The sequence below is a fragment of the Cupressus sempervirens genome, chromosome 7 (assembly GCF_028749045.1).
Source record: "Cupressus sempervirens isolate cs-2001-9-10 chromosome 7, ASM2874904v1, whole genome shotgun sequence".
NCBI classification, from domain to species: Eukaryota; Viridiplantae; Streptophyta; class Pinopsida; order Cupressales; family Cupressaceae; genus Cupressus; species Cupressus sempervirens.
Window position 1 is genome coordinate 745,080,888 of NC_143124.1, and position 62,816 is coordinate 745,143,703.

The 62,816-nt window shown below is 34.3% G+C and overlaps 1 protein-coding gene across 1 annotated transcript; it reads right to left on the reverse strand.

Annotated features, from left to right (window-relative positions):
* Positions 1 to 41,040: 41,040 nt before the first annotated feature.
* LOC149549416 (GDSL esterase/lipase At2g42990-like) lies at positions 41,041 to 44,070 on the reverse strand. The gene is made up of 5 exons (XM_089794914.1): positions 43,751 to 44,070; positions 43,529 to 43,659; positions 42,211 to 42,444; positions 41,828 to 42,086; positions 41,041 to 41,556 (listed from the first exon to the last, which is right to left on the reverse strand). Exons 1-5 carry the CDS (start codon positions 44,010 to 44,012, stop codon positions 41,363 to 41,365), a joined length of 1,080 nt encoding a protein of 359 aa, XP_089651040.1. The 5' UTR covers positions 44,013 to 44,070; the 3' UTR covers positions 41,041 to 41,362.
* Positions 44,071 to 62,816: the final 18,746 nt, after the last annotated feature.

Here is a 62,816-nt window from a genome sequence, read left to right on the forward strand (position 1 = left end):
CCCATCCCCTACTCTCTCTCTCTCTCTTTTCCACCCCCTACTCTCTCTCTCTCTCTCTCACTTCCTCTCTCCCCCATCCCCTAATCTCTCTCTCTTGCTCTCTCTCCCCTCTCCCATCCCCTACTTTCTCTATCTCTTTCACACACACTCCCATCCCCCCTCCTCTCTCTTGCTCTCACTCTCACTCTCACTCTCCCACTCCCTCTCCCACCACCTACTCTCTCTCTCTCACTCTCTCCCTCTCTCATTCTCTCACCTCCTACTCTCTCTCCCATCCCCTACTCTCTCTCTCTCCCACCCCCTACTCTCTCTCTCCCACTACTTACACTCTCTCTCCCATCCCCTACTTTCTCTCTCTCACTCTCTCTCTCCCATCCCCTACTCTCACTCTATCTCTCTCTCTCCCATCCCCTCTCTCTATCTATCTCGGTCTTCCTCTCCTACTACCTAATCTCTCTCAATCTCTCTCTCTCACATCCCCTACTCTCTCTCCCACCCCCTACTCTCTCCCCCTCTCTACTCTCTCTCCCATCCCCCACTCTCTCTCCCTGTCACCCCCTACTCTCTATCTCTCACACACTCTCTCCCATCCCCTACTCTCTCTCTACCACCCCCTACTCTCTCTCACTCTCTCTCTCCCATCCCCTAATCCTCTCTCTCTCTCCCATCCCCTATTCTCTCTCTCTTTCTCTCCCATCCCCTACTCTCTCTTTCTCTCTCTTTGTCCCTCTCTCCCTCTCCCACCTTCTTTGATTCCCTACTCTCTCTCTCTCTATTTCTCCCTCCCTCCCTCCTTCCCTATCCCACCTCCTACTCTCTTCCCATCTTCTAACATCTCTCATTATCTACCCTCTCTACCTCTCTCCTTCCCTCTATATTGAAATTTAGGTCTTAATAGTGCATGCACACTAAAGCATGCACACACTATTAAGGCCCAAATTTTAAAAAGCTTTAAATAGTGTGTGTGTGCTATAGTGCTCACATGCTATTTAAAGCTTTGCATTCTACTAAGCCTAAGGCTTGGTTTTTCCTTGGGGATCCAACCCAAAGGTTTGGAGTCTCTAAACTAGTATGAGATGTGTTTTGCTGCAAACATACATAAAATGATTCATTTTTCTTATGTGTTATCCTTTAAGTTTCCTCATTGTTGAGCATCGATAAAATTAAGTTACATGACATTGTAGGTCTCTATGTTAGATGTATAACCATATAATCTATTTTTTATTTGAACTATTTTAAGCCTTTCAACTATAGTTTCTTTTGAATGTATGTCCATTTTTTGTCGAAAACCAACATGTACTAATTGGGTTGTAGATTTTTGTTCGTTCATCAAATTTTGCAACAACTTAGTTTTTTAGAAACTAGACTCCATTCTACACACTTTGAAAAAAAGAGATTTTGATTTTAGATTAGTTTTCAATCATTTTTAGGGGGAGTACACAAATATTTCACATTTTTAGGATGTGTCCAATTAAAAAAATCATTTAAAAAATACACATTACAAAATTACTCAAAAATTTTGGGATAAACTACATAGTTTTAGGTAACTTTTGACCAGAGCAATTAAACAATATCAAAAAATAAGTTAAAATTTTTGGGGGGCCACACTTTGTACTATGTTATGTTTTTTTTGAATAAACAGTACCACTTTCTGTGGCCCCCTTTTTTGAGGACCTAAAACTAAACCATTTTGAAAAAAATGAGTAGTTTAGAAACTAGATTCAAAGGACTATTACTTTTGTTTTTGTAATATCTTAAAATTTTGAGTGTAACTATCTTCAAATTCTTGTTGAATTTTAGAAATTGTTGATTTCAGCAAACAAACAAAAAAAAAGGTGTCCACTTATACCCCCCTTTTGGCACCACAACTTGGTGCACTTACCCCTAGTTGAATGAACATAAACAAAACTAATTATTATGGTTATTTTGATACTGTGATTATAAATTAATTTACATGAATATTAAATAGAAAAATACCTGGTACAATCATTGCCAACATTATGTGTTCCCTCTTTACAGACATCTAAGGAGGAATGTTACTATTAGTAACAAATATAGGCTAGACTGAGTAAATATATCTCATCTCTCCAAATGGATTAACACCATCTATTGCCAATGAAAAGTTCATATTATGAGCTTCTTTAAATACTGGCCACCTATCTTCTGCATCCCTTAATGTAGAACCATCTGCAGGCATTCTCATAATTTCATCTTGACTTCTTTTGCATACATGGTAATCCATAAATTATGCCAAGCTAATGCACCTAAATAATTGTTGCAGACCTGGAATAATGGGAATGTACCGAAGAACCTTGTGAGGTACCTTTTTAGTTATTTGATCTAACTAATATCTACTAATGTGACAATCATGGCATTGTATTGAAAATTCATGTTGTTTATGATATATAATATGATCATTGGGACATGTATGTATTGTTTAATACTCTATTCCAATATCTTTCATAATGGTTGATAATTCTTGGCAAGAGCAAGGTAGAATATTTGATGGTGGTAACAAACACTCACCTTAAAAACTATGGAAAAAAATTGTTAATATAAACAACACTAATCGTACGCTAACATAGAAGATGAAAAAATGACACCATACCTTAGTATACACGAGTTTTCTACTTTGGATATACCATTCATAACATTGAAATTTATTAACAATAATATAGTGGAGAGAAGTGTTGTTTGGGAGCCTTGGTACAAGGGCTCATATTCCCTTTCAATTATAGGTATATTAGGGTTCTTTTCATCATCATCATTAGATACGCTACTATCATCATCTTCATCATTTTCATCAGTTACACCAGTAAAATCTTCTTCAATCTTGTTCTCTAGCACATTACCAGCTATGCTAATACCAACATCTTCAATTGTGTTCTCTTCCTTATGATCATCTTCTTCCATGGGATCATTACCTTCTGCTTCAATATTTACACCTTCATGTTCCACCAGTTCAAAATCCACATTCACCAAAAGACAAAAATCCTTCCCCCCTTTAACGTGATGATGTTGCATACAATGTCTCTGAGTTGTTGTGATTAGAATCCTTTGATTCTTTAAGCCCTTGCATTTTTTTCAAGGACAATAAAGTTTCCATCAACTTTTCTTTTTAACTAAGACCACACTCTAGCAATTGTCACCTTATTTTGTTCTAGGTTTATATTGTTAGGCTTGGAATTTCTTCATCAAAAAATATTGAGGCTATAGATTATATTAAATATAGACATACAAGAATTATTAGTATCTTGTATATAATAAAAAATAATTAAATATTACTATATCTTCAGTAACAAGAGACAAAATATATATGCATTGTTGAATCCAAAATGACTGAATGACTAGAAAGTCTAGGTCGGGGCATAGTTTATAACATAATAGATTTAATAACTTTTAATTTCCCTTCCATTCCCCCACCTCAATAAAATATTCCATTGTGTAGCCCCCTAGTTTAATAATTTAATAATTTTGAGTTCAATAGTGAGAAATTTTTTAGTTTTTTTTTTTTGAATAAAGCAGATTATACCTAATCCTATATTTACCAACTACCTTCAAGTATGGAGCACAAGGATAGTTGTGGGTTTGTGAAGAAACCTAAGAAAGATTTCTAATCAAATTGGTCAATGGTTTCAAAAGTATAAAATTTAAGGTCACTCACAAGGAGTATACAAGGAAACTCATAAAATGATATAGGACCTATAACTTAAACTAAAATATTGATTGTTCTATTTTGTTGAAGAAAATAGTGAAATCACTCCAAATTAACCCTATATTAACTTATGAGACCTTTATTTCCCAAAACTGCTATATCCAAATCATAGTTGGGTCCAACCATGCAATAATTTACATAACCAACAACTTTTCCTCCTAAACCTTCATATTTAAATGGATTTATGGCTAAGGTCTCTTTTGAAGACCTAAAGAACATACCCCTATAGTTTATTTAGTGCACACTGAAAACAACATTCAAAATATAGCATATGTGGGGAACTACCATTATTTATCTCTCTCATATTGGTATGAAAATACATTGAGAGAATAAGTTGAGATAAAATCAAACCTCTTCATTGTTTTGAGTAAATGCAATCTAATGCTCAATGTAATATTGATCCCAAGAAAAGATTCTAGGACATATGATTGGCTTTCATGAAAACTTATTGCATCAAAATTAGGCTTGACATTTGAATTTTTAATATTGTTGTTATTCAAGATTTAGCTATAGTCTTATCTACAAAATTTTATCTTAATTAACTACTTGTTACTATAAGATCACATGTTTATATATCCTAACACAAATTCATTGATTGTTAAGATATCATATTCATTGCAATCTCAAGGTGTAGAAGGTGGTGAGCATGAGGTCTAAGGTCCTTTCTTCAAAATTGATCAATATTCCTAAAGTATGCTACCATTCAAGATTGATCCCAGGATTTAATTTACCACTTCAAGTGGATATACTTTTTTGGATTTAGAAGATTTGCACTCTTTTATATGTTCATTCTTTGGGGTTGTTGGATTGTTCATCATTTGTGATCTCAATATTGTATTTTATATATTGTTTAGCTATCTAGAGGTTGTCTACTCTTGTTTGGTTTTCATTTCTGCTCCATTTTTTTGTTTTCATTGTTTTTAAACCTTGCATTCATTAGATAGTATCAATTTAGAGTTTAAGAAATTAGGTATTATTGTTAGGGGACTAATTTTTTCTTGTGACAAGTGAATAGATTAGAGCATTTTCAATATTGGATATCAAAGACTCATTCAGTGGTGTGGACTTACATTGGTTCATCATTTAACTCAATTCACTTTAAAGAAATTAGAATTTCTTTATTGATTTTTGTATATTGACAAAATTTTATTTACACCTACATAATGGCCATACAATTCAAATTCAAATAATTTAATAGTATGCATATAATTAGAATGATTTCTAATAGGAAGTGAAGAGTCTCCACGAAAGAGTCACAAATTGAACTTCATTTCCCGATTAGTTGTCAGGATTAGAGCTTTCAAATAAAGTGTGGAATGCAAACAATCTACAAGTTGTTGTAATACATTTGTAGGTTAGATAGACAAGACAAATTTATATATATATATATATATATATATATATATATATATATATATATATAATCAATTTGAAGATTAAAAATTAGATATATGTACCATGTTTTGTGTTTGTGTTGTAGATTAGTGCTAACAGGAAATCATCCCGAGAAGATTGGTGACACAATTTGTGTTGCTTAAATGCAATAAGGGTTACAATGTTCTTCAAGATTTAATTACACATACAATTTGTGATGTACATGTGTGTGTGTGTGTTTGTGTGTGTGTGTGTGTGTGATCCTTGGCCTAATTTGGGAGTGAAGAGAAGGGGCAAAGGGTTGAATGCTATGGCATGTATATAAGTTTTTTTGGTGTACATACACTGTGTATGTACATTTGCACATGGTGTCTTAGGGTCAGAGAATATACTAAATGAATGCACGAACACCATGGAATGGAGATGTTGTATAGATGTGCCAGGGGGTTGCATTTGTGCTGCAAATTGGTACTGACAGGAAGTTATCCTGAGAAGATTGGTGCCACAGTTTGTGCTGCTCAAATGTGATAAGGCTTACATTGTTTTTCAAGCATACAAATTTAAATCAAACTAGGAACAAAAATCAAGCATACAATCGACCCTTACCTCTTACTACAGTTTCTCCTCTCAACCCTAACCCAAACTCCCACCTGTAATCTATCACACGAAAACAAAATGAAGGGTTTCACTTTTCTTTTTTTATTGGGAAAACAAAATTGGAAATCACATTATATTAAACAAAGAATTCTTTAAAATTGCATTAAACTATTTGCAACTAAATTTCCCTAATTGATCACAACTTTGATTTGTATGAGTTCTTATTAAGAAGCCAAAATCTAGCTTGAAAGGAGTGACTGGTAGGCAATCAATAGCTCAAATATGTGGTGTAGAAAAACTGATTCAAACACAAGAATAACTGAAGTTTCAAAATCCATGAGGTAACATCAATGAAGAGAGGCATTGTTCTCATTTTAGTGAAAGTTCATCAGAATCATTATTCTTCATTCACAGAGCTAAGTATATGTATCCCTGTAATTGTCTAAGTTATTTATAATTATAATACATTTTATCAAACCACTAAATCTAATAGAATAGGTAGTAACTAAAAGGGATAGTAAAATAGTAAATTAAGGAAACAAGGAAAATAATATAACCACACTCTAGGTGTTAGATTTATAGATCGAAAAATAATAAAGGCAACGACATATAGGGATAGGAAAGGAAATGATTGAGCTATTGTTGTTAAATAAATAATGCAAAGATTATGGTAAAAATAATAAAGCAAAAAAAAGTGATCAAGGCTTTTGTGAACCCCAAACATAGAAGGTGGACCTAAAGTCTAAAGCTTGAGCTTTTGACTATGGGAAGGTAATAAGGCTATGACTTGTATTAGAAGAAGTCAATCTAGGGCATCTTCCCTCACAAAAATTGGTGATATCCTTTAGATACAATGAACCTTCCCATTTGATATCTAGACAAGAATCACTAAGCCAAAAATGATGTCCAGTAAATTATTAGTATCCCAATCACAAGCTAATTATAGGCATATCTAAAGCTCAAACCAATAGGGTAGATATTTTTGAGTTTTGTTGACTATTTTATTACATGATTGTATAAAGGAGAATTATATGAAATGGAAATAAAAACTTGGATTTGAGAAGGAAAATAATTTCCTGTGAACTATAGAAAATAATATCTAGTGAATTCAAGAAAAAAAAGGCTCTATTTTTACACAAATATTCAAAAAATCCCTAGATGGAAGTCTAGGTTTTGGCATCCACAGTTAGTAAATAATTTAGGGCTGGAATTTATAGATGATGTGGATACAAGGAATTCTAGGGATTCCTTCTTTCAGATCCCCATCAAATCGCATCTACCATGTGTTTTAAAATAGGAAGAGGAAGATGGGGCAATCTTTGCTTTCATGGACCTAATCAATGCCATGTGAATGTACATGTTTACATGGTGTCTACCTCAAGGTCAAAGGATATACTAAATGAATGTATAAATTCCATGGAATGGATATGTTGTATAGATGTTCTAGGGGGTTGCATTTGTACAACAAATTAGTATTGACAGGAAGTCATCCCAAGAAAATTGGTGCCACAATTTGTACTACTCAAATGTGATAAGGGCTATAGTATTCTTCAAGCATACATAGTTAAATAAAACAAGGAAAAAAAATCAAGCATACAATCGACCCTTACCTCTTGTCGTGGTTTCTCCTCTCAACACTGACCCGAACTCCCTCCCACAATCTACTGTGCAAAAACAAAATGAAGTGTTTCACTTTTTTTTAATATGATCCTAACAACGTCAAAATTTTGACAAGAAACTCAACTATCATCAAAATTTTGATGTTGTCAAGATCATATTTTTTTAAAATGAATTTAGCAAGGCAAATTTGTATGTCGTCAAAAATGTTGGTAAAAAATGGAGGCCTAATGTACTAGTGATGCTAGCCCTAAATTTTGAACAATATCAAGAAATACCAATTTATTAGTCAATCATGTACACGTTCAAGATCTAATCAAAATAGTTTAATATAATTATTAATATTTACCTATGTATAAATGTCAAACGTGTCATTGAGGAAGTCATTTGTTGTCATCCCATCATCCACATCCTCTCTATTAGAAGTGTTAAATTTGCACAGAGCTCCACATGACATGCATATATGACCTCTATGATGATGAGGCTCATCCACAAGCAAAGAACAGGCAGCCTGAATGAGGCTCTAAGTCAATACAAGTTAATAGTACCTAGTGTGTTTGCCTCTATGAGTTCCTTCACAATAAAAGGAATAGCAATATGCTCAACCTATTTGATGCCAACAGGTGCCCTTGGTGCATTAGGGTCACAAAGTGCCCTTGGCCTTTGAAATGATGGCCTCCCACCTCTACCCTAATATGCATGCCTATCAAAATAATTGGGGATCTCCCCAAGGAAAATTGCAATACAATTTCATTAAAAATACTTTAGGACCTCGTGATTATTGCAAGGAGGGGCATCAATAATTATCCACCATCTATCCCAAAAGTTATTTTTTATATCCCCATTTATGCACTAGTGGATGAGGAACCTTTTAGCAATAGTTCTTATGGTGCTTTCTTCTCCTAGCCTTTTAAACAAAGAACATATGTCATCTTTTGTAAATTTCCCTTTATTTTTAACATCATCATATGATAATTTATTAGCATAATATTATTGTTTTGATAAGTAGGAGACATTTCCACACCAAGTCAAATTTTAATATTTCTACCAAGATTTAATTGTATAGTTTTTTAGTCAAACTCATTGACCCACATTTAGTAAGTAGTGATTCACACATGAATCCATCTCTAATGAGAATAAATGGAACACTTACAACTCATTGGATCTAGGTTATGCTCATAGAGGTGAAGCATTGGGACTTTCCTAGAGGTCACCCATCCCTTTTATTCTTCAATTTTATTCTTCCATATATTAAACTGGCCACTAACAAAAGAAAATTTGGGTCATAATAGTTTCCAGAATTTTTTTGGAGTCAATCCTTTAACCTCCTAATAATTAATTATAATTTTCTTTTACCTTTTTTTATTTCATACAATAAATTATCTTGAGTTCCAAAAGGAGTTCTTTGAATTGGTGGAGGTCATGGTGGAGGTGGTTGTTCAGGTTGATTTTGTGGAGGGTTTGGTTATTGGATTGGTGGATTGTTTGTGAGTAAAAGTACAAAGTTGTGTCACCTTTTAGAATGACTTATTAGAACAACTGAATTTGAGTATTTCTATTAAAAAACAAATTTGTTTGAACATATGATCTAGATAAATTCATTCTAGCTATGTTATATATGTTCTCACACTTCTCAGATTGGAAATGTCTACTAAATGCATGTTTTATTCTAGTTTGTGTCCAATTACTAAAGAAATATAATTATTTTAGAAAATTGATGTTTCAATAAATCTTACTCTTTTTAATGATATTTTTTAATAACATATAAATATTATTTTATATAGATCAAAGTTTAAAATATTTTGATATAGAATTTATAGTGTTTTACTTAGAAATAGTATATTATAACTAACAAATACTACAAGTACGTATTTTAACACTCTAGAAGATGTTTTTTTTAGAAAGAGAAAAAATAGAAAATCTTATCAAAAAAAATATTAAAAATATGACATTCTAGAGGAGAGAGTCCTCTTACAAAATGTATAATTTTTCTTTTTGTTATATAATAGATTTCTTTTGAAAGATATGGTGGGAGATGAAATCTATCAATTTCAAGTGAGGTTAAATTTGAATTGTTATAAAAGAGAAAATATAGGTCAAAAGCCAAAAAGAAATGATTGATCTAGCTATATATGTCATCTTTAACATAATCTGAGATCAAAGGGAAAAAAAATTATTTCTATGTAGTTTTGTGGTGGGAACTAGACCCCTCATTTTTTAACAACTAAAAATCATCCCTAAAAATTAGGAAAATATATCAATTCTTATTTCAAATAATCATAAAATACTATAATCCTAAACTTCATCCATTTCTACACATTTTATTAGTTTATTCATTTTTAAATTATAAATAATAATACTATTTTTGTGCCATTGAAGTTGAATAGTTATACTTTTGTTAGCATTTTCTTTTATAAAAGGGCGACACATGTTTGTGCTTTAACCCTTGCAAGTGGATTTGGTAGAGAATGTTGAACATTACCAGACATATAAAAAATAGTATTTCAATAAACTATACTAACTTGAATAAAAAATGGAAAAATCAATAATAATTTAACATATAATTTAACAAAAACAAGGGTTCAAATCCATACCTCTTCTCCAACCTTGCAAATTCTGATAATGGGGAGGCATTGCTAGCATGTAGAGGGGACATTATCAACAAGAAATAGAGTGTACATGTAGTTCTTGGGAATGTACAAAATAGAGAAAGGAAAAAGAAATTGAGTGGAATGAGGAAATAAGTCACGGGTTTGAGATTTATTAAAAATTTACATTAGCAGAATTTCCCTATAGTGTGGTCAGACTACCTTGAACTTTTTGAATTTCCCAATCCCATGGCTTGGTTCATGCAAAATTTAGTGCAATTGCACTATGGATTTCATAAGAAAAAAGAAAAAGCTATCACCTTTTTGGTACCACAACTTGGTGCATATGTCCTCAAAATGTGAAGTACGAAGAGACAAAAAGAAGATCCCTCTTAATGTAGAATTAACACTCATGATATATACTCCTAGATCAATATAGAAGTTGCACCAATAAAACTAAATGATGATCCTCCCTTTAGGAGGAATTGATCTCATATGTGTATCAAAGAATCCTCCCCAATCAGTAGGAAGAACCCTAAAAATGTATGATATCTTAGGATACTAAATAGGGATCTCTAACATATGAGAATGATCAATCTAAATAATACAATATGATATCTCAAGTAAAGTTTAAGAATCATGAATACCAATCTCCAAAGACTCAAATGTATTCTCTAAAGTGTGGGAGACCTCCTCCAAATATTTTAAGATAGTATCTACAACCATGTAAAACTTGAAAGAATAATCAGGTAAAGAATGACGAGGGTGAAAGTGTTGCCTAAAAATAATTGTAGAAGGATCATCCTTAATAAAGAGAATATGAATGTCATTGGTGATGTCTTGCAAATTCCAATGTAGGAATCCACAAAGAAAATTGTAATTACTATCAAGAAGTCATCCCAAGAAACTTTAGCTAGAAGACGAGGAATATCAGATTGCATTAAATCACAAGAATCCATGGTTGTGTAAATTTAAAAAATTATAAGGAGAAATAGTAGATATGATCTCAATAGGAGAAGTAGGAGTTGCAAGTAGTATATTTAGATCATCAAGACTCTCAATATTTGATTAGGTTTTCTCATCATAGAAAATATTACCTACAACATCAAGTGGAATGAGACAATCTACAACTAGATATTCTGGGCATGAAGGAACATACGGATCTTGAAAGTGTTCCCAAATAATGCTCCAAAATCTGTTGGGAAAGTTAATAAAGTCAAGAATAGACATGACATTAGACTAGTAAAGAACCATAATGTAAGAAATCAATTCCATGATATCTAAATTCCTTCGGTTCCAAAAAAAAAAATTATTATTGAAATTTGGCTTAGGAATAAGTCCATAAGGATAAGGCTAGATTTTTATCCATCTACAATATACGATGGTGACCTTTTCTCATAATGCATAATTATCCCTAGTAAAAAAATTAACTATAGGATGAGTGGTATATTCATTGATTTTACCCATGATGTACTTCTCTCATGAAGAAAACTATATCATAAAAAAACCATTGTTGTTGGTCTTAGATTGGTTTTGACAATTGAGTGTCAAAACACTTAACCAATTCTTAAGTTGATGCCAAGTATAATAGAGAAGCTGAGCTATAGTATGTGTTGAGCCAGAAATTCAACAAGTGTTGAGTGAATCTCAGGTGACAAGAAAAGTTTAGGTGTTGAGTAATGAGTGATGTCGAGTCACTATAGGTGCCAAGAAAAGTATAGATGTCGAGTGAAAAAAAATTACTATAGGAGTTGAGCGAGACATAATTCCTATATGTGCCAAGCATCAGCAATTAGTAAGTGTCAAGTAACACAGAATCAACATATGAGTTTGTGCTTTCACAAATTCAGATGTAAACTATTTTTGAGCTGACTCAAGATGAATCTTGAAGGATCTTGAAGATAAGATCACATCTTTTGCATTACCTATGTAATTAGCATGCAGCAAATAAGAAAAATAGAGGAGGAATGTAACCAATAGAAAAAGTGAAATAATTGAGCGAGAAAAGAAGAATGAATTTTGACCGTAGATTCATACCTAACCCTAAGTCTTCAAAACCTTTAAAAAGAGGATGAAACCCCATTATGTGTGTGCATGAGTAAGGGTTTATAGGAGAATGCTAATGAAGTGTAGAGGGGTGTAAAGATTTAGAAAGATCAAAACAACATTGTATAATTTAGTTGATCAAGAACAAAGTATCAAAATTTCAAGGAGAGTCATATTAGATCAAGCAAGGATCAAAACAAACAGAGCAGAACAAGGATCTGGAATCAATAATTAAAGATTGCAAGTCATTAGGTCAAGTCTTTCTAATACTCTCTAGCCATTAGGAATGAAAAACCTATGATGATATGTTCATCTAATAGCCATGTTGTAAGCCTTTCAAAAAGGTGCTAAATCCTTTAACAAGGTAACATTCCAAGTGAGTGTTTGTAAATCCTTTAACCAAGTCGCTTTTAACAGGGTGTAAAGTCTTTAACAGGACAGGCCTTTCATAGGGCAGACCATTAGAAGTGGTCAAACTTTGTAACCTTAAATAGTTACATATTGCTGCAAGGATACTTTGTTGGTGTCATCCCCACCCCAGTTTTACCTTCTCATTTTGGAGGTTTTCTGGGTTACCAAAATCTTGTGTTATCTATTTTCATACATGTCTTTACTTTCATGTTTATTAGATGAATTAGATGCATGTGAATGATTTCAGCTAAAAAGTTTTAAAAGTTCAAAGTTAGTTACTTCTGATTCACACGCCCCCCACCCTCTTAGAAGTAAATCTCCCCACTTGTAAATTCCAACAATTGGTATTAGAGCTAAGTTCTCAAAAGGAGGAGACTTACAACTTGGAGAAAAGATCTATAAATGGAAGTCTACAAACTTGGGAAGATCATAGAGAATCAAACAATTGATGTACAACTTGCTTTACACACTTTGGAAGAATCCAGGGAAGAACTGTGAAAATCTTTAAAGAGAAGAAGAGAGATTGCCATAGCTGAGAATGATACACAATACAAGGAGATTGAGACCTCAAAATTGTTTGCAAATGGAGATTCCAAAGAGTTTGATGCAGCAATAGTAGACCTAATGAAGAAGAATAGAGCCCAAGAAGAAGAGATTAGAACTCTCAAGATTGAACAAGAATCACAAGCCATTATGCTTTGCGAGGTAACTAAACAAAAGAAAAGAGCCATTGAAGATAAGGCTATGTTAGAGGATGACAAGAGAAATCTTGCCTATAGACTGGAAGAAAAGTCAATTGAGCTTGCAAGAATTTCAAACATGCAACTAGACACCCTAAGCCAAATGATGAATGCACATCATGAACTGAATCTCAAGGATATTGAGATCTCTACACTGAAGATTCAAAATGAACAACTACAAAATGACCTAAAAAGAGAGAATGAGATTGCAAAGAACTTCAACAAACCTAATGAGGCCATCAAGTACTTTGAGCAGCTATTGAAATCACCAAGGGCTAGCAATGATGCTTTAGGACTAGGATACACCAGCACTGAAAAAGGAGAGTCATCCAAGACTACAGAAGAAAGAAGTAACAAAGGTAAGAACACTAAACTTACTTGTCATTTTTGTGGTAAAAAAGGACATACCTCTACTATATGCAAGAACAAGAATGCCCATCAGCATGATAAACCTAAGAATGTGGGCCACTGTCATAAGTGCAACAAGCAAGGACATCAAGCACATAACTACAGGACTAGGACTATCAAAACACCAAGATTTGAAGGTCAGTACTACAATTGCAAGAATTATGGATATAGAGCTTTTGAGTGTAGATCAAAGCCTATGTGGACACCTAATCAGCTAGTAAGGGGAAATAATCATGGACATCACTACAATTGGGACTATAACACCAAGTATAGCTGTCATTACTATCAAGAATATGGACACATTCTTGAAAATTGCATAAGAACACATTTCAGTGGAAACTATAGCAGATGGTTAAGTCAAACCACATGTTTTAGTTGTTTGAAGACTAGTCATATTAGTAGGAATTGCTCAACAAGGTCAAAGGCACCCAACTCAGACATCAACAAAGGAAAAGGAAAAGTGGATGTTGAACACATCAGACGAGAAATGAATAAGACATGGAAGAAGAAAGATGGGATTAGCACATCAAATGAAGGGATCACTTCACCTAAAAGGTCAAGTGGTCACACTTCATCAAACTAAGCACAAGAAGGCATGACGGACTAATATACAAAGCTTTATCATACATCAGTTCCTAAACAAGCACATACTAAAAAGAAAAGATCAGCATGAATAGAGATGCAAAGTTAAAATTTCAAGATTTCATAAGTGTTTTTGAGCTGCTCTTAGATGCCGAGTAAAATTCCAGTAATGTTGAATTGTTTGCCAAACTCAGTAGAAGTTGAATGATTAGTTGCAGCTAAGTTGGTAGTGGAAGTCAAGTAAAGAAGAAAATCCAGTTGAAGTCAAGTGAAGGAATACTTCTATGGATTTCGAGTGCTAGAAGGAAAATGGAAGCTGAGTAATGTAGAAATGCTTAAGAAGTTGAGTGGACAGCAGTAAACACATTGGGCATTAAATGCTATGAAAATAGGGTATATTATCGCATTTTGAATCATTTTTCTTCATCGCGAATGAAGAGAAAAGACAAAGAAGAGTGCAGAATGACTTCAAAGTAGAGAATACAACATTTGAGCCAATTTCAATAGTGATTCAGCACAATTTCATCAAATTTGAGGTATTTACATTTGTCCTGAGTTACACAGTTTCATATTTTCTTTGTGTTCAAACCCTAGATCACTCAAATGGCTTCTAGCTCTAGGAAAACATAAGAGAAAGAGTCATTTGAGGTCCAACTAGTGTCAAATGAAGTAAAATAACCTAATTTTTGGCCAATCCCTAAAGTGGCACATAAAAATAACCCAGTCGGAGCCCTATCTGTTATACCCCCTAATGTAGTTATGGTTCAAGATGTTAGAAGATGTTACAACTACAAAATTGGAGCCATAGGAGATATGGAGGTGAGGTAAGCCTATGAAAAATTGTGTGAAAATGGAATATTGAAAGATGAATACCAAATTGTTGAGAAGAAGGTTTGACGTGTGCCCTAGAATTTTCCACAGTTTTCAAAAATGGATTAGGATAGTACTCAGCAAGATTCATGATGGAAGTTTATGGTTGGAGGATGGTCCAGTAAAAATAATAAAAAGGATTGTACATAGAGTGATAGGGTATCCAACCATAGATTGGCCAAAGACCCTTAGAAGTTATTCCAAGGAAGTAATTGAAAAGAACACTGGTGCCAAGTGGAATAAGAGAGGAATGACAATAGACACAATCTAGGACCCCCTTGTTGACTTTGTTGTTAGGGTTATTGCACATAAATTCTATCAATCTAGCAGACTTAACAATGTGCCATGCATTGTAGTGGATGTGGGTTACAAACTAGTGAAAAAGTATCATACTTATGATCTTACAGAACTACAACTACAACAAATCAATGAGAATTTAGCAACAATAAGGAGAACCAAGGGAGCACAGTGCAAGTTTCGTGCTATTCTATTTTTCATAGTTTTCTATGTACGGAATGAATTTCCATCTTTTGATAAAGTTGTCTAGAAATAAAATAGGTCTATAATAGCTCAGGTAAATAAATATATAGAACAAATGGGAGCTAATTTTGAGACCCTTATGACTAGCTATTTTGAAGACTATGAAGCAGAGGCTAAGAATACTAGTTTCATTGGTAGAAAAGCATGTAAATGATGTATGATTTGTTGTAGATATTTATTATACTTATATACAAGTAGCCATACCAAGAGTTAGATGGCTAAGACCTCTTGGCTATGAAATTAATATAGATGAAGCATCAGCAGCTATAACTGCACTACTAGCTAAGGAAGTAGACAAAAGTGCACCACATTTTGGTACGTATGATGTGGTAAGGTCAAAGGTGGATATGAAGTTGAAGGCTGAATCTACACTGAAGGAGAAGGACAAACTTGTAAAGAAACTTAAAGCCAAATTTGGTGAGGGTATAGCTGAAGAAGAAGAAGATGAAGCTGAAGATGATGAAGAACAACAAGGACAGGAGGCACTTGCTTTGACCCAAGGAATGGGTGAGGATGTAGAAGAAGAGGAAGGTATCAAGTAGGAAACACCAAAGCTAGAACCTAAGAAGAGAAAGGCATAGAAATAGCCCACTGCACAACCCAAAGGGAAGAAGAAAGCAACAAAGTCGAGCCCAGCTAAGCCAACTACAAGGGCAGATACTAGGGCAACAACACAAGTGGCAAAGGAATAGGGGAAACAAAAATCCACAAAGCAAGGAGGGCGTACAAAACAAAAGAAAAGAAGAAAATATGTTACACCCCTAGAGTCAGATGAAGAAAAGACAGAACCTAACAATGATCAATTCAGATTGGTAAGATATTCCACCATATCTAGTTTGGAAAATATTTGTGATAACATTAGGGACAATGCATATTTGATTGGATTAAAAGGAATTGATTTTAATAAATTTTCAAGAGAAGAAAAAAACATAGTGGAAGAGTCTATCTACACTATGATGGCCAAGTTCAAGACTACCCCACTTGAACTAGACAATTTTATGCCTAAGGAGCTAAGCTCCATTGTAGAAAATAAATGGCATTACTGCCTAAATATGGAAAAGGAAATAAGGGAGTCAACATTGGCTTGTGTAATGCTAGACCTTACTAAAGGTCAAATGAGCAAGGCCAGTAAGAAACATGGGAGTAAATTTGCACCCAAATACAAAGCCTTTAGTATTTTATAGAATAAAATAGAGGATGTTATAAAAAAATCCACACAAATGTGGAAATTGATTTATGGATTGACTATTGTCAAGGAAGGGCAGTAAGATCCCTTTGAGGGAAGAAATGATGAGGAAGAAGAGGATAATGAAAAGGATGAAGAAGGAGAGAAAAAAAAAAGAAGAGGTATCAGTGGAGAAGACACAACAAGCTGAAGAGGCAATAGCTGAGGAGCAACAACCAGAACAGAGTGTCCAAAACACCCAATTGCTACCATCTAGTCCTCTACATATAGCTCCTACATCTACAAAAATTATAATTGTAAAGGATGTTCCTGACACCTCAAATCAGAACATCAATCCTTTGACTATAGAGGATCTCAAAAAGATCCTTCACCAAACAACATTGTAATCACAATTATACACAAATCCTATTTTGGTGAGTGTAGAAGAGTTGTAGAAAGTTGTAGTAGAAATTACCAAGGAGAAGGTGAAAATGCAAGAACCACCTTCACAACCTCCCATAGCTACAAATGATCAACCAAAAGAGCAAGACGAACAAGACACAACTACTAAGGTTGATCCCACAGTAATAGTAATAGTAACAACAACTACTACGGAGCTAGAAAAGGAGCAAATAGAACAAGATGTTCCTACAGCATAAATCCAAGGTTCACCTCCTCAAATCATTGTTATTGATCAGGGAAAAAGAGAAGAAGACCAAGAAGAGGAGAAAACTCCCAAGGAAAGTGAGCAAGAGGCACACTAGTAAATTTTCCTACTACGGGGACTCCTACCAAATAGCCGAGCACTGATGTAGTACCACTATAAATCTTCGCACCAGGCTCAAGCTCCATAGAGGAGCAAGGGTACTTCACCTTGGAGACCTTGCACTTGATGAAGTAATAGTCATACCAAGTTATGACTACAAGACAATGAATCTGGCATAGATAAATGAAGTGCAAGAGGCATTGGAGAGAAAGAACAAATAGGAGATACTCAGAAATGAGTATAGACAAAAGCAAGCATTGGTATTAATCAAAGACATATTCCTTGATGCATTCAGCTTGCTAGTACCTAATGAAACAAAGACCATCATGGAGCAATTGTCCAACATAGTGGAATAGGTACAAAATGAAGACCTTGATACTAATGTCAAATTATTAGAGTGGTCTAAAAAGAAATTTCAAATGAAATTTAATGAGAAGATATCCACTGAGAGAGCACTATCATAGGTTGAACTAGCTAAGAAAGTAGAAAAGGTGAAAACAGTACTTGAGAATATATTCTCATTGTACTCTTATTGTGTGATTCATCATTTTTCACATAAGAAACTAGCTAGAGAATACTAAGCTTGGAATGGAATCTTAAGATATCTAGCACACAGCTACTTAAAGATCCAACTCAAAGTGAGAAGCATTTTTCCACAACGCTTCACACTCAGAAGGAGTTAGCTGTATTAATAGTAGAAGAGGCCAATGTTAAGGAAAAATTAATATAGATTCAATCTATTGTTACCCCACACCTGGAAGTACTACATAAGAAAATGGCCTATGCAAAAAATGTTTTAAAGAAAAACCCTAATCTCTCTACCTTAGAAGGCCTAGTACATCTTGCAACAGAGACAAGCATCCAGCACAAAGCACTAGAAATTGTCTTAGATAATTGGGATGCTTCTCTAAAGATGATAATGGAGGTAAATAAAACATTTTTGGCTAAATATTCTATTCATTCTTATGACCCTTTTGACATAAGTTCCAAAAAGGGGGAGAAATTCCATTTCTGAATGGAGATACTACATTTTTTTGATGGAAGTAATAAAGAATATCCAAAGGGGGAGATATTCATGTAAAGAGGGAGACATAATAAAGATAGGAGATAATAAGAATGGATGTGTAGATAAAGGGAGAAATAAGGGAATAAAGCCAAAAGGACAATAAAATTGTAAAAAAATATGAAAGGGGGAGTACAAATGGACCAAAAATAGGGTACACATAAACAAAGGCAAAGTAATGATAAGGTAGATAATGAAATACCAGCATTAGAAAAATTTAGCTTAAGGGAATTTTGGTTAAAGAAATAGCACATCAGCTCAAGGGGAGTTACAAATTTTTGAGGTATATTCTACAAAATTTTGAACAAGTTTGTTGAAGTCTTGTCCATATGCCAAACAGAATGTGTAGTACACTCATAGTGATCAGATTCATAATGCTTAGTTAAGTGTTTTTGCCACTCGTGTCAAAGGGGGAGATTGTTGGTCTCATATTGGTTTTGACAATTGAGTTTCAACACACTTAACCAATTCTTAAGTTGATGCCAAGTATAATAGAGAAGATGAGCTATAGTATGTGTCAAGCCAAAAATTCAATAGTTGTTGAGTGAACCTCAGGTGCCAAGCAAAGTTCAAGTGTCGAGTAATAAATGATGTTGAGTCACTATAGGTGCCAAGAAAAGTATAGATGTCGAGTGAAACAAAATTACTATAGGAGCTGAGTGAGACAGAATTCCTATATGTGTTGAGCATCAACAATTAGTGAGTGTCAAGTAACACAAAATCAGCATATGAGTTTGTGCTTTCACAAACTCAGATGTAAACTATTTTTGAGTTGACTCAAGATGAATCTTGAAGGATCTTGAAGATAAGATCAAATCTTTTGCATTACCTATGTAATTAGCATGCAACCAATAAGAAAAATGGAGAAGGAATGTAACCAATAGGAAAAGTGAAATAATTGAGCAGGAAAAGAAGAATGAATTTTGATCATAGATTCATACCTAACCCTAAGTCTTTGAAAGCTTTAAAAAGAGGATGAAACCCCATTATGTGTGTGCATGAGTAAGGGTTTATAGGAGAATGCTAACGAAGTGTAGAGGGGTGTAAAGATTTAGAAAGATCATAAAAACAATGCAGAATTTAGTTGATCAAGAACAGAGTATCAAAATTTTGAGGAGAGTCATATTAGATCAAGCAAGGATCAAAACAAACAGAGCAGAACAAGGATCTGGAATTGGCAATTGAAGATTACAAGTCATCAGGTCAAGTCTTTCTAATACTCTCTAGCCATTGTATTAGGAATGAAAATCCTATGATGATAGGTTGGTCTAACAGCCATGTTGTAAGCTTTTCAACAAGGTTCTAAATCCTTTAATAGGGTAATATTCCAAATGAGTGTTTGTAAATCCTTTAACCAGGTTGCTTTTAACAGGTTGCAAAGTCTTTAACAGGATAGGCCTTTCATAGGGCAGACCATTGGAAGTGGTCAAACTTTGTAACCTTAAATAGTTACATATTGTTGTAGTGATATTTTGTGGGTGTCATCCCCACCCCAGTTTTACCTTCTCATTTTAAATGGTTTCTGGGTTACCAAAATTTTGTGTTATCTATTTTCATGCATGTCTTTACTTTCATGTTTATTAGATGAATTAGATGCATGTGAATGATTTCAGCTAAAAAGTTTTAAAATTCTAAAGTTAGTTACTTCTGATTCCCCACCCCCCTCTCAGAAGTATATCTTCCCACTTGTAAATTCTAACAATTGCACCCCTCCCCCCCACAAAAAAAAAAAATGCAATAAATGAAAGAACCCTCATATAGATGATATTGGCACTTTACATTTAGTGTGTGCATAGTTGTTACTTTTCAAAATAGACCACAATGGACTTTTGATTTTGATGATTACGACAAAAAAATAAAGCTATAGAAGACGTAACAAAATAAGACACAAGATCACATAAGGATCTTATAACTTATAGGTGCCAAAATAGACCAAATGATGAAATTACTATGTTAACTTTAATAAATTCCAAATTGATAATAGATGTGGATGTTGAAGTTGATGAAAGATCAACCCCACATTTCCCAAGAATCACCTGCATGCAAAAACCTATCATAGAAAGACAGAAGCAAACGCTATGGAAGATGGAATTCCAAGATTCACAGATAAGACATTCTTGATGAGCAAAAAGAGAAATTGCTATAATCAAAAGCAAATGAATGAATAATTACAAAGAGAGATCATACTTATAAAGGATATCAAAACCTTAATAGGTAACTAACCTAGATTGCATGATAATAATTAATAAAAGAATTACTTATTATATGTCCAAAGTTTAGCTTAAGTAAACTAGAGATAATAAGTGACTGGATAATTAATTCAATATGATTTGATTAATAAGATTTAAGTGACTTAATAATTAATTCAATATGATTTGATTAATAAGAAAATGCTTTATTACTCTAACACCCCCCCTTAAGATAAACTTAGGGAGTAGCTAAAAATCTAGAAACTACTACTGAAAGTAAATTTGAGTCTCGATAACAAGGCCTAATGAGGTATCCAAGCACAACTAAATCTTTGAAAAAATGAGAAATAGAGAAAACCACATGGAAAAAACCCTACTCCAAAAAGTGATGGAAATAATGTTGAAAAGAATTAGTGAAGGACTGAAGAAGCCTCCAAACTAGGGAATGTCCTAGAAAATAGGAATAAAAGATGATCATGAAGAACACTACTAAAGCATGAAGTTGCAAACATCGTCAAACAATTGATCTGAAGAACCTCCACTTATAGAGCATGACTAGGTAGAGAAGACTAAGCTTGAAGAGATAATCAATCAAAGATGGTAGGTATCTTCATGGCCTCCAAAAATAGGAATGAAAGAATGTCTATATGGTAAATGAATCATCTCACTGAAATACATAGGTTTCTAGCCACTATAATTTCCTAGTACATAGGATCAAATACTAAATGCATAGCTCACTCCATCGAACAAAGAAAGTAATAGAACCAACATAACTCCCCTATAATGCTGAGAGGTAAAACATAAACACTGAAACTCAATTTAATATCTCCCAGAAAAAGAAGAACCTAAAACATCTAGAGTGCAAAAGAAGTATAGACATCTAAAATGCCATGTGTTATTGACACGTCATGAGGCTAATGTTGTGGAAGGAACACTCAGTTGACAAAGGAAGATGGTAAATATAGACAACATGAACCCCACGCCCGCCCACCCTGCCCTCGAGGCACTTTATAATGTAGTGCAAGTACAACAAAACACAAAAATGTGGAAGATCCCAAAATGGAATAGAGTGGCACTTTATCTCAATGCATTTGCAAAAATACTACAAAAGGATTTTAAAAAAGATCAAAAGAGACAAAAGGTTGATACAATAGATAGTGCAACCCATGAAAAATCATCTAAAATATCTCCAGACTTGAAATAACCAAGATATCCATCAGAATGCAAAAAAATAAAAAAATGAATGGGATGTGCCTGGAGAAAAATCTGGAAAATAAAATGTCTCAAGATATGTCTCCTAGGGTGCAATATAGAACCTCTGACTTTGACTGCATAAACTGAAAACCAAACAACATCAAAAGTCCAAATAACCTACACCATCATGATGGGATCGGAATCAGGTTTCTAGCGATATCTCATTTGCAAAAAATAGAGTTTGGATGAGCAAGTTATGGCCAAAAAAACACATGTAGGTAAAAAAAATATTGGAAGGGCAAAACAAAACAAAATTTCTGCCTTGGGACCCATGCCAAATATCTTGAAAGATGTGTTGACTAGCACCATAGATTACCTCAGGAATTGTGTCAGTTTTGTACCAAAACTACCTCAATTTGTGTGCCAATATTATTTTGCCTCAGATTTCAACTATGTCCAAACTAGAAAATTTTATATCAAAACAGGAGTTTTTAGGAGCTCTAAGCTCAATAGTGATAGTTGTTTGGATTAAAGTGATCGAAAAATTAGTGACCCCTAGATTCAATACAAAATAACTATGAAAAATGAAACCCTCTAAAAGAAAAAGCATAGATCTAAAAACCAAGCAAAAGCTCTCATAAATAGAATAGGGGCATGATGATATAGAGCTTTGATACCATGTTGAAGTTGATGAAAGATCAACCCCACAACTCCCAAGAATCACCTGCATGCAAACACCTATCACAAAAAGATAGAAACAAAAGCTATAGAAGCTAGAATTCCCAAATCCACAGATGGGACATTCTTGATTAAGAAAAAGAGAAATTGCTATAATCAAAAGTGAATGAATGAATAATTACAAAGAGAGATCATCCTTATAAAGGAGATCAAAACTCTAACAGGTAACTAACCAAGGTTGCATGATAATAATTAATAAAAGAATTAATATATGCCCAAAGTTTAGGTTTAAGTAAACTAGAGATAATAAGTGACTTAATAATTAAATCATTTGATTTAATAAGAAAATACTTTATTACTCTAACAATGGAAAGTAGACAAAAAATTATGCACTTTCAAAAAAAATCACACCTAAAAATGTCCATATATCAACCCAAATGAAGCCTCTAAAGTTGTCAAAACTAGGATTGAATAGGTTTAGTCATTAAACTCTATAAGTTGTGAAAAAATTATGCACTAAAACTAGAAGTTAAAAGCACCACTAAATAATTCATGAGATTCTAGCCAAAAAACAATTGCACTCAATTCAAGCAACCTCTATGACCAAGTTATGAGCTCTAAAATTTGGATTTCCAAATTTAAAAAAGAATACAATGCAATGTATACTTTTTTTAATATTGATGATTCAACACACTCAAGATCCTAAATTTGATGATCAAAAGGTCATACCAGCAAACCATATATACCCAAATCTGATGGTCATATGAATACCAATATTAACCTTTAATTGATGATGCACTCATTTGATTAAAATTGATGGCTAGTTACCCATGAAGACAAAAACAAAAACCAATGACACTTGAATGGGTGTCAAATTTAATGTCACAAAAAATTCTTGTAAATACAAGAAATTTAATAAAAAATTACTAGTTTTGCTCTGTTCCAGAGCAACAAAAGATGCATGGATGAAATTTATTGTGTGTTTAAGGATGAGAAATATTCCCAATGTTGTCCAGATGTATCACAAAATGTGGTGTGATCAGCTTCTTGTTGCCCACATTCCTTGGCTAGAGATCTTTCATAGATGTGTTACTTGCCAGGCATGTGGGCATCGACTATGCAAGCACAAATTTTGTCAAGAATATGAATGAGACACTTAGTTTATTTTTCTCAAAAGTTTGAAAACATCACATACAAAATGCCAAATTCATGGTTGGAGTGTTTCTCAAGGATATCAAAGCTATGGGATTGACAAATCACCAATGTACATAGATTGGGTCAGGTGTAGATCACAGAGGTATGTTGGATGTTAGATCTCATCAAATCTTCTCAGCTTGGAATGTCCATCTAGTCAATGCAATACGTTAGAGATCATTGGAGAACTGACGATGGTGGAACTTGGTGGCATAAAATTAGAGGACCAAACGTAAATGAGAGGAGCACTTGATTGGGCCATAGGGGTGTGGGTTTAATAATTCCACATTCTCAGTGTGTTGAATGTTAGAATATATAGATATGCCAAGGCAACAAATCTACATGAAAGGAATGAGACATCAATATAAAATATGTGGTTTTGTTGGTTGTCAGTTTGATATGACTTGTCTGTGTGCAAGTGTTATGCTAATATGGAGCATCACTTGGAATGTTCATAAACAAGCTTGATTGGATCTTTGTAGTATATCAAGAAATTAAGAATAAATTAATCAATTAATCATAGAATTTTGTGATTACAAAATTGTAGAATATAGTTTACCAAGTTTGTAGATCCTATTTGCCAATTTTTTGGCTTTAAATTAACTTGTATACATGATAGGTAAATTTATAGTCAAAATTATTGTAAAAGGCAAGGCACCCAGATGTAATGGTGGGGTTAGTTTTTTCTCTAAATACTCTAATAATTGTTAATAGCCCATATTTTAATCACAGCCCTCCAAATTTAAGGAAAATAGATCTCAAATGGCTATGCAATGAAACTTCAATGGCTCTACTACCAAGTAAGAATCTACCTCAAGCTCTGATACTGTATAAGAATTTTACTAAGGCATATAATGAAAATGTCAAAATCTAAAAGTTCAAGATAGAACAAAAGAGATAGCAAAATAATATGATCAATTGATTAAGTCTCTTAAAACACAAATATACTCCTGCTCAATTTAGTCACTTTTCTGTCTAATTTGATGTTTTTAATATTATGCATCATCATTTATCAATTTAAATTAATATAATGGGATTTCCTTTACTAATTTAAATTAATATTAAATACTAACTCAAGTGGTTCAAAACTTGAGGGTAGTACTTATTTCTAGGAGCGTTGCTCAATTTTTCTTCCAATTAAATAATTCATTCCACCTCATTGGACCTTTTATTAATTTAAATTACTACAAAATGGAGTAAACCTTTATTTTTCTTAATATTGTGTATCCTCTTTTATTAATTGATTTGAATTAATATTTGAGTTAATTAATTGAATCCTACCTTAATTAATATTTTGTCTCTCATCTAAAACTTTCTTAATTTAATATTTAAATTAATATTATGTGTCTCCTCTTATTTTCTAAATTGAGGTAGGTAAACCTTTATTAATTTAAAATTAATGTTCTATTATTAGTATTTAATTAATATTTCAATTTATTATCCCAAGAAATCTTATTATGACCAATCATTTTATTTCACCGCTTTAAGATTGGTCTCACCTCATTTTAAATTTCAAGGCGTCAACTACTTTGATATCTCTATAAAAGGAAGCTCTCTCATTTCATCACATCTTCAAGTTGTGATAGCATTTTCTAGCAATCTACATATAATGAAAGAATTCACTTTGACTCTCAAGCAAGGTTCTAGAGATTTTGACATTCAAGGAGTTCAAGAAAGGATTCATTGGAGGCCATTCTTTCACTTTGCATTTCCTCTAGCTTATTTCATTATTGATAGTAGAGTTGTGCATAAAGGGAGGAGATCTATACTCATCACCATTTCGTATTCATTCAATAATTCATCCTTCTTCTATTAAGCATGTTCCATCCATGGATCTATGTGATGACTCTTTTGACTCATTACATATTTAGAGATATCTTAGATTCAAGAAACTCAACATTTAAGCATGCATGAAAAATAAAGTGAATATTTACATTTATCTTATTTACATATATTTACATTTCAATTTCAAGGTTGATTCCTCAATCTAGGGCTTGGCCAAGGCAAGCCCTCCCCCAACAAGAAAAACTATTTTTCTCTTATTTGCAAGTTAAAGACCAAATTTCTAGACACATATTTTGATACCCAATTTCAATTAAGTTTCTGAATTTGCAGAGTTTCAAGAGCCAAAAACATGATTGTCGAGTCATAAACCTATTATAACACATATGTTAGGTTGTTAACCTACCTATAGAAGGTTATCAAAACTATTAATTTTGTTTCAAAAACCTACAAATGAGATCTATTTGTAGGAATGGGGTTGACTATACTTTTCCTCTTAAAGAACACATCTATCATGCTATAAACATACTTGTTGTTGGTCTCAGATTGGTTTTGACAATTGAGTGTCAACACACTTAAGAAATTTCTAAGTTGATGCTGAGTATAATATAGATGTCGAGCTACAATATGTGTCAAGCCAAAAATTCAACAGGTGTTGAGTTATTCAAGTGTTGATAAAGTTTCAAGTGTTGAGTGACAATTGATGCTGAGCCAGTATATATGTGCCAAGTAAAGTATAGGAGCTGAGCATGAAATAATTCTTATAGATGTCGAGCAAGACAGAATTCCTATATGTACCGAGCATCAGCAATTAGTAAGTGTCGAGTAACATATAATAAACATAAGTGTTTGTGCACAAACTCAAATGTAAACCATTTTTTAGCTGACTCAAGATGAATCTCAACAGATCTAAAAGATAAGATCGAACCTATTACATTCCCTATGTAATCAGCATGCAACAAATCAAAAAAATGGAAAGAATTGAGCGGGAAAAATGGATGAATCTCAATCGGATTCATACCTAACCCTAAGTCTTGAAACCTTTTTAAGGAGGTCAAAACCCCATAATTTAGTGTTGTAGGGAAATGCATGAGAGAATCCTAGCGAAGTTCTGAAGGAAGTGAAAGGGGTGAGAAGACTTAGAAGAAGAATAACATTATAGAATCAAGTTATCAGAACAGAGTATCGGCACTACAAACAGAGTCATATCAAATCAAGAAGGATCAAATTAGATTGGTCAAGACAAGGATCTGAAATTAACAATTGAGGATTGTAAGTTATTAGGTCATCACATTCTACTATTCTTTCTAGCCATTGTATTAGGAGAATGAAAATCCTATGATGATAGGTTGGTTTAACAGCCATATTGTAAATCCTTTAAAAGGGTGACATTCCAAGTGAATGTTTGTAAATCCTTTAGACATGTCACTTTTAACAGGGTGTTAGAGCCTTTAACAGGGCAAGCCTTTCACAAGGCAGACCATTGATGGTGGTCAAGCTTTATAACCTTAACAAGTTACATATTGGTGTAGTGATAAGTTGTGGGTCTCATCCCCACCCTAGTTTTACCTTCTCATTTTTGAGGGTTTCTGGGTGATCAAATATTGTGTTATCTATTTTCATGCATGCCTTTACTTTCATGTTTATTAGAGATGTTAGATGCATGTATTGATTTCAGTTAAAAGTTTTATAGCTCAAAATTATTGGTACTTATGATTCACCCCCTGCCTCCCCCTCTTAGAAGTACTCTTCCCACTTGTAAATTTCAACAATTGGTATCAGAGCTGAGTTCTCACAAGAAGAAGCCTTACAGCTTGGACAAAGATCTGGAAATGGAAGTCTACAAACTTGGGAAGATTATAGAGAACCAAGAGATTGAGATACATCTCATTCTGCATTCTTTGGAAGAAGTTAGGGAAGAATTGAGGAAATCCCTAAAGAGAAGAAAAGAGATTACCATAGCTAAGAATGATACATGGTACAAGGAGATTGACACCTCAAAAGTGTTTACAAATGGATATTCCAAGGAGTTTGATGCAGCAATAGCAGACTTGATGGAGAAGAATAGAGCTCAAGCAAAGGGGATCAAGACTCTCAAGATTGAACAAGAATCTCAAGCCATGATGCTTTGTGAAATGACTGAATAGAATAAGAGAGTGATTGAAGATAAGGATGTGATAGAAGATGACAAGAGAAACCTTGTCAACATATTGGAGGAAAAGTCAATTGAGCTTGCAAGAATTTCTAACATACAGCTAGACACCCTAAGCTAGATGATGAATGCACATCATGACCTGAATGTCAAGGACATTGAGATCTCCACGCTAAAGATGCAAAATGAACAACTACAAAATGACTTGAGAAGAGAGAAGGAGATTGCAGAGAGCTTCAACAAACCAAATGAAGCTACCAAGTGCTTTGAACAACTTCTAAAATTACCAGGATCCATCAATGACACTTCAGGACTAGGATATACCAGCACTGAAAAAGGAGTGTCATCTAAGACTGCAAAAGAAAGAAGTGACAAAGGTAAGAATACTAAAACCACTTGCCATTTTTGTGGTAAAAAGGGACATACCTTTAATGTGTGTAGGAGCAAGAATGCCAATCAGCATGAAAAACCTAAAAACATGGGTCAATGTTACAAGTGCAATAAGCAAGGACATCATGCACATGATTGTAGGACTAGAACCATCAAAACACCAAGATTTGAAGGTCACTACTACAATTGCAGAAAGTATGGACATAGAGCCTTTGAATGTAGATCAAAGCCTATGTGGACACCAAATCAACCAGCAAAGACCAAGAGTCATGGATATCACTACAATTGGGACTGCAACACCAAGAAAAGTTTTCACTACTATCAAGAGTATGGACATCTTCCTAAAAATTGCATAAGAACACATTTTAGTGGAAGCTACAATAGATGGTTGAGTCAAACTACATGCTTTGGTTGTTTGAAGATTGGACACATTAGCAAGTATTTCCCAACAAGATCAAAGGCACCCAACTCAGAGCTCAACAAAGGAAAAGGGAAGGTAGATGTTGAAAACATCAGAGGAGAGATGAATAAAACATGGAAGAAGAAAGATGGAATTAGCACATCCAATGAAAGGATCATTTCACCCAAAAGGTCAAGTGGTCACACTTCATCCAACTAAGCAAAAGAAGGTATGTGGAACTAATATTTAAATGTTTTATCATACATCAGTTCCAAGACAAGTGAGTACTAAAAAGGATAGATTAGCATGAATAGAGATACAAAGCTAAAATTTTCACAAGTGTTGCCAAGTAAGAAAAGTTGTCCTTAGATGTTGAGTAAAGACCTAGTACATGCCGAGTTTTCTGCCAAAGTTAGTAGAAGCCGAGTGATTAGTTGTAGCTGAGTGAGGGGAAACTATTATTGAAGCTGAGCAAGGGAAACTCTAGTATATGCCAAGTAATTAGAAATGAGTGGAAGCTGAGTAAAAAAGAATTTTTTAAGAAGCCGAGTGGATAGTTGTACAAGCACTAAGCATTAAATTCTATGAAATGGAGGGTATATGGTTGCATTTTTCACCATCGCGAGCAAAGAGAAAAAATGAGAAGAGCGCAGAATGATTTCCAAGTAGAGTTTGAAGCATTTATAAAGATTTCAACAGAGATTCAGCATAGTTTCTTTGAATTCAAGGTATTTACACTTGTGTCGAGCTATGTAGTTTCGCTATTTCTACATGTTTAAAACCTAGACTAAAGAAATAGCCTCCAACTCTAGAAAACCTCAAGATAAAGAGTCATTTGAAGTCCAATTAGTGAGTAATGAAGTCAAGAAACCCAATTTTAGACCTATCCCTGAAGTTGTGTATAAGAATGACCCTGCCAGAGCTTTATCCATAATTCCTTCTAAGGTTGTAATGGTCCAAGATGTTAGGAGATGCTATAACTGTAAGATTGGTGCTATTGGAAACATGGAAATCAAGGAGGCATATGATAAATTGTGTGAAAATGGGGTCTTGAAAGAAGAGTTCCAAATCATTGAAAGAAGGACTTAACCTATGCCCTGGATTTTCCCATAGTGTTTAAAACCAAATGGATCAAAATTGTGTTAAGTAGGATACATGATGGTAGTTTGTGGTTGGAAGATGGACAGGTCAAAATCTCAAAAAGAATTATTCATAGGGTGACTAGGTATCCAACCCTAGAATGGCCCAAAACACTGAGGGGTGATTCAAAAGAAACAATTGAGAAGAATACTAGAGCTAAGTGGAACAAGGGAGGCATGACCATTGATAACATTAAGGATCCTCTTGTTGAATTTTCAGTTAGAGTCATATCCCACAAATTTTACCAATCAAGCTGACTCAACAGTGTTCCCTGTATTGCAGTAGACGTTGATTACAAACTTGTCAAAAAGGATCATACTTATGATCTAGTTGAACTGCAACTACAACAGATAATGGAGAACTTGGGAGCTATAAGAAGAACAAAGGGAGCTCAATGTAAATTTGGAGCAATTTTGATATGTATATCCTTCTATGTACAGAATGAATTCCCCTCTTTTGGAAATATAAGCTATAAGACAAACAGGTCTATAGTAGTTCACTTGAATGAATTACATAGAACAAATGGGTGCCAATTTTGAGACTATCATGACCAGTTATTTTGAAGATTTCAAGAAATCAATGAAACAGAGACTTAGGATTCTAGTCTCACTTGTGGAGTAGCATATAAATAATATTTGTTTTCTTGTTGATATTGATTACACCTACATCCAAGAAGCCATACCAAGGGTAAGATGGCTTAGGCCACTTGGTTATGAGATAAATATTGATGAGTCATCTGCAGCAATTACAGCATTGCTAGCAGAGGAGATTGATAAGAGTGCAAAGCCCTTTGGAACCTTTGAAGTAGTCAAATCAAAAGTGGAAATGGAATTAAAGATTAATTCCACCATCAAGAAAAAGGATAGATTGGTGAAGAAACTTAAAGCTAGATTTGGAGAAGGGGCGGCAAAGGAAGAGGAGGAAGAAGAAGAAGAAGAAGAAGAAGAGGAATAGGGGCAAGGGCCACTAGCACTAACCCAAGGCATGGGTGAAGATGTTGAAGAACAAGAAGGTGTCGAGGAAGAAGAGGAAGCACATAAGGCAGAGCCTAAGAAGAGGAAAGCATAAAAATAGCCTGTTGCTCAGCCTAAAGGCAAGAAGAAAGCTAAGCCAAGCCCAACAAAACCTACCACTAGGGCAGATACAAGGGCTACAACAAAGGTAGCTAAGGAATAAGAAAAGAAGAAGACCACAGATCAAGAAGGTCTAGCCTAGAAGAAACATAGAAGAAAGTATGTGGCACCTCTTGAATCGAATGAGGAGAGAACAGAATCAGATGACAATAGCCAGTTTAGAGTGGTAAGTCACACCACTAAATCTAATTTAGAGAATACATGTGACAACATTAGGGACAATGCAAAGTTGTCAGGGCTTAAAGGAATTGATTTCAATAAGTTGACAAGAGAGGAGCAAAACATGGTGGAAGAATCAATATACACCATGATGGCAAAGTTCAAGAATACTCCACTTGAACTAAACAATACAATACCTAAGGAGCTTATATTCAATTGTAGAAAATAAATGGCATTATTACCTAAATATGGAGAAGGAAATAAGAGAGTCAACATTGGCTCATGTTATGCCTAAACTTACTAAAGGGAAAATAAGAAGCATGGGAGAAAATTTGCACCCAAGTATAGAGCCTTATTATACTTCAAAATAAAATTGAGGATGTTGTGAAGAAAACCACTCTAATGTGGAAAGTAATCTATGGCCTCACAACTATAAACGAAGGACAAGAAGATCCATTTGAGGGTAGAAACAATGATGAAGAAGAAGAGGTAAATGATAAGGAAGAAGAAGGAGAAAAAGAAAAAGAAAATGTTACAGTGGAGAAAGAAACACAAAAAGGTTGATATGGCAACTGCTAAGGAGCAGCAACAAGAATAGAGTGTGCAAGAAACACAACTACCACCACCAAGTACTCCACATGCAACTCCCATACCTGTAGATATAGTATTTCTAAAGGATGTTCCTAACACTTTTGGTCGGAACATAAATCCACTGATTGTTGAGGATCTTAGAAAGACCCTTCATTAGACCACACTACAAGCACAATTATGTACAAACCCAGTCTTGGTGAGTGTGGAAGAACTGTAGAAAGCTGTAGTTGACATCACAAAGGAGAAGGTGAATCCACAAAAACCACCTTCACATATCCAAACAACTACAAGTGGACAACCACAAGAGCAAGCAACACAAGATGCATCAGCTAGGGTTGATTCCACAGTTACAATGACTTCAACTGCTGAGGAGCCAACAAAGAAGCAAATAGGACATAAGGATATCTCTATTCCTACAACACAAGGGCAATGTGCACCACCTCAAATCACAATTTTTGATCAAGGAAGAATTGAAGAGGACAAGGAGAGCCCTAAGGAGAAGGAACAAGAGGCAATTCAAACACTAATCAATTTTCCTACAATAGGGACTCCCATAGGAACAACACAATAGCCAAGCACTAATGGAGTACCACTTCAAATATCAGCACCAGGATCGAGCTCTACCAAGGTTGCAAGGGTACTTCACTATGGAGACCTTGCACTTGATGAAGAGATAGTCATTCCCAAGTATGACTATAAAACAATGAACATAGATCAGATTAATGAAGTGCAAGAGGCACTAGAGAAGAAGAAGAAACAAGAGATACTTAGGAATGAGTATAAGCAAAGGCAAGCTCTGATTGAAATCAAAGACATCTTTCTAGATGCATTCAACTTGCAAGTACCTAATGAAACCAAGCCAATTATGGAGCAATTAGCTTCTATAGTGGACCAGGTACAGAATGAAGACCTAGACACTAATGCAAAATTATTAGAATGGTCTCAAAAGAAGTTCCAAATGAAAGTAAATGAATGACTATCAAGTGAGATAGCATTATCTTAGGTGGAGCTGGCCAAAAAGATTGAAAAGGTAAAAGCAGTACTTGAGAAAATATTCTCATTGTACTCAAAGTTGTGTGATCCGTCAATTTTCACACAAGAGACCAACCAAAATATAATGAGCTTGGAGAGGAACCTAAAAATATCAAGCATGTAGCTACCCAAGGATCTAGCTCAAAGTGAGAAGAATTTTTCCACTACGCTTCACACACAGAAGGAATTAGCTACGTTAACAGCAGATGAGGCGAACATAAAGGCCAAATTGATACAACTACAATCTTCTGTCACCCATCACATGGAAGTTTTGTAGAAGGAACTGGCCTATGCTAAGAATTTTTTTAAGAAAGACCCTAATCTTTCTGCACTAGAAGGTCTAGTTCACCTTGCAGCAGAGACAGCCATCCAACCTAAGTCACTAGAAATTGCATTAGACAATTGGGATGTTGCTTTGAAGATTGTTGTGGAGGTAAATAAATCCTTTTTGGAAAAGTATTCAATTAATGTTTAGCACCCTTTGACATAAGTATCAAAAAGGGGGAGAATATAACAAAGGGGGAGATAACATTTAGTGGGAGATAAGGAGATAAATTTTGAAGCCAAAAGGATACAATAAATGCAAGGAAAGATCTGTGCAAGGGGGAGAAAAAATAGAATAGATAGAACAGGATAGATAAGGCAAAATGATAAAGCAAAGCATAATCAGCATGAGAAGTTTTGGAGATAGAAAAGGCACATCAACTTAGGGGGAGATACAAATTTTAAGGTATTTTCACAAAATTTTGAACAATTTTTGAAGTATGTACATATGTTGAACAAGATGTATATTATACTCATAGAGATCAAATTCATAATGTTTAGTTAAGTGTTTTTGACACTCATGTCAAAGGGGGAGATTCTTGGTCTTAGATTGGTTTTGACAATTGAGTGTCAACACACTTAAGAAATTTCTAAGTTGATGTTGAGTATAATATAGATGTCGAGCTATAGTATGTGCCAAGCTAGAAATTCAATAGGTGTCAAGTTATTCAAGTGCCAAGAAAGTTTCAAGTGTCGAGTGACAATTGATGCCGAGCCAATATATATGTGCCGAGTAAAGTATAGGAGCCGAGCAAGACATAATTCCTATAGATGCCGAGCAAGATAGAATTCCTATATGTGTCAAGCATCAACAATCAGTAAGTGTCGAGTAACACAAAATCAGCATAAGTGTTTGTGCTCTCACAAACTCAAATGTAAACCATTTTTAAGCTAACTCAAGATGAATCTTGAAGGATCTAAAAGGTTAAGCTTGAATCTATTACATTCCCTATGTAATCAGCATGCAACCAATCAGAAAAAAGGAAAGAACATGTAACCAATCAGAAAAATGGAAATAATTGAGCAGTAAAGATGGACGAATCTCAATCGTAGATTCATACCTAAGCCTAAGTCTTGAAACCTTTTTAAGGAGGTCGAAATCCCATAATTCAATGTCGTATGGGAATGCATGAGAGAATGCTAGTGAAGTTTTCAAGGAAGTGAAAGGGGTGAGAAGACTTAGAAGAAGAATAGCATTGCAAAATCAGGTTATCAGAACAAAGTATAAGCACTACGAATAGAGTTATATCAGATCAAGAAGGATCAGATCAAATTAGTCAAGACAAGGATCTGAAATTAGCAATTGAGGATTGTAAGTAATCAGGTCATCACATTCTACTATACTTTCTAGCCATTGTATTAGGAGAGTGGAAATCCTATGATGATAGGTTGGTTTAACAGTCATATTGTAAATCTTTTAATAGGGTGACATTCCAAGTGAATGTTTGTAAATCCTTTAGACAGGTCACTTTTAACAAGGTGTTAGAGTCTTTAACAGGGCAGGCCTTTCACAGGGCAGACCATTGATGGTGGTCAAACATTCTAACCTTAACAAGTTACATATTTTTGTAGTGATAAGTTGTGGGTGTCATACCCACCCTAGTTTTACCTTCTCATTTTGGAGGGTTTGTGGGTGATCGAATCTTGTGTTATTTATTTTCATGCATGCCTTTACTTTCATGTTTATTAGAGATGTTAGATGCATGTATTGATTTCAATTAAAAGTTTTATAGCTCAAAATTAATGGTATTTTTGATTCACCACAACCCCCTCCCTTAGAAGTATTCTTCCCACTTGTATAGTCTAACCAAGTTAGCCTGCATCAGGGCCAAGTCAAAGACCTAGCCAACTTTCATATTTCTAATATTTTGTGTCATTCATGAAGATTTTTCTATTTTAGGAGTTATAGGTGGTGAAAAATAAGCATTCCTCTCCATCGTTTTTTCCTCTTTTAATGTGTTTATTTATCCATAGCTCCCACCTTGATGTTTTAGATATGATCTTTCATTGTTTTGGTCACCATTTATGCCTCTTATAATCTCAATCAATCTAGTCAATCCAATTTAATCAATTTATCTTCACATTACAAATACAATGTGAATAAACATTGTGTAAAAGATGACTTTCTTGCATAATTATTTAATATAATTTTGGTTTAGTATTGGCATCCCTTCACCTTACCTGATTTTTGCTAATCTAACTTGGTTTATATTGAGAATTATGTTTGGAAATCCTTCTTTCTCTTGTATTGAATGACTTAGGGTGAAGATGTTTCACTAATAGACTCATCTCAACTAGTTTACATTAAAAAAATTATTGATGCAATTTTTTCTCTAAATATTTTGGTAATCCTAACACGTTACACTTCCTTCTATAGAACACTTGGTTATTCTACATTTTTTATTAATAAAAAAGGCTTTGAAAGGACTCTGTAACCCAGATACAAAGCAGGTGCAAAGCAAGACAACCTACAAACTAAACTGAAAGATATACAATAAGACCTTCAGAAAGAAATTGAGAATAGACACAACACGACACAAACAAAGGATGGGGAATGTAACAATACAAAAATCCCACCCTCATGAACTAGTGGTTAACAAAGAATAAGTCATTAATGAACTGGCCACCCAAAAAAAAGAAAAAAGACTACAAAATTAAGATTTCTCCTTAGCCCGGAACTTGTGGGCTTTAGGAGAAGAAATGGATGGAAACCTTTTTTAATGTTTTTCTTTACCAGTAATCCATCCCACCTCAATCTTAGTAGCCATAGAGTGCAAGGCCAACGAACCAACAGAGTTGTCAAAACTAGCAACCCCAACACCTTTAATGATAGAGCCAATTGTATCATAACCAGCAGCACTAGATCGACTAGTCATAATTAGGATAGGGTCAGCCACACTAGACATTCCTTTAGAAGCCACAATACCAATATACTAGTCATTTCCAACAATAATAGGCTTTTCAACATCATGTTGGGCATATCCAACAACATTATCCTGATTAATATAAACAATAGCAGCAGAAGCAACTCCAGAGCCAACACAATTGGAGCCAATCGCAAGAGGGTTTGCAGTAGCAACATCTACCTAACCAAAACCAACAACCAAATGACCAGGAGAAGGGATAGTATCACTTGATGATTAGTAATAGATGGGTGAAGGGAACTTCCACCACCGATTAGGGCTTCTTGGGCACCGTATAACGATACAACAAAGAAACCTCCCACCATGAGGAGGGTTTTCTAGATTTGAGCTTGTTAGCCTCAAACTATGCAGCAACATGCCCAATATTAAAGTAGATCCTACATTTGAATAGAAGACCTTCATAATCTAGAGCTAAATCCAAGAGCCAATAGGACTACATAGTTTGATCTTCACTAGAAGGCCTTTAAACGCATCAATATCCACAAGAATCTAAGCTTAAGTAGAATGAAAAATGTCGAAGGATTCCAAATCCACCATTAAAAAATTGTCTAAAGCCTTGCCAACTTCTTCAAGAACATAATCATGCCAGAGATGAAGAGGGAGTTTAGGAAGTTGTACCCATATAGGCATTTTACAAAAAGATTTAGTAGTAGGGTTAAAGTCCTTGTGCCAAGGTTTGATCATCAACGGGAAGCGATTCTCCCATGTGAAAAAATGATCACATAGGATGGTTCTCCTATCATCAACCTTGTCAAATCTTGTGATGAAGAAATTTTTCACCATTGGAAAGATTTGAACAATGCTAGTTATATATGGATCTCAGTTCTTACCGATCTAGGCATGAAGCTCCTTGAGAGAGAACCAGAAGCCCCTGAAGTGACAAATAATCGCATCCACCTTAAGGGCCATATACCTTAGTTCAATCTCTGAAATTGTATCTTTGTCCAAATCGATTATAATGGATTTATGGGTAGAAAAGGGCAAAGAGACAGGCATAGAGCCAGCCCTCAAACCCCCACCTATAATAGATTGGACATAAGAGGGACCATTAGAAACCCCCCACCAAAACCTCCTTCCAAGCCACAATCTCCTATAGAATAGCTTCATCTATAGAAAAATGAGAAATTAGAGACTTGCACAAATTCCCCCATCCCCTCCCTTCGCAACTAATGAAACTCGAACCCAACTACAGACGAAGAAGATAACATGCAAACTCCCCCCTCTACAGGAGAGACCAAGTGATCACCAAGGGTAGCCCCATCAAAGGCCATGCCAACACTCACTATGTCATAGGCCTACACAAGTGCATTCCAATGTTTTCAAATTCACCATCGAGCGGGAGCTAAAATTCTTGATAACAACTATAAGATTAGGTCATGTTTTTTATATTAAAAAGCAACCAAAAGGTGGGCTAACCCAAGTACAAGAAAAAAAAGACCAAAAGTATCTTTCACTTGGTTACTCTATGTTGTTCAATAACTTTTATTAGAAAAAAATTATTCAGCACTTGTTTTATCCTTGTATTCCAAGATTCCTAGGCAAGACATTACACGTAATGTCAAACCGTGCAACCTAAAGTCATTCAAGTCAGTTGTCACTAAAGTTTTGATTTGCAATAGTTTTGATTGGCCACAATAAGAAATGGTGAAAAATATTTTTCTAATAATGTACTTTGTATGTTTAGGGGTGGTAGATGAGAATATTTTTAGTTTAGTCTACAAAGTTATGTATGTTATGACAACTTCAAAAAGCATTACTTAAAAATATTAGAAAATATCAAATACTCATGACATAATAATTAGTTCCATATATGGACCAAGCTATTCAATCCAAAAGCCTGTCTTTCTAGATTCTTTTGAATGGAATCAAAATCATTTTCAATTTGTTTTGAGTACTAATGCTATTTTTGGATGCCACAAGAATAATTTCTTATGTGTGGACTATACCCAACTTACCAAATAAATTAAATTTCAAAACTTTTAAGTTCTTCACTTTCGCAAAATAAGATAAGAAAATCAAGAAACTTTATTCTTTCTTGATCCTTAATAATTCAACATGATACCTATAGTATATCTTTCTATCAAATGCAACCATTGCACCAACTACAAGTGCTAGGTATAATAAACTTTAAGAATGCATAGTTAGAAAAATTGTCAAAGTGCACATAAAATTTAGGACAAGAATGATACATTATAAATACAACTTTATTTTAGTAGAGTAAAGGACTAGATCAATTCCCAAGGATTTTTATTCCATTTTCAATTTTATAGAATTATTATATACTCATGAACATGTGGGAATTGCCTACTTATACATTTGTTGTTTTGGTGTATCATAAGATCAAATTTAGAGACATTAATTCCCTCAACGTCATATGATTATAGAAAAGTACCCATTGTCATTAAATATCAAAATTAATGCCAAACAATGTTTAGTCTTTTTCTTTATGAACAAACAATCAGCATAACAATCACCCAATAGTAAGCATGTCGATTTAGTTATAATAAATATTACATATAAATAATTAATATTTAGCAACTATTATTGCTTTTAACACACACCTAGAATAGGATAAGGGATAGCAATACCCTACTATTTATATCATTAATGGTATGTTTTAAATTATTTTTAATTTAAAAACTTTCAATAGAAGGGTTCACTTAACATTGGTATTCAAATAAGTGTTAATTAATGTAGCTAAATTAAAATACATGTCAAATAGTTAACTTAAAAAGATTGACATAGTATCTCTAGTGCTCTAAAGAAAACTGAATGGTGTAGCTATAGCTTTAAGGAGCTTATTTAACTTTGGGTGGTTTTTTCTTTGTTTTTTTGTATTTTGTTTTTTGGATTTTCTACTAGGTTTCATATTTTATCTTTCCAACATAGTTCTATTTGAACTCTATTGAATATTTTGTAATTTTAATTTCTGAAATGAGGTTTTGGTCCCCTTAAAAAACCTATTTTCCTTAATTTATAACATAAAAAGTTTGATATTAGAATAATTGTACAACTTTATTGGTACCAATAACACATAATCATTGGAGGGGGGTCTCAAAGGCTTTGATATCCAACCACCTCTTGGTGTACTCCAAATCACAAAGGTCATCCAGAATGGATTAATGAACTTTTGACTCCATTAAAAAGATCAACATTAATTATAGAGCCCTAAATGTGAAAATGGAGGAAGTTGGGATCAAGCTAAACTAGGGGACTAGGAATGGTGATATTGGGGATGATTTTGAAAAGAACAATGTTTTACAAGGGCTGGTCAATAGGATCAAGAACCTTGGAATGACTGTACTACCACTTTCTCAACAATAACTAGAAGTTGTTGGAGGCCTCGATGGAGAGTGTAAATAAACTTGCAAGTAATGTTTTACAAGGCCTAGTTAATAGGACCGAGAGCCTTGAAAGGACTACTACCTCTTTGGTCAACAATTACCAAAAGAATTTTGGAGGCCTACGGAGGGTATGAATAAACTTGCATGTAATGTTTTACAAGGGTTGGTTAATAAGATTGACAACCTTGAAAGGACTACTACCACTTGCACAAGGAAAAATTAATGGTGTTGGATCTGGACGAATCTAAGGGTGTAGAGGAGTCTCCTAATAAGAAAATAACCATATCTTCAACAAGGAATTGAAGGCCATGAATGAGGAGCTTATCAAAGAGGATGCCCAAAGTGATCATTAAAAAGATAAAGGAAAAGGATAAGATGGCTCTTGAGCCAACTTAATGTTGTTTTATTGGTCTATTGCCTTTTTGTGTCTTTAGTTTAGATCTATTGTTTGATCTTGGTGTTTGTTTTGGTTTTCTATAATATGTCAATTTTGGAGTAGGTTGTTGGTCGTTTGAGGGCATTTTTGTCAAAATTGTCTTAAAACACAAAAATTGAAGGTTTAAATTAGGATAAACTCAAATGATCACTTAGTCTTCCTAACTGAAAAGTCAAAATAATAATTAAAAACATTATTACTTACATACACTTAATTTCCACAATGCTTAAATTCAATTATCTCTAATTAGATTGTGATGTTTTTAAATGGCCTTACTGCAATGAGCACTTAGTCATATCTATGAAGAACAACACTGCATCTTTGCATATATAAATGGAACTGTATTTGTGGTTAATAAATAGTTTTAAATTAAATTGTAGGAAAAAATGAATTATAAATAATAATATGTATTAGAAATTATAGATACATTGTAATATATATTTAATTCTATTTGAATATATAAAATTATATTATTATATTATATATAAATTATAAAATAATATATTTAGATTGTAATATATATTTATAGTATATTTTACAAGTAACATCATAAATATTTTAAAATATATAATTGCATGATATATTAAAATATTGTGAAAAATACAAAATTATATATAATAAAAATCTATGTATACATACTATGTTATTTTATCATGATTGAAGATGATAACAGATTTACAAAGGGCCAATTAATATTTCTTGGTGTTTTGTATTAATCCTTAAATGTATTTAATAAATAGTTTTTTAACAAAAACTTTATGAATTAATATAATATTGTAATAAGAATATAATCAATATAAAGGGTTTTATTATGAGTCATTGTAATCTTCTTGTTTAACTTTAATTTAATTTAAAACAGTCTTATTGAATATAATTCAACAATATATAACAATTCATATATGATTATGAGCAGAAATGCAATATGGAGGGGTTCTATAGCACAAAACAAATTAAGATAAATAAAATGTATAATGTTAAAAATTAATAAGTAAAAGTAAAAGTAAAAGTTGCAAAATAATATAGCTATTGCACTGGCTTTAGAAAAGTGAATACTTATATGACATGTGAAGAAAATATAAATGAAACCTCTTTACATTTGATATGATGTGTCACAAAATAGATTGTCCAAAATTGAGTAAGTAACTATGGTTCTTTCCTTATTAAGCTTTTAAATACAATTATTAAAAAAATCAACTCATAATTTGTTTTAAAATATCATTGAAATACTGCATTCAGTAATATATACTATTAATAATAGAAAAACCAACAACAGAAGAAACAATGACTGAAACAGAAGTGTGTCAGTCAAATTCTAGAAACTTAAAAGAGTTCAAGCAAGCATCTAATCAAACCACTTGCTTTCAAAATAATCGATCTTTACATCTGATATGATGTCTCACAAAATAGATTGCCCAAAATTAAGTAAATAACTATGGTTCTTTCCTTATTAAGCTTTTAAATACAATTATTAAAGAATTCAACTCATAATTTGTTTTAAAATAATATCTTTGAAATACTGCATTCAGTAATATTTACTATTAATTAAAAACCCACAACACAAGAAACAATGACTGAAACAGAAGTATGTCAGTCAAGTTCTTGGAACTTAATAGTTCAAGCAAGCATCTAATCAAACCACTTGCTTTCAAATAATTGATCTGACAGTTTATTAAGAACAGTCTTAAAACTCTCGTCCTGATAATAGATCATTGAATATGATCCTCAAGATTGATGGAAAAACATATAACATAACACAGTCACTGACCTTACAGATCAATAACTACACTACACAGAGACAACTACTAGAACAGATTGCAGCTACAGCAGCTTTGAATAATATTTCTTCAGGGCAATTTTGTTGGCAATACGATAAGCCCTTTCAGTCAAATGAACGGCGTCCCAAAATACATACTTTGCCGGATCTTTACAAGTGACCGGAGTTTTGCTGTTGCAATTTAACCCAATCTCAGACACTCCCGTTCCACAGCATCCTCTTGAGGCCGCTTCAAACCCTGTAAAACATCCCACAATCTACGTCACAACAAGAAAAAGAAACCCTAAAATACAAGAAGAAAAAGAAACCCTAATAAATCTGTATTAATTACACAAACGTACAGAGAAAAAAGAAAAGGGAGCTAGAAACCCTAATAAATTTGTATTTCTTACAACAACGTACCCAGATAAATTTGTATTCATTACACAAACGTACCCAAAAAGCAAAAAGCAAAAAGAAACCCTAAAAACTTGTACTCGTTACACAAACCTAAAACCTGCAATCAGTACCGTATTTACGAGGATGGTTCACAAGATCTGAGACAATGGCATAAATGTCTACGTAAACGAGTTTAATGCCTGGAAGGCGTTCCTCAATCTGCGTGATGGTTTTATTGAGCTTTTTATTGTAAGAGAGTGCAACTTTGTTGCAGGACTCAATGCATCCCTTCACTTCGTTTTTCTTCATTATGGTTTTCTGAACAGGCAAGCATCCAATCGGAGGTAATCCAAACACAGCAATTTTGCGGGCTCCAATCTTGTGAATCCTCTGCTTACAATAATTCCAATCACATTTATAAATATACTTCATAAAATGAAATCCAAGATATTAAATATACAATGAAATCTTGTATGAATTGAAGTTGTTATAAACGTGATCCTATATTTGGTACCTCCAAGACACTGCTGCAGCCATGGATAACTAAGTTTGAGTACTGCTCCATTTTAAATTTCTTGCTCCTGATGGGCATGTAATAATAATTTTGCACAAAGTCGTTGGTTCCTGCCACCACTACGTATAGAGCTCGCCTCATGATTTTGGACGTATTTCTGGACCCTACTCCCTCCTCCATACGCACTTTGTAGTTCTTTAGTAACTCTGTTTGCTTCCACATCGGTATCACATCCTGTAAAAATGCCTTAAGAGTCACCTTATCTCGCTAGATGATCTATAGTACAAAGTCTTAACAACAATATGATTGCTATTGGATTTAAATGTGAAAAAATAAAATAAAATTCATTTGATCGTATATATTTTAACATGACTTCTAGCTATGTAAAGTGTGTGACAAAATGAGGAAATAAAAATGATTTTATTTTATTAAGGTAGAAACTTAAAATGAAGTTCAAGAATAATATCACATTATGATATGGTGCTTTATTTATATTCTTCATGGGCTCATGAGTGCAGTTCTAGTTAAGGTGAACACCATCCATTGTTTGGATGTTAAGGACACTATTTATTCTTATGAATGGGTGAAATCTTGGAAACCATAAAGTGTTTACATCGAGAATTCTTACTCTAATCTATTGACTTCTTTATGAATAATGGTTCATTGGAACCCATTCTTCATGGGTGCATTTCTAGCTCAAGTGAACACCATCCAAATACAATGGATGTTAAGAGCACCATTTGTTGTCATGAATTGATGAAATAGAAGCAGTGTCCTAATTTAACTTCAACCTTCATGCTATATATTATTATAACATGGTCTCTAGTCATGCAGAGACTAATAAAGTGGGGAAATAAAAATGATTTATACTTTATAAACTTAGAAATGTAAAATGAACTCAAAGAATAACATCACAATATGATATTGTTATCGAGATTCAACTGTGCAATTTATTGACATAAAAAACTATAAAATAGTGTTTGGTGAGCAATTGTTGGCAAGATTTCTCATTTGTGCACTTTGAATTCAGATGAGCATCATCTAAATGACTGAAATGTTAAGAATACCATTCCATCTCATAAGAAATAAATTCTTGTAAATCACTATTCAACCTATTGACCTATGTTTTATAAATAGTGATTCTCTCACAAACACACAAAATTAATAAACAAATGCTAAATTCACTTTAATAAAAATATATAGATATTAATGAACCATTCCTCATCAGCATCATTTTCATCGAATCCTAACATCAATATCATAAATGTAACATATCAACATCACATCAAAATGTTATTAAAAAACCCTAGTGACGCACAACGGCCATTGCAGTGAGATTGTCATATCCACTTCCAGCTGAACCGAAGCTCACTCCAGTGAGAAGGTCTCTAAAAGTTAGCTGTGGATCTAAATATGGCGGCACCGTCTCTTTAATTCCAAGAGATTCAGCTGCACAAACACAAAAACTACATAGTAAAAACATGTAAGTTATCAGTAACAAATCAGAACGTACACCAAATACATAATACTACAAACATACCCAGAAAATCCATTGAGAGCTTGCCATTAGAACAACGCCCAGTAGACCTATTGCCATTAAAACTCATACCATATGGTGGATGATCAGCCTTTATGTTTGTGGGAATGAAGTTATTATTTCCTGAATCAACGATTGAATCCCCAAAAGTGAACAAAGCTGGCACTTTGTGTTTAACATTCTTTACTCCTTCACTGCCTTTGCCTGCACAAACAAGAATGTAGAGGAGAAACAGAACATATTGAGCACAAATAGAATGGCGCATTTTTGCTACTCTCTGTTGCTAATCCTGGTCTCAAAACTTACCTACAACTCCGAACTGAAGAATTTAAAGAGGGTTATGCTGTCTATAGATGGGGTTGGTGGGAGTATTTATGAAATTTATGGCCTTGGGAGCCTTCGTTTCACATTTTGATTGCAATTAAAATGGCATTTATGTTTATTGGTATACTTGCCAATCGGTTCGTTTGTGTCAATTTAACTTCTACTTCACACCACCTGAAATACGTGTTTCTCTTTTAAAGTTTCCCTCTTAATCTAAACAAATAATAAATATTGTAGCAATATCTACCACCCTAAAACCTAACTTTAATTGCAATGCTATTCTTTATTAGGAATTTTCAAAGCAACTACTGTATTGATATCTACCGCCATGAAACACGCCGTGGATTTTAATGTTATTCTTAAATAGGAATGTTAAAGTAATAACAATCTGTTAGTACAACGCACCGTTAATTTTAATGTTTTTTAAAGTTTAGAATTTAAAGTAATATAATTAGCGTGGGTCCTCCTAAACCTTCCACCAATTAAAAAAAACTAAGATTATAAGAGTGTGTCTAGGATTAGATAGTTTATTTAGTATTATATTGTTTTGTAAAAGTAAGCTATTTATTTTTAAAGATTGTATATTTTAAGGGTGAAACTGAAGTGGCATAAAATTTGTCTAACAAATTTAGAGATTTTTTTTGCTACTTATAAGTTAACATTTTAAATTCTGCTATAAATAGAAATTGAAAGTTTTTTATTTTTATTTTTTCATAACATTTTTCACAAGATCATTACTTTTAATCTCAAGTGTACTACTAAATTCATACCATGATCAACTTCAAAGCATTACTAAAAAGATTCATAGCACTCCTTAAGGATTTTTTAGGAAGCCCCCTACATAGGACCTTACCCTTTTAGCTAGTAGTTCAATTTTTAGAGCATCAATTAATAGAACTAGTTGTTCTGTGTATATTAGATTTTGGTAATTATCTTCTTAAATTAAGATTATAAAGACAAGTCGAGTACACTTGTTTATCTTATTTTTTAAAATTTTATTAGTAGACATTGCTCAAATTTTATTAGGACTACTTAGCTTATCCTAACTACTAAGGAACAAATTGTTAAGTTGATAGTTCCATGAATAAGTTAGATGGTATTTTGAAAAGAAGAACTAAAAATGAGAAAAATTAGGAGAAAATTAGAGAAATATGAAAAAGATGAAAGAAAAATTTGTGAGATGTGTATAATTCAAACTAATATTGCTTAGTTATAAAAAAATTTCTTCTCAATTTTTAAGCACAAGAGTTTAGGTAAGGATTTAATTTTGCATGGGAAACACCTTAACTACCTATACAAAGTGAAAATAATAACTACTTCAATGTTTTTCTTTTTCAAGTATAAACCATGTTGTTTAAGTTCAAATTATTAAAATTATGTCTCAAATGTTTCCTTGATTTCCCTTCTAGATCTCTTCATGTCCATTTCTTAGTTCTATGAGATTGTCATTAGTAGATCAATGGTCTAAAAGGATATTTTTCATTGTTCACTTAAATTAGTTGTTTTCAAGATTTCTTCAACTCTTATAAATAGTGATCTTATCTAATAAAATGTCTTTGATTGTTCACTTGACTTAATTTTCTTTTTCATTTAATTTAATTCAACTCTTTCATCCCTTTCCCTAATAAAGTGTTTTTTATATAATTAAAAATCAAATAAATGATTAATTTCTTAATCTTAGATATTGTCTTATAAAAGACATAAACACATCCCATATTCATGAATGAATTTCATATGCTTTATATTCACATAACTAACAGTTTATAAATTAAACCTTACAAAGCTAATTAAAAAAAATTAAATTTCTTTCATCCTCACACAACGAGCACCATTTATAGTTGTGTTATTCTACGTTCATAAATTGAAAAAATCAATGTAAATTATTTGAGCTTGGTACACTAAAATTTATATAATATATTATAAGATCCCTGATTGTCATCGTGATTCAATCTTTCATACATCCCTAGATGCTAAATAACGGCAATACTAAACATTTCAGAAGATCAGAATAAACAATTGCCTCTAGATAACAGACAAACCATGACATCAATGTGAACATGAACAAATATATACTCAAATTACAAATCCATATCCTCTCCAAATTCTAGGTCGTCTTACTAACTGAACTTATATTTTAATTAACTACAATCATGTGCAAATTCTAAGTCACTTGCAAGTGAAAAACAGACTTCTACCTATTATGAATTCACTGGCTTCAAAATTACCAGTTCGATTAAAGGCCTCCCGTGCATTTTGAGCTCAAGGTAAACCAAAGAAGGGCTGAATAGGAGGAGAATAATTTAAGAAATCTAAATACTCCACCAGATCATAATATGCTGTCAATGATTTCCGTACTGCGATCATTTCAGGTCTGTAAATGTGCGGAAAGAGCTTTGAGCATTACAATATCAGAAACTTGGTGGTTGGTACATGTGCATATGACTCAGGTGGGCTCTTGGAGGGAGTAAATCTTATGAACCCCCCACTTAAAATCGCCCATATTGGTGTACCGAGACAGTTTCTCATCACTCAGGCTTAAATTGTCGTTTAATTTTGAAATCAATGGGGTTGTGAAAACACATAAAATGGGAGTGCATGTTTTTATACATAGTACTATATATGCCTTATATTGGAAACTTTATCTCTCCAAAAACAGAAAATATCTCCAATTTTATCCTTTGTCTTTTTCAATTCAAAAATATAAAATTATTATTATTTTATTTATATTTGTATGATATATTATAGTATATAATGATATATTATACTAGCAATTGCCCTTCAATAAGGTGCAATGGTTATGCTTACATAAAGATATATTTGAGTAAAATATTGAAGGGTACCAAGAAAATTCTAAGTAATTCTAATTTAATGCGAGAGAATAATTTAGAGATATATTTTTTGATCTTAACAGGAGGAAAAGGGTCCAAGCCTATGGTACAAGCAGCACTTTAGATGTACATTAACAAAGGATTAACAGCTTCCATAGAGCAGAAATAAAAGGATGTAATATCCCTTGTCAATTCGAAACTCAACTTGTTGATTTGTAGGTCAAAGAAATTGTCAAACACTTCCAATACGATCTACATGCTTGTTGTTTCTGAGTTTCAGACTGATAATGCTTGCTTGAAATTATATCAAAGGGAATCTAAAAGCATGTAATTGATTACTACTATATCTAAGAATAGAACTAAATGCATATGCAGTTCTCTTTTTGCTTTTCCAATGCATATTAGATGAATTCTAAATGAAAAATATGCACTTACAAACAATTGGTATTTTGTCAAACACTTGGCATGCATACTATTATGTCAATCATGGAAGATATAAATATGCACATTACATTAAATATACAGACCTGCAACTTATCACTCCTTTAGTGAGATATTTCCTAATTCAATGCTTAACATAATATTCCAAGGCTCTTGGCTTTGCAACCCAAAAAAAACTGAGTAGAAATGACATTATAAATCTAATATAAAATGTGCATCTATAGCTACTTATGACAACGACCTTTACAATGTCAAATGACCAATTAAATGATGCAAATTGATTGTAGAACTTGAAATACAAACTACCCAATGAAGGAGATGAAATTGCAATCATAATCAAGCCAAGTATTGTAGCGCGGGTACTGACTATAGCTGCCAACAATAAATGTATTCTCCAATTTTAAGCACAAACAGATCTCCAAAATGAAACTCTTCTGAATGTCAAATTCAGCGGATATTTCACCACCTCAAATGGTTGCAACTCTGAAAAAATGATGATCTCCAATGGCTAACTGAAATTAGAAACCCTTAGTTTCTTCTCCCAAGTTTATATCAAATGCAATTGACAATAATCATATATCTAACAATGAAGCTCTCGCCTCTATTTATTCTCCATTTTGCCTTCGGAGAATGAAAAGCTAAAAACTACATTGAGGATCTAAAAAATGGGGGACATTATAGTCCACCCTCCCTGAAATTGTTTATCCTCAAGCAATCCAACAACACAATGAACTCCAACCTCCCCTTGGATACCAAATGAAGTAGTATGTGATACCTTTATCAATATTGAACCAATTGCATACCACTAACATCATCAAGACCAACAACATAACCTTCAATATAGCACTCAAAACCTATGCTAATGATATAGGAGTTAGAATATCACCATAAGAAAACCCCACAAGAAATATATTCATCTTGGTCCCAACTCATATAGTATATAATGAACTTGAATCCTGATCAACAATCCCTTGAAGAGATGTAGCTGCAGGAGAACAATATACACTCATACCAATTGTATTGACAATAGGTATCGCCACATCAAAATCTATGGACATAGGAAAATTACCAACTGCCGCAACACAAAACTAAATCTTTATAGATGGTGAAAATTGAGCCCAACTTCACTCAGGTGAGTGATCAACATCAACCTCAAACAATGGATTGTCATAAGAGAATGTTGCATCCATGTCGAACGTAGGCCATGAAGTGAAATCAACACTTTGTTGATCGATAGTATAACATGATTATGTCACTATATCACTCATCTCATCAACAATAACAAGTGTACTATTATTAGAGCACACATCTACAACCACATGCATACTGCTAAACTCCTCGTTGGATGGCTCGATCGACATTGAAGTGGCTATCACTATGATAGTACCCTCGCATGCTCCTATTCCCACTATCGTTGCATCACCATCAAATACATGATCTATGATACTCATGCCAACAACTACATCATCTGACTTAACCTAGCATGAATTATCATCACATTTTACTATTTACAAAAATAATATCATGCTATGCTCAAATATTAGATTTGAAGTTAGTTGGGTCATTCATTTGTGATTTTGATTCATCTCATTCTCTAGCACATCCAACTATTTCACAATACCATGTATCTTAGAATATCCATCCCTTGGCAAAGAAGTACCCCCTCTATGGGTATAATGAATTTCAAGCCTTCTATCACCATCCATAATGTTGAAATCCAAGCCCCCTACCTATGGGTTGAAAGAAAAGTGATGAGCACTCCTCACAGTGTAATGCCAATTAAAACTCCCAATCTCTGTCAAGGGCTCATCATTATCAAATTGGGAATTAGAAGATGGGTCCCATCTTTGACTCCAAACTATTGGTTGAGCAGGATCCTAGGCAACCCTCTCAGCAAACCCAACCACAAAATCCCTATTGGGAATCATTGTAGCAAGGTCTCTATCATCTTCCTCACTAATCATCATATAGCACAAGAGCCCCAAATGAGAGTACCCTCGGATATACTATATGAAACCTCCCACAAATCCTAGCTTTCAAGAAAATACTCCATGAATGACTCAGTACAATAGAAATTATATGTGGAAGCATCAATTTGCTCCCCTACAATCTACAACTGATCCCTCTAAAAATGTGACAATGCCAACTGTCCAATGCTACCAGTTGTGTGAAAAGAAGAAATAGATTCACTTCTACTAGAAGGAAGCAAATCATCATGAGATCCTACCTCCATTGATGCTCTCACTTCCTTTGTACATACTACACTCATATCCTAGATGAATGTGTTTGCGACATCATCATGTCCCTCATCCTTAACCGTAGAAGCAAACTCACCACCAACCACAATATGTAATTGAACAGGGTTTGGGGCTGGTGTTGACTATACCCATTCTAACTCCATGGTAACCTTATCCAACTATGATTGTGACTCCTAAAGAGCCACTCGAGTATATTGAAGAGAGTCCATAGTCACCTCAAGCTCTCAGGTGAGCTCAGCCACCTCCTCCTCTTTCCCTAACAACATCTCATAGGAGGTGCTACCCCACTCCAGAAGGTAATCCCTTCCAGCATCTAATTGAGAGTAAACATACTTCAAGATCCTAACAGCCTCTCAAAGCACATGAACCTCTACTAGAGAAAGAGTATTATTACCATGCTCATCAAACATAGGAGAACCCCATCCAGATGTAGCGAACATTTGATGAATAGCATCATAATGCTCAAGAGCTAAAGAAATGTTACTATCACTCACCTTCAACTAACAAGTCACATGATGCCTTTGTAATCCTTGACTCTTATGCAAGCTCTCTGTCTCACTAACTGCATTGAGATAGGAAAATGAATCAAAACTCTCCACCACAAAATTGCTCATACGTGTGCTATATTCCTCGCACAATTCTACATCCAATATACAACTACCATTTACCTCAACCAACTCCTCATCTAAAGAAATAGAAGCCCTTGCCATATCAATCTCCTCACATGTCTTAGCTTCCACCTCAATAGTAAGATCCTGTAAGCATCGATCTTGGGACTCATCCAAAACCTCCTCGAAATCATCACCCAATATCTACAAGGGGTGTCATACCCATTACATCTCATAGCATCATCAAATGAATCATCAAGTGTGTCCATACTATCTGTATTGACATCTCCTAACAAAGCCTCAACTGCAAACTCCTAACTTTGCACACATGACTCAACGCCAGGCTAGGAATTAGTAATACTATAGTATAAACCCACATCTATTGACTCCGCTGAAACACCCACATCACCAACATTATAGCTAGGTGACTCTATATGCGTCGTTGTCCCACCTGAAGAAGTAATTGCCTCCTGGACTATAGCAACACCATGAGATCTCACATACAAATCTATAATAATAATCATGTCCTCGAGAGAGCTGAAAGTATTAGTGGTAACAACTCCATCAACTATCTCTACACTAACTATAACATCAACTCTAGGAGCCTTAACCTGCTAAAGCTTGGTGCTGCTAAGTCCATCATCAACATTGCAAATAAGACTAGCAGGTGTCGTACTAAATATAGGTACATTTTCATCATGGACTCCTGTCAGAGAAAACTCAAGCTTCCTTCCTTAGAACCTTGATGTCAACATTCTAAAGGAAAAAACCATACACCTCGCTGCCCTTTCAACTGTCTCTAGATCTGACAAGCTCTCTATCCATCTTTGTTGATGAAGCTTAAGTCTCTCCATACTCTCTTGCAAAGCATTCATCTTCACACTAACTTTGTCATTACTCCATCGACTTCTAGAACTGCCAGTCCTACTATGTTTGTCCATGGCTAGAAAATGCTAAAGTGTTGGTCACTCCAAGTGCAATAGCAAATCTAACAATAATATAAATTTCCTACCCCATAGGATGGCAAGAAACTACTCTAATAACACTATAATAACTTGGACTGGTTATAACTTCAAGAAACACCAAATTCTTTTCTAATTCAGTTGTTTGAGATTTTGTCAAACACTTTGCAAGCAAGCTCTAATACCATTGTAATATCCCTTGTCAATTCAAACCTTGACTTGTTGATTTGTAGGTCAAGAAAAATTGTCAAACACTTCCAATATGATCTCTATGCTTGTTGTTTCTAAGTTTCAGACTGATTATGCTTGCTTGAAATGATATCAAATGGAATCTAAAAGCATGCAATGGATTACTACTATATCTAAGAAAAGGACTAAATGCATATGCAATTCTCTTTTGGCTTTTCAAATGCATATAGTTGAATTCTAAATGAAAAATGTGCACTTACAGCCAATTGGTATTTTGTCAAACATTGGGTATGCATACTATTACATCAATCATGGAAGATATAAATATGCACATTACATCAAATATATAAACTTGCAACTTATCACTCCTTTAGTGAGATATTTTCTAATTCAATGCTTAACATAATATTTCAAGGCTCTTGCCTTTGCAACCCCAAACAAAACTGAGTAGAAATGACATTATAAATCTGATATAAAATGTGCATCTATAGCTACTTTTGACAGCCACCTTTACAATGTAAAATGACCAATTTAAATGATGCAAACTGATTGTAGAACCTGATATATAGACTGCTTAATGAAGGAGATGAAATTGCAATCATAATCAAGCCAAGTATTGTAGCGCAGGTATTGTTCATGGCACTATTCATGGCATTGTAGTAGCCAACAATAAATGTAATCTCCAATTTAAGCACAAATAGAACTCCAAAATGAATCTCTTCTGAATGCAAAATTTAGTGGATATTTCACCACCTCAAATGGTGGCAACACTAAAGAATTGATGCTCTCCAATGGATAAATGAAATCAGAAACCCTTAGTTTCTTCTCCCAAGTTTATATCACATGCAATTGACAATAATTGGATATCTAAAATTGAAGCTCTCCCCTCTATTTATTCTTTTCTTTCACAATTCTAGAAGGAAATAAAATATTATTTAATTGCATTCTCTAGAAGCTTCCCCCTTTCCAATACAATAATTAGTTGTGCTTCTAGAAAATGCACTCTCTCGAAGCTTCCCTCTTTCCAATACAATAATTAGTTGTGCTTCTAAAGAATTAAATTAATTAAATATAAAGTCAACTTTAGATTTATTTATTTATTGACTTTAATTTAATTTATCTCTCCACTTAGCCTTCAAAGAACGAAAAGCTAAGAACTCCATTGAGGATCTAAAAGATGGGGGATATTACAAAGGAGCCCCATAGAACTTGCCTCTATCAAAAAAGAGCTTAGGAAAGGATTCAAGCATCAAAGTTCTACCATTAACTTTTAACAAAAACCAAATTAAACTACTAAGAGTTCTTCATATCATTGCAAACTAAACTATTAAGCCATACAAGGATAGAGTTTTTAAACTTAATCAATATATTAAAAGTATCAAAGCCCCTCAAGCTATCAAGGAAAAGAGGTACCAAAATAGAGAAACCTAGCTACCACCAAGCCTCTTGGACTATAGAATCTTTGCCCATTATTTATTAAGGAACTAGAAAAGCTCCTTGGCCTTATTTTCTTGAGTAGCACACACACCAGTAATCTTGCTCTGCAGAGCGCACAAGGTGGTAGCATTGGCATGCATGATCTTCAAGGTTAGCTTGTTGACTGTCTCTAAACCTTTTGTTTAGGCCAGCAATCTCATCATTTAGTTAGGCCATTATTTTGTCAAGTTGATCCACCTAGGTTTTTAGGGAGTCAAGAAGACCTCCATAATGACTCCTTGCATCAACATTGTCACCTCTCATAAACACATTAGTGGGTGGGATTGGGGGTAATTGGGGGTGACAATTTGAGGAAAAGTAACAGACAGGAGTCAAATAGGAAATGGGGGGTTAGTGCATGGCAGGTCATTCTCTAGGATTTTAGTGTCCTTAGAAGAAGAGTTAGATTCATAATTTGGGGTTTCTCTAACAGTAGTGTCCTAAAACAACTCTTCAATAACCAAATTCCTCATGGCTTGCTTGCCTTTTTCCTTAGCAATTCTAGACAAGCGTCGGGTATGTCAAACATTTTCATCATCACTCTCAACAATGTCGAGGGTGGTCTTTTTGGTTTTTTTCCCCTAACTCCCAACAAGGTTTTCAAGCTCTTCCCTTTTCCTTTTAACACCTAGGCTTTCTAAACATTCTACTAAGGAGATCGAGCTAGAATGCATAACTTGACCAGAGGGTGAGGGGGTAGTATTGAGCTGGTTAGCAATAAAAGGAAAATCAGGGTTAGGGGGTAGAGGCTCGGTGAAACTAGAACCGACAAAAAATTAGGCCTTGATGAAGGATAACCAACTTTTTCCCAAACTCCAACACAATATTTTCCAAAGAGTACAAAAAAGAAGAATGGGATGCAAATGAGATCCTTGTTCTGAATGTGGCTGAAAAAAAGGTGATAGTAGTAGTAAACCCCATAGATAGCTTCAGGGTAAAATACTTGATGATGATTTTGCAAATTCTAGGCCAATTTTTTGGGAGGTGCTCCATGCTATAGCCACCATGCTTCTTGACAAGCTTCTCCTTAAAGTGTTTGAAATTTTTTTCCATACTCGCTGCATCTGGAGACCTGTTGGTTTTCTTCCACTTACACCCAATAGTGTCCAAGTTAGTAACCTAGCCTATGACCTCTTCATATATCTCAAAAGTAAGCCATCTCACTGTGACCTTTCTATCTTCCCAAGACTTGATAAACTAGACCGAGACAAATTCTCTTCATGGCCCATCATACTTTCCATAAATGGAAAAACCACTATCCTTGCAGATATACATGACAATGGGATCACTCTCAAATTCTTCCTCAACTCGATCAGGCTTAATACAATGCCTATCCCCATCGGTATTATTAGAACAACACACAGGAGAAGCAGGTAACTCAAATCCTGGTTAAGCAAATTGAACACCCAAAAAATACCCAAGTATAGGAATGGACACCATAAATGAATAGGTCATAAAAACCTCTCAACTTTTCAAAAGTGGAGATGAGGCAATAAAATAATGATGGCTCACATCACATTAGTGGTAATTACAATTAATGACAATCTACCATAATCTTTGATAATTAATAAACTTCAAGTGAAGCCTATAGTTACACAAATGCTTGTGCCCAAATTATCTTTTCATAATACAAAAATTGCTCCAAATGATGGTAATTTCGTATGGGAAATCTCCAAGTTTCCAAGCAATTTGCATCATTTTCCAAAAATCCCAAGTATCATCCATGTGGTCTCAAAAAATTGAACTTCCACCTTTATGCATGACAATGAGGCGAGTAGTAGGATTCATCAAATCTTTCGTCCTATTCCACTAAGGGCTCACAAGGAAACTGTCCAAATTGTAATAGAGAATGAGATGGATGAGCCAACTAAGCATAGTCACCCCCTTAATTTACCATTGTGAGTCCAATAGGGATTAATTTGAAAATTCAAAAGAATGGCAAAAAACCTAGGAAACCTACTTTTTTCCATAGCTGAAATAAGGGAACTATAGTGGTTAGAAATCATGGATATTGCTTGAAGGAACTCTCACTTCCCAATTAATGAGAAGTTGCGTAGGCTAAGGTATTTGTATGTCATGAGGCCAAATTGTGAACTTGTCCAACTATAAATCAATTGCAACAACATAGTCCATAATAGAGTTGCCTTCCCTGTAAATGTGTTGGACCAAGACAACATGGAATCTCTATAGGAGACTGCGTCTATCCTCAAGGATTAGATCCACCTTCCATGTCACGTTTATACCATTCTTAACACCATCTATAATGATTTTGGAATCCCTTTTGATTTCCAATCTAGTGTGACCCAGTTTGTTAACAACTCTAAGGCCCCATAAGAGAGCCATCCCTTCCTCTTGGTTAACAATAGGCTCAATACAGTGCCTATCGCCACCCATATTATTAGAACAAGAACGCACATGAGAAGTAGGATCCCAAATCCTGGTTAAGCAAATTGAACACCCAAAAAATGCCCAAGTATAGGAATGGACACCATAATGAATAGGTCATAAAAACCTCTCGACTTTTCAAAAGTGGAGAGGAGGCAATAAAATAATGATGGATCACATCACATTATTGGTAATTGCAATTAATGACAATCCTCCATAATATTTGATAATTAATAAACTTCAAGTGAAGCCTACAGTCACACAAATGCTTGTGCCCAAATTGTCTTTTCATAATACAAAAAATTCTCCAAATAACGGTAATTTTGTATGGGAAATCTCCAAGTTTCCAAGCAATATGCATCATTTTCTAGGAATCCCAAGTATCATCCACGTGGTCTCAAAAAGTCCGACTTCCACCTTTATGCATGATAATGAGGCGAGTAGTGGGATCCATCAAATATTTTGTCCTGTTCCACTAAGAGCTCGCAAGGAAATTGTCCAAACTGTAATAGAGAATGAGATGGATGAGCCAGCTAAGCATAGTTGCCACCTTAATACCATTGTGATTCCAATAGGGATTAATTTGAAAATTCAAATGAATGGCAGAAAAGCTAGGAAACATCACATTAGTGGTAATTGCAATTAATGAAAATCCTCCATAATCTTTGATAATTAATAAACTTCAAGTGAAGCCTACAGTCACACAAATGCTTATGCCCAAATTGTCTTTTCATAATACAAAAAATTCTCCAAATAATGGTAATTTTGTATGGGAAATCTCCAAGTTTCCAAGCAATATGCATCATTTTCTAGGAATCACAAGTATCATCCACGTGGTCTCAAAAAGTCTGACTTCCACCTTTATGCATGATAATGAGGCGAGTAGCAGGATCCATCGAATATTTTGTCCTGTTCCACTAAGAGCTCGCAAGGAAATTGTCCAAACTATAATAGAGAATGAGATGGATGAGCCAGCTAAGCATAGTCGCCACCTTAATACCATTGTGATTCCAATAGGGATTAATTTGAAAATTCAAATGAATGGCAGAAAAGCTAGGAAACCTACTTTTTTCCATAGCTGAAATAAGGGAACCACAGTGGTTAGAATCATGGATATTGCTTGAAGGAACTCTCACTTCCTGATTAATGAGAAGTTGTGTAGGCTGAGGTAGTTGTATGACATGAGGCCAAACTATGAAGTTGTCCAACTATAGATCAATCACAACAACATATTCCACAATAGAGTTACCTTCCTTGTAAATGTGTTGGACTGAGATAACATGGAATCACTATAGGAGGTTGTGTCTATCCTCAAGGATTGGATCCACCTTCCATCTCACATTTATGCATTCTTAACATCATCTATAATCATTTTGGAGTCCCCTTTGATTTCCAATCTGGTGAGACCCAGTTTGTTAGCAACTCTAAGACCCCATAAGAGAGCCATCCCTCAACCTGGTTAACAATATGGTCTTTGAGGGGGCCTGCAAAGGAAACTTGAATTTTCCCCTTGTAATTTCTCAAAGCACCACCACTAGCCTGAGAACCCCCTTTAACAACACCATCAAAATTAAGCTTCATACACTAGGGAGCCAAGGGGTTCCACTTGTCTCATTTTGAGCCTTGGCATTGGAGTCATCAAATAGGGAGAAATTTATGTCAATCCTCCAGTTCATCACAACCTAGAGCTCCTCCACCTTAGGGGGAAACAAGGAGTTTTCCTTTGGGAAGTCAAGAAGTTTTCATTGCAAAGAGAGAAACCATTTATGAAAACAATATCTAGGGGTAGAGTAGTGTCTAAAGATCATGTCATTTATTTCTTTCCAAATGCACTAACAAATTTGTGGGGAAATTCACTACCATAGTAGGTGGAGGTTGGGATTTTGGAAGGGGGACTTCTAATCCAAGAAGATCTATTGAGTAGTAGAATTGAATACCCAAGACATGTTTAGGTTGTCTTAAGCAAGGCCCTAAATGGCTCTTGCATAATCACAATGAATAAAAAGGTGGTTGATACTTTCTTCAGCTTGAAGACATAAGCAACATGCTAGGATAAACCGCCTTATAGCCAAATTGTCAAGGGTGAGGATTTTTCCCTATAGGACAAGCCACCAAAAAAATTTAACTTTTTATTAAAAACGATGTCTCCAAACCTTACTCCAAAAAACATTATTGGTAATACCATCAATAAAAATATTGTAAGTCAATTTAATAGAGAAGTTTTCATTTTGATTAAGTCTGTAAGCACCCTATCTAGTTTGCCAAATAATTGGATCCTATAATCAAGAAGGAGGGTCTCAAGCTCAACTGCGAGCAATCTCATGACTTGGTTGTCCCCCACCAAGGCTTCCAAACCAATCCAATTCTCATTGGAAATGTAGCTTCCCACCAAAAACCCAATTAGGAGAAGGAGGCTATTCCAAATTGGGGAAACCAATTGTTCATTAAAGGAGTGTTTTGAAGCCAAGCATCCTCCCAAAACATAGTATCCCATCCATTACCAATTTTCTAGTGTATGTGTTTCTCCAGAATATTATGACATTTTAGTATGCTATTCCAAATTTTAGAGCCCTAGGGGTGGCCATTCTCAGCAAAAAGTTTGCAATAGCTACCCTGGTCTAGGTACTTAGCCTCCATGATTTTGTGCTAGCCAACCTTCTTAATTTAGAGATATGTTAATCATTAGTGTGATATATTATAAGACACATTGATCATTAATCTGATATGTAGCACCTCTCCCATTTGATTCCTTCAACTCATCTTGATGGATGAAATATTGATGATCTTTCTTGTGAGTGATCATGATTGGGACCATGAGTGGTCTACACCCTAGGGGTGATTTGATTCATATTCTTGCATTATTTTGTTGATTATGCCTTTTCTTAATTTATGATATTATGATGTGTTAGATGGTTTCATTGAGGATTATTAATATATATTATTGGGTTTATTGTGATGTGATGATGCTATAGATATTTACCTTATCCATTTCAATTATTATGCAAAATGGATATTTAAACGAAATTAATTAGATGCTTTAATTATGTGATTTCACATAATTGTTGCTTAAACTATTATTATTGTGCATCTACACTTGATTGTGTTCATTTATTGTGTAGGAAGTTTATATCCTCGATAATGGTACATAGAGTTAGTGACCAGACCTTTCATGTTGAGCCAATATTGTCCCTATATGGATGATGTATCCTTATTGATATTTTAATCCTTTGGTAATTGGTAAATCCAAATTCATAATACATTATGTGATTAGACCCGTGATGTGTCTATGCATTTAGGAATCCTCAATGGTCATGGAAGTTATCTAATTATTGTGATTTAATGTCTTAAGGGAATTTTATATTGATTTATCTTATTTTAATTACCGACATCTTTGTTGTAGTTGAATTCCATTTAATTGAAATTGCTCGATTTTGGTTTGGGTTGAGAGGGGATTTAATTAAGTGAGCCAGTTATTTTCATGTTTTAATATTTCAATTTTAAAGTGAATATATATCCTAAAAAGTGAATTATTTCTCACTTCTCAACTTTTGAATTAGAAAGATTGAGAGAAAAATCTAAATCCTCTTCAGGAGGAATTATTGTTTGATTCATTTTGGGAGCTACAGGCATGGGATCGTCGTGAGATTTGTCTCGATGGATTAGACTCGAGAAGGCTTTGGTTTGTCAAAATTTTGGGTGACCTCCCTGGAGCAATTATTTTATCACGTGCATTCCACTTTTGCCCCTTTTGGCTATCAGATAGGGCTCTCCCATTTTTATGGTTCGACTCTATTTTAGAGTTTTGTTTTAGATAGTAGTTTGCTAGGAGGTAGAGAACTATTCCTATATGTTGGCTCTACCCACTTGGGTAGGTATGAGCATTTGATTTCTTTTTAACTTGGGGTTTTGGGGTTTTGGACTATTATGTTTGTTGTTTTTGCATACAGACTCTGAACCCAAATTTTATTGGATATTTGGGGGTTTCATATTTGCTTGTAAATAGGATTTTAATTTCATTGATTTTTGTCAATGTTGGATTTTGGATTTTTTTACTTTGCCTCGATTTGTGTGTCACCTAGTTTTCTTGGGTGTTTCTTGGCATTGATTATGGTTGTGGTTTTGGATTATCCATGAGGATTCCAATTTGGCCATATTTGTATTCTTCTTTCATTTGGATCCATGTCAAATCTGTACTCCCGACTATGTGTTTGGTTGAGTGATTTTCTACGTGGTGTTATTGTTTTTTATCGAACCCTTGACTTTATTTCATGGACACTAGGATTCGTGAAGAATATATACTCCCAAATTTAGGTCGGTAGAGTGAGTTCATGATGTTCGATGTTTTGTTGCATCATTGGGATTTTTGTAGAACCCGTACTCCCAGATTTAGGCTGGTGGAATGAATCATGATGTTTGGTTTTGTTGCACCATTGGGATTTGTGTAGTTTCCATACTCCCAGATATAGTCTAGTTGAGTGTTTTGTTATACTTGTATTTTTTATGCTTCTCGTCCAGCCCTTGTTGTTTATGATCATTGTGTAGTTGGTGTGCCCACACACGAGCATGTAAGCATGCACTTACCAAGGTCTTGTGAGTCTCGAGCTCCCAGTTGCTTGTCGATTGAGTTATGTTCATTGGGGTTGGGTAGGGAAATTGCATTGTATATGAGCACTCATCATGTAATGAGTATGGGTATGTAGGGTAGACCAGTGGAGGGGCTTCTCTTGTAACCCCAAGTCATGTTCCTAGTGAGGTGTATGTGAAGAAGTTTCTAATAAGTGATAACTAAATAAATTCATGTGTAATTAACTATGATAAGAAAATATTGCATACCTGCATAGCTATTCCAAAGGTATGTTCTTGTCAATTTATCCGAGAGCCACATTATTCGCACAACTCATTCGAGGACACAACACATTGGCCTCCTGAGTGAGTCTCGAGGAAAATGATCATTATGATGTTAAGCATGGGATTCCAAAGCAACCTACTCTCCACCAAAGTCCCTACATAGTAGACCCATAGAGTGTCTGACCAGGATCTATTGTATTACATTGTCTCATGATCTTGGTTTCAGTCCTCTGAACTATTTGGTGTGAGTGTTAGCCATGGATGACTGTATTGTGTGACTGTGGTCAGGTCATTATCTCCATCAGCATGTCGAGAGTGGGCTTATGGATTACCACATGGTTGGGAGGTGTAGCTACCTATACCACTACTGGGGACCGGTGTACAAAGATGGTCTATTTCTAGTTTGAGGCTAATGTTGGATATTCACTTGGTACTTGGTGTATCTAGAGTATGTTCTCTATTGATTTATGTTTTTCTTTAGATGCATTTCCTATCATGTTTAGATGATTATTAGTATGTCACTTGATGCATTTATTTATCATGATGTTGTATCATATTGCTAGATGAGATGCCTTACCATTGCTTTGGATAATGTTGTTATTAATAGATTAGCATGATTGGATGTATTTTCCCTTATGTTGTTATTGATAGTATTGGTAAGAATGATCTCATGATACAACTCCAACTATCTTGTTGGCAATTTGAGATTAATTCTCGGGGGATGGCTAGGGCCTTTGAGGTCTCATGATGCTATTATGGATGGGAGGAAATGAGCATGGTTGTTGTTAGTTTGGTGGCTTCATTGTTTGTTTCCTTCTTGTAATATTTGATTTATGCTCATGTATGTTTCTTGCCACATGATTACATTAGATGCTATGGATTATATGTTAGAGTTATTTGATCTCTTTTATGCTCTTGAGTGACCATTCCTCAATTAATGTGGATCTGGTACTCCCCACTGTGGAGGTTTCATGTTTTTATGCATTTTCTTCTTGCTTCGATGTTGCGTTGTTGACATTCCTTGCATAGGAAGGGCAATTTCTCACACGAGAAGGTATTGTCTTGTGTGAAAATACATTCTCCCTCGCACGATCATGTCCTTTCTTGCATGAGCATGTACTTCCTCACATGAAGAAACAAAGTCTCACACAAAGTGGGTACTTCCTCACGTGACATGATGTGAAGGCTTGTGCAATGTTATGCAAGGCCTCACACGCAAAGCAATGCAAATCCTCACACACAATTAGAAAAGGTCTTGTTAGAAATAATATTCCACCAAAATAATTTAGAGGGGGGGGGGTTAATTATTTTTCCAATAATTAAAACATTTATCAACCTTAAACAATCTTATCCATTCAACCAAAGTAAACAACAACCATAACAAGATGCACATAGACAATTACACCAGATATGCTAACTAGGGAAACCCTTCATCAAAGGGAAAACCCTGATGAGAATGATGCCCACAAGATGATGTACTAATATAAATATTCCTTGTTAGAGGATGGATCCTGTTACAAGTCTATTAAAACATTTAGTACATACGAGTTCCTGTTAGGAGACTTTGAATCCTTGTTAGAAGATTCCAATCTTGTTAGGAGTTGTGCCAACCTTGTTAGGAGTTGTAGAATACAGAAGGACCCACTGTCCAAATAGCTCTTGTGGCAAGACCATTGAACTCACTATCCAACTGATCTCTCAACTATTCCTTGTAGAATAAATATATGTATTGTACTTTAACTTCTTTCCTCTATCCTGTCAACTAGACCAATCACTATTAGACCTTGTAGACCAGTTTATGAACCTTGGATCTAAGTGCCAAACTTCAAATCACACAATAAAACATCAACAACAAAGTTTCTTTTACCTTCACTCTGCTCTGCTTATCTTCACATTCCACTCTTTGTGCTACTTACAATCATTCACATCCCTCCATACATGATAAAGGAAAATGTCCTTCCTTTATACCAAATCCATAAAACAATACCCTGAGTCGGCTGTTACACCTTCTCAATTAATTATTATAGGACCACATTAAGAACACGTTACACTCAGCGATAACATTAATCTTTTTCCTTGCAACTTGAATAAATTTCCATACATGTAACATTATGATGAGTGAACTTAGCCATGTAGTGCCTACCCTCATTCACATCTTTCTGGACATTGTTGTTGTTATTATCAGACTATGTTAGACTAGCTTTATGTTGATGGATTAGTAGTATTGTTTTGAGACTATCAGACATTATGTTATGGATTCAGTGGTTATATGATGAGATCATTTAGACTTTACATTTCATGTATGCATGATGATCATTACATTGCTTCCAGTTATTGTTGATGATTAGTTAAATGGTTTATTATCTCATGTTTTTTTATTATGGATACTTACCTTATACTTGCATGTGTATGGTGTGCGTGTTTGCTCATATTGTATGGCGTTTCTGATATGGTTAAGGAAGGGAGTCGTAGTCACCTGCTAGTCGGGATCTACATGATGCACCACTTCCTGCCATTGTCTGTTTAGCTTAGCATTATATATATTGTATGTACATGCATGATTTTTCTGTAGGTTGCAGGTACCAAGTATCGACTTCCCTAAATTGCCAGGATGAGCGTACCCTATTACACTATCTCAATGATAAGAGAAGGGAGAAAAATTCTCAAGTCCAAATCCCAAACCAGGTAGGCCAAGTATTTGGATATTTTACCCACCGAATGTGTCAGATGACATATTTCGTGATTTTAAC

Excerpts from the sequence above, each read along its gene's own strand:
- LOC149549416 (XM_089794914.1), bottom strand. The coding sequence starts at position 44,012 with ATGCGCCATTCTATTTGTGCTCAATATGTTCTGTTTCTCCTCTACATT. Across the intron at positions 42,445-43,528 it reads ATCTCACTGCAATGGCCGTT|GATGTGATACCGATGTGGAA; the intron begins GTGCGTCACTAG and ends GCATTTTTACAG. Across the intron at positions 41,557-41,827 it reads GAACCATCCTCGTAAATACG|GGTTTGAAGCGGCCTCAAGA; the intron begins GTACTGATTGCA and ends GATGTTTTACAG.